The 72,089-nt window shown below is 42.0% G+C and overlaps 1 protein-coding gene across 4 annotated transcripts; it reads left to right on the forward strand.

Annotated features, from left to right (window-relative positions):
• The first annotated feature begins 259 nt into the window (after positions 1-259).
• Positions 260-39,206, forward strand: LOC125453168 (52 kDa repressor of the inhibitor of the protein kinase-like). 4 transcript variants are annotated; one of them, XM_048532375.2, is made up of 7 exons: positions 260-516; positions 18,491-18,611; positions 21,925-22,038; positions 22,147-22,183; positions 27,440-30,999; positions 31,953-32,015; positions 35,018-39,206. In XM_048532375.2, exons 1-7 carry the CDS (start codon positions 425-427, stop codon positions 35,069-35,071), a joined length of 4,041 nt encoding a protein of 1,346 aa, XP_048388332.2. In that variant the 5' UTR covers positions 260-424; the 3' UTR covers positions 35,072-39,206. The 4 variants fall into 4 exon arrangements, with proteins under 4 accessions (XP_048388332.2, XP_048388333.2, XP_048388334.2 ...); XM_048532376.2 differs by having other exon boundaries at positions 35,659-39,206; XM_048532374.2 differs by lacking the exon at positions 260-516 and adding an exon at positions 15,975-16,187.
• The last annotated feature ends 32,883 nt before the right edge of the window (positions 39,207-72,089 follow it).

Genomic DNA, 72,089 nt, shown 5'->3' on the forward strand with positions numbered 1-72,089 from the left:
GTGCCTTGAGCAACAAAAACAGAAGTTGCTGGCAAAGCTCAGCAGGTCTGGCAGCATCTGGGCAGAAAGTTAACCTTTTAGGGTCCAGTGCCCCTTCCTCAGCCTTGCGTACTCTAGCTGCGTTTGCTGACACCGAGAAGCATGCGCAATGTTGCTCCCGGTATGTTGGCGGGGAGGGGTGTGTACAAAACAGGGGCCGCGTGGCACTGTGGGATACAGGAGGACCGGAGGCGCTCTTCCAGCCAGCCTGCGTGCTGACGTCACGGCAGGGCGCGTCAAAACCCTCGGAGCTCTAGCGATTTTCAATCGTTCGGCGGCGGTGAACCTTGTCGTCTTCTCCTAGAGAGACAGAGCGCGAAAACCACCGTGTGCGTCTCGGCAGGGAGTCGGAGGGAAACAATAACATTCCTCGAGGTTCGAGACGATGCCGAACTTCTGTGCGGCACCTAATTGCAGTAGGAAAAGCACCAACTGCCCAGACATCCCTTTCTTCAGGTTCCCCAAAGACCCCGAGAGGTGAGGCAGCCTGTTACTGGAATATTCTACTGATTGCATAAGAGATAGGGAGCGTAGGCATCGTCTTCTTCCTTTGGATTATAGTCTTAATCTGTTTGTTTTGTGGTACTAATCGATGTGCCTCTTTGTTTGTTTTCTCCATTCTGCTTCTCCCCCCCCACCCCGCCGCCGCCACCACCACCACCACCACCAACACCAAACATGTCGGATGGTGACCAATACGCATGCTCGCTCTTCCCCTCTTAAAGGGACACCCTCACTTCCCAGCTCTTCTCTCTTTACCCACCGCAGACTCCAGCTTTTTCTCAGCTCCCATACTGCACACAAACACGCTGCCAGCCCAGTTCCCAGCGTGAGCCTTTCTGCTTTCTGGAAATCTGCCGCCTCCCAAACTTTACCCACTGCTGAGTCAACTCGTGAGATGGTTTTGTGGGGCTGTTTGGGTTTGGTGATACTGTCTCTATCTCTGGACCAGAAGGCCTTGTTTAAGTACCATCTGACCTGGAGGTGTGTCACATCATGTCTGGACAGGTTCATTAGGGGAGAATGACTAACAAGAAGTTGTCGTTCTTTCTTAAATCCTCTATGCACCTTTATTGTACAGCACAGTGCTGTCTGTGTGACACAGTGTACGATCTGAAGTGCGGTCACTTGTGATGTCGGCATTTGTGGCCATCACCAACTGAGTGTACTGCAAAGTCCCAGAAACTTTTTTGGATGAAAATACCAGAATTGTGGTCCCTGTGGTTGACAGGGCCTTCAACTGCATCCGACTTATCACCTGTGCCTCTTCCCTTGCCCCTTCCTATCACTCACAACAGCGTGATTGGGTTCCCCTTGTTCTCGCTTTTCATCCCACCAGTCTCTGCATTCATAGGATCATTTGCCATCATTTCAGACTACTCCGGAATGCCACCACCAAACACATCTGCCCCTCACTCCCCCTGTCTGCATTTGCAGGGCTCATTCCCTCTGGGACGTCATAGTCCATTCCTCAACCACCAATACCACCCTCCTTTTCCATGGCACCTTTCGATGTAACACCTGCCCCTTCACTGCTTCCCTGCTCACCATCCAAGGGCCCAAACAGACTTTCTAGATGAAGCAGCATTTCACCTATATCACCTCCAAGCTTGTGTATTTGTATTCGCTGCACCCAACGTGGCTGACTCTACATTGCAGAAACCAAACGCAGACTGGGTGACCGCTTTGTAGAACACCTTTGGTTTGTGTGCAAGCATTTTTTTTGTATTTTATTTATGAAATACAGCATTGCTGGCTGGCCAGTATCTGTTGCCCATCCTTAGATGCCCCTGAGAAGGTGAGCTGCTGCCTTGAACTGCTGCAGTCCATGTACCGTGGGTTAACCCAGAGTGCCATTAGAAAGGGAATACCAGGATTTTGATCCAGTTATGGTGAAGGAACAGCGCTGTATTTCCAAGTCAGGATGGTGAGTGGCTTCAATGAGAACTTGAAGGTTATGGTGTTCCCATGTATCTGCTGCCCTTGTCCTTCTAGATGGAAGTGGTTGTGGATTTGGAAGGTGCTGTCTGAGGAGGCTTGCTGAATTTCTGCAGTGCATCTGGTACATATTACATATTGCACTCCCTCGCATCAGTGATGGAGGGAGTGGATACTTGTGGATGTAGTACCAAGCAAGTGGAGAATACTTCATCACATTCCTGACTTGTTCCTTGTAGATGGTGGACAGGCTTTGAGCAGTCAGGAAGTGAGTTACTTGCCATAGTATTCCTAGCTTCTGACCTGCTGTTATACCACAATATTTATGTGATGAGTCCGGTTGAATTTCTGATCATTGGGTAACAACCACCCCCCAACTAAGGATGTTGATAATGGGGTATTCAGTGATGGTAACACCATTGAAAGTGAAGGGGTACTGGTTTGTTTGTCTCTTATTAGTGATGGTCATAGCCTGGCATTTGTGGCATAAATGTTACTGGCTGCTTGTTAGTCCGAGGCTGGATATTGTCCACATCTTGTTGCATGGAATGCTTCAGCATCTGTGGAGTCGTGAATGGTGCTGAACATTGCAGAATCATTGGCAAACATCTCCACTGCTGATGAGGCAAGGTCACTTGATGAAACAGCTGAAGATGGTTGGGCCTAGGACGTTACCCTGAGGAACTCCTGCAGAGATGCTCTGGAGTTGAAGTGACTGAACTCCAGCAACCACAACTGTCTTAGTATGTGTCGGGCATGACTTCAACAACCGGAGTTTGTCCCTGACACCCACTGATTACAGTTTTGCTAGGGTTCATTGATACTACACTCTGTCAAATGCAACCTCGATGTCTATGGCTGTCAATCTCGCTTCACCTCTGGAATTCAGCTTTTTCATCCATGTTTGCACCAACACTTTAATGAGGGCAGGAGCTAAATGGCCCTGGTGAAACTCAAACTGAGCACGACCCCGACCTTCCTGCAGCAAGTCGTTTTAGCACAGCGTCCTCCTTGAATGCTGCAATTCTGCAGTGAATAAGTGAAAACTAGCAGTATAACATCTCGCCTTAAAGGCACTTTACAACCTTCTGGGCTCAATGTGGAGTTCAGTGCCTTCAAACTGTGAACCCATGCCATCCCATTCTTTTAAACCCCCTAGCCCAAGTAGGGCTGTCTGTTCTTCGCACTCTGGCAGTTGGACATACCATTGTTCTGCCATTCTCACATTCCAATCACTTCATCTGAACTATCAACATCTTTTCTCACCCCCCCCCCCCGCCATGCTGTGTATTGCATAAATGCTGCTCCCTCCACACTTCATTTCAGCTCTGAGTCATGTAGACTGAAAATGTTAGCTTGCCTTCTCTTTATGATGCTGCCTGACCAATCTGATTCCAGCATATTTTGTTTTCAGAAATTGTAGTCCCTGTTGCTTTGTGTGGAATTGCCAATTTTACACATGTAGTGAAGTACCGCAAATAGCAAACAGAGGCCAGATCATCTGTTTCAGCAATGTTTATTCACTACTCAGTTTTTTACATACATTGCTTTTGCATCCTTTGGTTTAACAATTCCTCTAAAAAGTGGCAAATCTGACAATGCTGCGACATGATATGCCAGACTAAACGGGACTGATGTTGAACTTTGAGAAGTGGAGCTAGATATGAGAACATTTCGATCCAGAAATGAAAGTGTGACCAGTCAGCCAGTAAGGATCCAAAGGGATTTTAGCATTGCGGAGTCATTAGATTGGGAACTGATGTAAGTTAGCCAGCAAGAGGGTGATGAATCCATGAGACTTGGTGTCAGGTAGCTAAGTTTTGAATGATCACAATTATCTTCGGTGTTGCTCATGGGAATATCTGCTGCAGGGCTGCTCATAAAGAATGTTCGTTCAGCTTCTGCCTTCCTCCTGTCCAAGTTAGATCACATGGAATACAGGGAGAACTAGCTATTTGGATATAAAATTATCTAGAAGATAGGAAACTGAGGGTGGTGGAGGAGGGTTGCTTTTCGGATTGGATGCTTGTGACCAGTAGTGTGCTGTAGGGATCAGAGCTGGGTCCACAACTTTTTGTCATTTATATAAAAGGTTCGGTCGTGAATATAGGAAGTAGGTTAGTAAATTTGCAGATGACATTAAAATCAGCAGTGTAATGGATAGTGAAGAAGTTTACTTCCGTATAAGGGGACCTTGATTAGATGGGCTGTAGAGTGGTAGTTGGTGCTTGATCTAGATAAATGTAAGGTGCTACATATTGGAAAGGCACATCAGGGCAGTATTTGTACACTTAATGGTAAGATCCTGTAGAGTGTTGCTGAGCAAAGAGACCTTAGAGTGCAGGTTTGTAGTTCCTTGAAAGTGGAGTTGAAGGTAGACAGAGTAGTGAAGAAGGCATTTGGTATGCTTGTCTTTATAGGTCAGTGCATTGAATTCAAATCTAATGTTGCTCTTGTTTTGTGTACCTCCTGTGCAGCCGTAACCTTATGCTACGGTCTGTCTAAGCACCCAATGATCTGTCTCTGTCTCTGTGTCTCTGTCCTGTTTGCTATGATCTGCCTGTACTCCTCACTGTGTTGCGAACAGACAGGAGTCAGATAAGCGGGGAATTCATCAAAGCCAATTGAGCTTTTAACTTATTTCTTCATTTTCTAGTTTAAACAATGATGATGGTTTTATTCTTCATTTTTCTACAATTCTATGAAGTAATGCTTAACTTTTTAAACTCTCATTTCTCTTATACTTTGTACATAGATACTTTTGTACCTAAGGTGGTGCTGTGTGGTGACATTATATGCTTTTCACTGTACTCCTGTACCTGAGTACTCTTGACAATAAATCTAAAGTTTTAGAAAAACTTTTTGTTGTGCTTGGGTAAATGTGACAACAATAAATCAAATCAAATCAAATCAAATCTTTGCATATTGGAGTTGCGATGTCATGTTGTGGCTGTATAGGACATTGGTTGGGCCACATTTGGAATACTGTGTTCAATTCTGGTCTCCCTGCTATTGGAAAGATGTCATTAAATTTGACAGGGTTCAGCAAAGATTTCAAAGGGTTGGAGGGTTTAAACAATCAGGAGAGGCTGAATAGGCTGGTGCTTGTTTTCCCTGGACTGTCGGGGGCTGAGGGGTGACCTTGGAGGTTTATAAAATCATGAAGGGCATGGAGAGGGTAGGAGAGTCCAGAACTAGAGGGCATAGGTTTAAGTTGAGAGGGGAAAGATTTAAGAGACCTAAGGAGGAACGTTTTCATCCACAGGGTGATGCTTGTATGGAAACAGCTGCCAGAGGAAGTGATGCAAGCTGGTATAATTACCTTTTAAATGTTGTATCTGGATAGGTATATGAATAGGAAGGCTTTGGAGGGATATGGGCCAAATGCTGGCAAATGGGACTAGATTAATTTAGGATATCTGGTCCATATGGATGAGCCTTTGGGTCTGTTTCCATGCTGCACAGCTCTGGCTGGAAGCAAAAGCTAAATACTCATGACCCCATGAAGAAAGTAAAATCCAAATTGGTAACAATAAATCTCTCCCAACAATGGTCTCAGGTGATTGCAAGTAAGATGTGTGAAACATGGCCAAAAGTATGAAAACCTTTTTAAGAGCTGTACCTGAGGTGATGTCTGTCACCCTGCAGTGGATGGATAATTCAGAAGTGCAGGCTTCGGGGCTTGAGCTCAAATCCCACCTCAGCGGCTACTTGCATTGAAACTCAATAAATCTGGAATGTAAAGCTGTTGATACTGTTGTCAGTGGTCATATGAGTACATCTGGTTCATGCCTGTCCATCCTTTTACGGAAAGAAATTTGCAGATTTTTTTCTGTGTGACTACTTATATTGCTAAGGGTATGGAATCATGACTCCTAAATCACCTAGCAAGCCACTTGAGTCAGAAGCAATGAAGGCTGGGCAACAAACGCCATCCTGGCAAGTGACACCCATATCCTATGGTAAAGGGGGGGAAAAAATGCCTGTTTCTGCCCTCCTTTTATATCTCTCAGAATGTTAACATAATACCGTGCAGTAGCCATTTGCCCTATTACAAGAAAGGTACAGCCTCTGACTTGCCCTTGTCGCCACTGTATTTCTTTGGCTAGTCTATTTGGATTTTTGGTCAACAGTAATCTCCAGAATATATGACAGTACATGATTCAGTAATGGTAATGCCATTGAATATCAAGGGGAGATGTTTAGATTGTGTCTTATTTGAAATAGTCATTGCCTGGTATTTATGTGGCACAATTGTTACTTGCTACCTTTCAGCCCAAGCCTGTATATTGGCCGGGTCTTCCGTTCTGTTTCCAAATGCAGCTTCAGTAGCGGAGGAGTCATGAATTGTGCAATCAGTGTTCAGCACTATCATCTGCGAACGTCCCCACTTTTGGCCTTATGATGGTCACTGTTGAAGCAGCTGAAGATGGTTGGGCCTAAGACTCTACCCCAAGGAACAAAGGGGGTGTTGCGGCACATTGGTACTTTTCCTACCTCTGAACCAGGAAGCCTAGATTCAAATCCTACCCGTTCCAGAGGTGTCATAGATCAGATCTTAGAATCCTTACAGTGTGGAAAACAGACCCTTCAGCCGAACAAGTCCACACCGACCCTCGGAGCATCCCACCCGGACTCCATCACCCTGTACCCCAGAACACTACGAGCACTTTAACATAGCCAATCCACCTAGCCTGCACATCTTTGGACTTTGGGAGGAAACCCAGGCAGACACAGGGAGAATGTGTCTGTGTGGAGTTTGTAGTCACCCAGAGGTTGGAATTGAACCTGGGTCTCTGGCGCTGTGAGGCAGCAGTGCTAACCGAGCCACCGTGCCACCCGGTGTGCAGTAACGTATCTGAGCAGGTGGACTATAAAATAACTATCCGGAGGAATTCCTGAAAAGTTATCCTGTGGCAGCGAAGACTGACGTCTAACAAGTACAGCCATCTTCCTATGTGCCAGGTATTACACCATTGACTCCAGTTTTGCCAAGGTTCTTTAATGCCACATGCAATCTAATGCAACCTTTATGTCAAGGGCAGGCACTCTCAACTCACCTCACCTCACCTCATCTCTGGAATTCAGCTCTTTTATCTATGCTTGAATTAAGGCTGTAATGGGGTCAAGAGCTAAGTGGTCCCGGTGGGACCCAGACTGGATGTCAGTGAAGTGGTTACTGCTGGGCAGGAATTCCTTGGTCGCACTGTTGATGACACATGCCATGATTGCCTGGATTTGTTGTTTTTGTGTATGGGACATACGTGGACAATTTTCTACACTGAGGCAGATGCTAGTGTTGTAACTGCACTGATGAGCAGAAACTTTTTTTCTTCAAAATATTTGGTTGAAGGAAGCCGTCATCTTTGGTCCTGCTGCAAAAGCCATTGCCTAAATGTCATCTCTATCCCTCTCACTGGCAACTGTCTGATCCTGAACCAAACTGTTTGCAAGCTTGATTTCAGTTCTGACCACATGCCTTCACCATCACTGAGGTCCTATTACCACCTCTGTAATATCACTCCGTTAGATCCATTCTTCAGCTCCAGTAATTCTGAAACCCTCATTCATAGATTATGTCTAGCCTCCTATCTTTCATCCTATATGTAATCATAGTCATTCAATTTTCATTTTGCTCACTCCTCCTTAATTCAACCACTCATTCATTAATTGACCTGACACTTGCTAACCTATTTTTAAAAAAACTTCCAGCTTGACAGCGCTTCAATTTTACAATCCTAATCAACTGAAAAATTCCAATATCTTACTTTCACCCATTGAGTTTATATCGAAAACCAATTTGTGTTCACCACATTGCACTGCATAAGCACAGCACTTGCTATCTGCACAGAACTCATTGCCACAAGAAGCATTCAGGCAAATAGCATAAAGGTGTTTAAGGGAAGCTCAATTAACTCAAACTTTAAAAAAAGGAAGGAAATTATCTTGCTGATAAAGTTTGAAGGTGGCTGAATTGAGGCTCCTTGTGGAGTATAAACTAGTTGGGCCAAATAGCCTGTTTCTACACCATACATTTCTGACACAGCATATAGAGCATATTAATGTGTAATCTAGCTTAATCAATTTATGTCGTCATTTATTTGCAATCACAGTATCCTCCTGTCTTTTTTCATCCAATTCCATCATCATAACTTTCCATTTCTTTCTCCCTCACGTAAAAATTATACCATTCACACTATCTGGTAGACAGCTCCATGTTCTCACCAAAATATGGTGAGAACAGCTCCTTCTGAATTCCTGTTTGGATTTATTGGTGACTGTCAGTGACTTGTAGTTTCATTTCTCCCCTACATTTGGAAATATTGTCTCTGAAACTCTCATTAAAATCCTTCATCCATTTTAAAGATTTTGTTAGATCATTCTTCAGCCTTCTCTTTCCACGAGAAACGAAAGAGACCCAATTCAGAGGCTATTGTTTAGGCAAATGCACACAGCATCAAAATGCCAGGCAAGGAGATTCTCTCCTCTTAATGCCTGCCATAGGCCTATCAACTGGTTTCAGTTATGTTATGATACACTTTTCTCAGTCACCAAGTCATGAAGTGGGGCTTAAACTCATTGGGGAGGTAATGGCCGAGTGGTATTATTGCTGGACCTTTTTAATCGAGATCCAGATAATGTTCTGGGGACCCGGGTTCAAATCCCGCCATGGCAGCATTTACACTTCAGTAAATATCTACAATTAAGAATCTAATTATGTCCGTGAATCTGTTGCTGACTGTTGGAAAAACCCATCTGGTTCACCACTGCCCTTTTAAGAAGGAAACTTCCATCCTTACTTGGTCTGGCCGACATATAAGTCCAGACCTGCAGCAATGTGGTTGACAGTTCTCTGGGCAATTCGGGATGGGCAATAAATGATACCTAGCCAGCTACATCCCTTAACCTTTTGAGTGAATAAAGAAGAAATTGTCATGAATTGATTTACTCTATTCTTTTCTGGTATTATCCTTTGTTGCTCTAGTTTCAATAACATTTATTTATAGACATCTTTTACCTAAATGAATCATCTCAAGGTATTTTTCAGGACATTTATAAACAAGATATGACACTAAGGCGTAGGAGACAGAATATAAGATGACCATAATCGTGCTGAAATAGATGGGTTGAGAGATTGAGACTGAGATAAAGCAGTAGGGCGGGATTGCTATAGTTTAAGATTGGTGGTTCTGCCTTCGATTCACTCAATGGAGGAGTGACTGTAATTTGGAATGCACAAAGTCAGGCGCAAAAGGAATGTAGCTTTCTCAGAGTCAGGGGGTTGGAAGAGACACAGTGAGGGGGCGTACAGTACTATGGAAAGATTTGAAGACAAAAGGTAAGAAGCTTAGAAATTTCTGGCCATTCATCACTGAATTTTAAATAAGCAATCTGATCATATTAGCAAGTGGAGGATTCAAAAAAGTAGTTAAGTACAGCTGGGTGTCATTAGCATACATGAGAAACTCAACATTATCCCTTTGGATAATGTTTCGGCAAAATTAAAAATAGGAAGGGCTAAAGGTAATTCATGAAGAAAACCAGTGTTAATGGTGGCACAGCAGGAAGTGAAGCCATTGCAAATTATTCTCTGGCTGTGGTTCAGTTAGATAAGAATGGAGCTAGACAGAAATAGATCTATCCAGCTGGATAGAAGAACAAGGAGAAGAATCTTTCACAGTCACTTAAATCATTTGTGACTGTACTTTCTTCCAAATGATCTGATCTAAGACTCATCCATACATACATCCTGCAGATGTTGTCAGAGATCGTCAACTGTTCCCTAATCTCCCACATCTGATAGGAGGAGCATACCACTCCACTGACTGCTATAATTGCCCCTTAAAAGTTAGCTAATATAGTCTTGCCCAAATAGACCCAAGCTTCTGCTCAATGTTGCAGACTGCTGCTGGCAGACTGCTGCTGACAGTCTATGCTGGAAGAGCTTATTATGGCCTAAAAGAAGCTGTTGTAAATACAACTTTTTTTAAAAAGGTCTCCCTTTCCTTTACCCACAGTTTTTAATTTTGAATGTGCAGAAGAGAAAAAAATTGATTTAAATTCTTAAAAGTCCATCACTTAGCTGAACTCCTAGCAACTGAAAGCAGCCTCCTTCTCCAGATTCTCTATTAGATAGTGGTATTCAAATCCCTCTGAATCCTGGATTCAGCCTTACAAAATAATGGATCCAGGAACTCTGTTTCCCATCATTATTTCACCGCTAATAACGAACCCTTGACAAACTTGTTTAAAAAAAAAAAGCCAATTTCCCAAAACAGAAGGAATGTAAAGAGATTGTAAGAACTGCCAATGCTGGAATCCGGGATAACATGATGTGGAGCTGGACGAACACAGCAGGCCAGACAGTATCAGAGAAGCAGGAAAGTTGACGGCTCAGGTCGGGACCTTTCTTGAGAAAATTCTTCAAAAAAGTTCAGATTTTCTGCAGCTTGTGAAGTCCACGTTGATACCATTTGGGCTGCAGGTTTCCCAAGTGGAGTTGCTGGTCCTGCAACCTTTGGGTGGCATTGTGGCACTGCAGGAGGCCCAGGATGGACATGTCTAAGGAATGGGAGAGGGAGTTAAAATGGTTCGCGACTGGGAGGTGCATTTGCTTATTGCGAACCGAGAGTAGGTGTTCTGCAAAGTGGTCCCCAAGCCTCTGCTTGGTTTCCCCAATGTAGACGAGGCCACAACGGGTACAGCAGATGCAGTATACCACGTTAGCAGATGTGTAGGTGAACATCTGCTTGATGTGGAAAGTCTTGGGGGTGAGGGAGGAGGTATGGGGGCAAGTGCAGCACTTCCTGCGGTTGCAGGGGAAGTGCTGGGTGTGGTGGGGTTGGAGGGGACTGTGGAGCAGATGAGGGAGTCACTGACAGCGAGACAAGGGTCAGGATGGAAGGGATGAGTTGCGGGAAATGCAGGAGACACCGTCGGCATTCTTGACCACTGCTTTTGGGGGGGGGGGGGGGGGGGCGGCACAGTTGCGGTCCTTGAAGAATGAGGACATCTGAGATGTATGCATTTCCTGCAACTCATCCCTCACACCCCGTCACTGCGATAACCGCCAAAAGAGAACCCCCCTCGTCCTCGCATACCACCCCACCAACCTCCGGATCCAACGCATCATCCTCCAACACTTTGCCATCTGCAATCTGACCCCACTACCAAAGACATTTTTCCATTCCCACCCTTGTCTGCTTTCCGGAGGCACCACTCACTCCGTAACTCCCTTGTCCGTTCCGCACTCCCCTTCAACCCCACCACACCTGGCACTTTCCCCTGCAACCGCAGGAAGTGCTACACTTGCCCCTATAAGTCCTCTGTCACCCCCATCCCAGGCCCCAAAAAGACTTCCCACCTGCACATCTGCTAATGTGGTATATTGCATCCACTGTTCGAGATGTGGCCCCCTCTACATTGGGGAAACCAAGCAGAGGCTTGGGGACCGCTTTGCAGAACACCAATGCTCGGTTCGCAATGAACAACTGCACCTCCCAGTCGCAAACCGTATCAACTCCCCCTCCCATTCCTTAGATGACATGTCCATCCTGGGCCTCCTGCAGTGCCACAATGCCACCCAAAGGTTGCAGGAACAGCAACTCGTATTCCACTTAGGAAACCTGCAGCCCAATGGTACTACTGTGGATTTCACAAGCTTCAAAATCTCTCCTCCCTCAACTGCATCCCAAAACCAGCCCAGCTCGTCCCTGCCTTGCTCGCCCTGTTCTTCTCACCTATCCTCAAGCTGCACCTCCATTTCCTACCTACCTGCTAACTTCATCCCGCCCCCTTGACCTGTCCGTCCTCCTCGGACTGACCTATCCCCTCCCTACCTCCCCACCTACACTGTCCTCCTCCTGGCTCCATCCCTGCCCTTTTAACTTGTCTGTCTCCTCTCCACCTATCTTCTCCTCTATCCATCTTCAACCTGCCTATTTATTTCAGGACCATCTTCCCCCTCCCCCTTTTCTGATGAAGGGTCTAGGCCTGAAATGTCAGCTTTTGTGCTCCTAGTTCTGAAGACATACAATTTTGCCTGATCTTTCTGACCCCTGATTTTTAAGAAGCAAACCCGAGTTCTTGATCCTCCCACAAGAGAAAACACTCACTAAATCCAACCTGTCAAGATCCCTTTTGAATCTTTTATGTTTCAATCAAGTCTGGAGTAAGGGTTTGAAGCTCGAGGATCTTCACATCTGAGTTGTAGATGTTGCACCACATTTGGGAAGGGGAAGAGTTTTCCTCCTCCTTCTCTTGTCGTACGTGGGAATTGCTGGCTGGGCCAGCATTTATTGCCTGGTCCTAATTCCCCTTGAGAAAGTCATGGTGAGCGTGCTGCCTTGAACCGCTGCAGTACATCTACTGTAAGTAGACCCACAATGCTGTTAGGAAGAAAATTCCAAGATTTTGACCTAGTTACACTGAAGGAATGGTGATATATCTCAGAGTCAGGAGGGAAACTTGCAGGTGATCTCCTGTATCTGCTACCATTGTCCTTCTGGGTGGTAGTGGTCATGAGTGTGGAAGGTGCTTTTTAAGGAACTTTACATTTCTGCAGTGCAACTCGTAGATGGTAAAGCAGTGTAGATAGCAAACATTGCTGCTGCTGAGCATCGATAGTGAAACAGTAGATGTGGTGCCAGTGAAGTGACCTGCTTCACCCTGGATGGTGTCAAGCTTTTCAAATATTTTTGGAGCTGCACTCAACGAATCAAGTGGGGTCTATGCCATCACACTCCTTACTTGTGCACTTGCAGGTGGTGGACAGGATTTGATGAATCAGGAAATGAGTTACTCACTGCAGTATTCCTAGCCACCATCTACATTGCCAAGTCCAGTTCAGTCTCTGGTCAATCGTCCCCATCCCCATCTAAAGGCACCAGCATACCAGCACTTCGAGAGTCAGAGTGCAGAGGTGAATGTAGTGGCTGTCACCAAGGAGAAGTTGCTGGGTAAGCTGAAAGGTGGATAAATCCCCTCGACCAGAAGTTCTGAAGGCAACTAGCTGAGAAGATTGTAGAGTCATCGAGAGAGAGTGCCATAGGACTAGAAATGGCTAATGTAACACCCCTGTCTAAGGGAGGGAGGCAGAAGACAGGAAACTATAGGTCCATTAGCCTGACCTCTATCATTGGTAAGCTTTTTGGAGTCTGTTATTAAGGAGGAGTTTGTAGAGTACTTGGAAGCCAATAGGGCTGAGTCAGCTCTGCTTTGTCAAGGGGAGGTCATGTCCGGTGGGACAAATCTGTTAGACTTCTTTGAAGAGATAGTGAGCAAGTTGGAGAAAAGAGAGCTTGCGGACGTGATCAGTTTGAATCTCCAAAAGGCCGTTGACAAAGTGCCACCCAGGAGGCTGCTAAATAAAAGTCCATGATGTTAGGGTACTGGAATAGGTAGAGGATTGGTTGATTGGCAGAAAGCTGAATAGGGACAAAGGAACTTTCTCAGAATGGCATCCCCTGATTAGTGGAGTTCCGCAGGGGTCCTTGTTGGGACCATAACTACTCATGTTATACATCAATCTGGATGAAGGAACTGTGGACAATGTTGCTAAGTTTTCAGATGACAAAAGGTAGGTGCAGGCACAGGTAGAGGGGAGGTTGCAGAAGGAATTCTGTAGACTAAGACAGTGGGCAAAGAAGTGGCAGATGGAATAAAATGTGGGAAAGTGTCAGGTTTTGCATTTTGGTGGGAAGAATAGGTCAGTTGACTATTGTCGTGAATGGGGAATTACTTCCGAAATTTGAAGCACAAAGAGATTTAGGAGCCCTAGTTCAGGATTCTCTTCAAGTTGACATGAAAGTGCAAATGCTGTCCTAACTTGCTAACAGTTTAGTTGCATTTGTTGCAGGATGGCTAGAATACAGAAGCAGAAATGTACTGCTTAGGCTGTATAAGGCTCTGGTCAGACTGCACTTGGAATATTGAGAGCAGTTTTGGGCCCTGTATATTAAAGAAACCATGTACTGGCCATTGAGGGTGTTCAGCGTAGGTTTACAAGAATGTTTTTCGTATGAGTAGCAGTTGAGGACTCTGTCTGTAGTTGACAAGAGTTTAGAAGGATGGGGGGGGGGGTATCTTTTGAAACTTACAGAATACTGACTGACCTGGACACAGTGAACATGGAGATGTTTCCACTAGTAGGAGAAACTAGGTCACAAGGGCACAGTCTCGGAGTGAGGGATCACCCTTTAGAACTGAGCAGAGGTAGATTTTTTTCAGCCAGAGGGTGGTTAATCTATGGAACTAACTGTTACAGAGGGCTGTGGAGGTCAGGTCTATTGAGTGTATTCTTGATTAGTAAAGCGATCATTATGAGATGAAGGCAGGAGAGGGGGTTGAGAAACCATCAGCCATGATTGAATGGCGGAGCAGACGATGGGCCAAATGGCCAAATTCTTCACCTATATCTTATGGTTGTATAAGGGAGGCAGGTTCAATTGTACCTTTCATGGAAACATTGGAAAAAGCAGCAGGAAAAGGCCATTTTGCTCCTCGTCCCTGCTCGTCATCCTGCGTAATTGTGGCTGATTCTCTATCTTAATGCCCTAATTACTTGTCTCTGCTCCCTTGACAACTGTGACTTCCAGAAATCTGTTTTGTTTGCAAATATATTGTAATTGTGTGGCCATGATTTTACTGTGTGTTTTAATCTATTCATGACTTTGGCATAAACATCCTAGTAGAAATTTTCTAGATCTTCTGTTTCCAAACCGATTGTATTAAAAAGCAGAATTGGCTTGATCTTAATAGTCTACTCCTTTTTTCAGTTGAATTTACTTATTAAATAGTTCTATTTATTTTAAATCCAATTAAATCTTTCTTTCACTATAAATTTAGGACTGCTTTTTAAATCCAACTCCATGATGTGAGGTTGACCAGCATTTTCCTGTTCCCTATTCCATGTGATAATGGGAACTGCAGATGCTGGAGAATCGAAGATAACAGTGTGAGGCTGGATGAACACAGCAGGCCAAGCAGCATCTCAGGAGCACAAAAGCTGACGTTTCGAGCTGAGGCCCTTCATCAGAAAAATAAAGTTACAGTTGGTTTTAGACTTGAGTGAGACATCTTTTATAACCTTTGCGAAGTAGGAATTACTGAAATCAACTGTCTCTCAAATATTTGGATTAAATTTCATCTTTAATGCTTATTAGCCTCAACAGTAATGTAATGAAACTGACAATTTTAAGTCACATTATATATGTGACAGCAAAGATGCCACTCAACCCTGTCATGCTGCACCAGCTCCTAAATGAAGAAATCTTTTCGTTCTCTTTGCCTGCCTTCTCCCCATTAACACTACACATTCTTCCTTTCGAGATAATGTAAGAAATGATGAAGGGTCTAGGCCCGAAACGTCAGCTTTTATGCTCCTGAGATGCTGCTTGGCCTGCTGTGTTCATCCAGCTTCACACTTTGTTATCCCCCATTCCATGCCATTTCTTTTGTGCATATGGAGGCATGAATGAACATGTTTCATGTTCAGACTTCTTCATAGCCTCCCAGAAGTAGATATTTTCTAATTAACCTGTTGAGGAATATTACTACACACCTTTTGGTAGATGTTAACCCGAGCCTCCTGATTCAGACTTTGGGACACTACAACGGCACCACAAAAGTCCCTACCGTAACAAAACTCTCGGACCCTATTTTTAAATTGGACTAATTTGGAATACTTTTGAAGATGGTCCGAATCTCCTGATGGCCTCGTAGCTGGCACTTGCCTGTGGCATTCTGCCTGTGCAATTTATAATTTTTTAAAAAATCAACCAATTTACAGATGTAATTATGCACCTCCGGACTAGGTGGGACTTAACACCTGGCGCTCACAACCGTAGGAAACTTTGCAGGATGCTACCCACCTAAGAGTTCTGATAGCTGGATACTAATAAATTGCAAGTGTTGCATCCGAATTCTTTTTGTGGCGCGTTGGCGCGGCGCATTGTGGTCTCGCGGAGGTCCTTACTTGACCTCCCAAGCCGCATCAGTAGCAGAGCAACCCTGTACCAGTGGAAGAGGCGTTGCTGCTTCGGAAGAAGTGGGTGGGGCGGCAGAGACAATCCCCGTTTTTTTTCAAACGAGGGAAAACAAATAAAACACTTTTTAAAAATGCCGAACTTCTGCGCGGCTCCGAACTGTAGTCGGGGCAGCACCAATTACCCGGACCTACCTTTTTTCAGGTTCCCTAGAGACCGCGAGAGGTGAGCACTCGACATTTATCAATCTGTTCAGTCTTAAATAAAAACGGCTTCTCGTCGGGAAACACTGTTGCAACCCCCATCCACCAGAAGTTGTGTAATGTGCACAGATGTTGATTAGGAGCTTTCGAGGTGGGTTATGCCCAGCGAGGGAAGGCAGGCAATGTTTTCCAAAATTTAACCTCGGGCTTGTGCTTCCACTTACCGTCGCTAGGCCTCGCCGTCCAGGGAGGGCGCATGCGCAGAGCCAGATTCACACTCCAGAGTCACTTACCAATATGCATCATTGCTCCGTGCTCTCTCCCGTCCACCCATTCCTAAAAGCGGGGTTGCTGGAAATTTGTAATAAAAGCAGATGATGCTGGTAAAATTCAGCAGCAACAGATTCAATATTTAAAGTTAACGACAGGTCTGGAAGTGTCTTACGCAAACGATAGTTGATCTGTTATTTTTAATTCTGACATTGATAAATTTTTGTTTAGCAAAAGTATTAAGGGATATGGACCAAAGCACGTATATGGAGTTAGGCCACAGATCAGCCACAACCTCTCAGAATGGACAAACAGGCTTGAGGGCAATAACCTAATCCTGTTCCTATTGGTGTTGAAGTATTAACTGTCTCCTGTCTCTGCAGGTGCTGCCAGAGCTGCTGAGTTTCTCCAGCAGTTTTTGTTTTTGCATTCGTTCACAGGGTGTAGATATGCTGGCCAATTACTGGTCAACTTACTTATGCTATATACATATGCCATCCTCTCACCTACTCTTATTTGCATATTCTTCATCTTGCCCTAACAACATACCCTCATTCCTTTCTTCCTCCAGTTCATCCAGCTGGCCCTCCAGTGTGGTAGTGTGCCACATGCTGTACCATGTCTGATGCACATCGTCAAATCCTGCTTCTAGTGAAGGCTGTTTTCCATACTCCTATTTCCCTTTCTAGGTCATAATCAATTCTGACATGCAGCTTTCTGAACCAGTGTTTCCTTTTCCTGAACCACGTTGCCTCTGCCATGGGTGATGAACTGTTGACAGTGCTTGTCCCTGCTTCGATATTTCTGGTCTGGAGTAACTCAGCAGAACCAAAATAGACTTTCATACCTTCAACTGTGCCAGCCTTGACATTCAACATTACAATTTTCTGGTCTGACACTCTGGTCCGCAGCTTTAATTATCCCTAACTCTCCATTTCCTTCAAAAGATTGTCATGCAAACACAGGAGCCGTAGCACCTGCCTCTTTGTCTCTTTGGAATTCGCCATCTGATGCCACTTTTACTACCTTTGTGTGAAACGACTATTTAGTTTTTTATCATTTGGATATACTGTATTTCCATTGCTTGATGATCTCTGCAGGCAAGTTCAAAAGATTGTACGATTGCCTTGTCCAACAGTTGCATTCAGTAACGTGTGGTCGCCAGCTTCCAGAAATATTAATTTTTCAATCTCATCTCACACTTACGCTTTCACTGCCTTCCCTATTATCTTCTGGTATAAATAGTAGCTTTCTGTGATTCATGCATGAAGATCCTGAAGTCCTTCTGTACGTCTTGCATTAGATAAGGGGCCATGACAGATAAGGCATTTATCAAAAATCTGAAGTATACCAGTACAATTATGATCCTGTTCGCAGTGCAGCACGTTTCATCTCATTTAGTTGTCATTGCCTCTCTTTAGGTGAGTTGTATTTTTTAGCTTGTTTCCACTCCATTGCTCCATTTATAACCCACTAATAAGCCTCTTGTACTACAGAATAGGGTGTCATAAGGAATAAGTATTAAGTTTTGCCAAGGAGATGTTCATAAATTTGTTGATATGCTCCTTTCAGGAAGAGGCCAATATAAGTTTTTTTTTAACCTTTTTATTACAATGCTGTTAAAACTCCAAGTCTATAAGCACAGAGAATTGATGCTAATTTTGGCTTGTATATATCCTGAATGTGCCTTTCATCTTAAATCAGGTTGCTGATTTCTGCAATGGGGAGTAAAAGAGAAATGGAAAAGCTTTACAGTAGAACCAGTGGGAAATTTTTCAGTCTTGGCTAAATCTAAATTAACTTCATGCAATGGTGAAGCCTTCCACTTCAAAGTACAGGGGAATTGTTTTGAAAAGGTTTTGGTTTGGTTTGTTTTGATTTAAGCTGGAAAAATAATTGACAAATAAACCTATAAAGTCATACTCATTATAACAGAGAGACACCATTTGAGTTCATGCCTTACCTTCCCACAAAGGAAACATTCTTTGTGGAATGCAGTCTGTTTTATCAAATGTTAGGTTATAAAAGTCATTAATGTTTCTTGTGTTGATGCAGGTGTCAGAAATGGGTAGAGAACTGTCGGAGAGCAGATTTGGAAAACAGGTCTGCTGAACAGCTTCACAAACAGTACAGACTCTGTGCAAGACATTTTGAACAATCCTTGATATGTACGAACGTAAGTTTTAATTCTCTCCATTTATTCCGCAACAAGCTGTTCGAGACATTAAATAGCTGTATGGATTTGTTCTTTACAGTTACACCAGCCAAGTCTCAGCTCACTACTTACAACCAAGATCTGTAAAGCTATACCTTGTGAGCTTACAGCACAAAAAAGCTACTCTGTAAAGTCACAAATTTGAACAAACAGACGGTACTGCAGTCTTCGTTGGCAGTCGTGTGCTTAATTGACGTGTCTCGTCCTCTGGGGTATACAGCTTTTATCGGAATGGGGTAGGCCATTCAGCTGCTCAAGCCTACTGTTAATTCCATTGGATTAAATCTGCCACGAAATGTACCGCAACTCCGTTCATTCATCTTAGTTCTGTGTTTTTGATGCATTTACCTAATAAAACAAGCACCCCTTCCTAATTTATTTCTGACATGCGAATTATGAATGCTGTATTTTGTAACTTGGGTGCTCATTTCATTGAAGATGTTGCTATGACCTTTGCTCACTTGCTGAAATGAGTAAGCAAAACAAAGAATGGAGAGGAAGAGGAAAGTAGAATGGGAGGGGGATGCACATGAAAGAAAATTGAGGCAGAGACACCCTGTGGGTGCAAGAGAGCAAGGGTTGTGTGAAGATGACTGAAAGAAATAAGTGCTTTTTAATTTTTCATGGACTTTCCTCCAATATGTAAACAGACACTTTTGTAACCTGTTTTTAGGCTAATTCTATTGCCTTGTTTCACAGACCAGCTTTTTCAAAGCAAAAACATTATATCACAGTACCCTGTATGTAAAGAATTGGTTGAGGTTTCTGAAAACTGAAATAGTCACCCAGTAGCTTTTTGAGCTGAGTGCAAAACTAAATCATGTCGTACCGGGTTATCTTCTGCTCTTGGCTCATGCTAGGAATGCTGCTGTTGGCCTTATCGATCTACAGCAAGGAGGGAGAATGTTCTGGTCAACATTCTTGCCAGTGATTAAAATATTGTGAACCTGCTGGAAGATGTTTTTGTGCTATTTCTCATGAGACATTAGCAATCAGGACAGAAATTGCCAGAAAAGTTGAACAACAAGTCTGGCCGCATCTGTGAAGAGAAATCAGAGGTTACATTTCAGGTCTGATGACCCTTCCTCAGAACTGATGATAGCTAGGAAAGTGTTGGTTCATGTACAGAAGATAAGGTGTTGGGGGTGGTCAGGAGTAAATGATATGTGGGATAGAATCAGAGAGGCAAGAACAGTAGGACAAAGGAGTGAATAACCATCTGACTAGGAGGATGAATAGCTATTAATGGAGCAAAACCAAAGTTGCTGGAAAAGCTCACAGGTCTGGCAGCATCTGTGAAGGGATAAAACAGAGTTAAGGCTTCGGGTTTGGTGACCCTTCCACCGGGTCACCAGACCTGAAACATTAACTCTGTTTTTTCCTTTCACAGGTGCTGCCAGACCTGCTGAGCTTTTCCAGCAACTTTGTTTCTATTCCTGATTTTCAGCATCCGCAGTTGTTTCAGTTTTTAGTTGTTAATGGAGACTGTTCGTAGCTAACAAAAGGTAGCATGTAATAGCAGACTGTGATAACGAGGCCTGGTGTGTGTGCGCATGAAAACTGACATTTTTCCTAGCTAACATCAGTCCTAAAGAAGGGTCACCGGACCTGAAATGATTTCTCTGATTTCTCTTCACAAATGCTGCCAGACCTGTTAAGCTTTTCCAACAATTTCTCTTTTGTTTCCGATTTACAGCATCTGCAGTTCTTGCAGATTTTATTCAAAATTAGGAACCTAGGGATTGCTGAATAAGAAAAGACAGAGAGGTCAGTCTTTTTCACCTTCTACCATCCTGATAGTTGCATGATGTTAACAGCAGTAATGGTTAATCAGTTTCCACCCAACAAAATTCTCAAGCCTTGGAGAGCTTTCAGAAATGTTGGAACAAGTCATCTTTCCTCCCAGGCCTGACACATTCGTGCTCAAATTACCCATGTACAGTCTCCTGAATTATTGTTCTGAACAGTGTCAATCCATGTTTACTGCTTCTCCACCTCCCAAACTAGCAGGTGAATGTTCTGACAAAGGATCACTGGACTTCAAACATTACCATTGTTTTTCTCTCTACCAGTGGTGCCAGACTGACTTAAGTTTCTCCTTGCTGTTTCTGTTTCAGATATCCAATATCCTACAGTTTTTATTTAAGTGTAATAGCTTGATTGCTTACTCACTGAAGTACTCTTGTCTCTAACTTTTGTTTTTATTTTGCGTGCCATGCCTTCTGTTCGCACTGCCTCTGACAAAAGAAAGAATCATTGGGCTACATTATCTATTTGCTGTTAAATCTTACAAACAGCAGCCTTACAATCTCTTGTAAGCAAATTAATAAGTGAGTTTTCACAAACTGATTACTATACTCTTTAAATCAGTGCAGTTACTCACCACTGTGGTATCTCTGGAGGTGTACTATTATTACAAAACTTGTAAAAGCAGCACACTGAATTTTAGGTGAGATTTAAGTTTCAGTCTTAGTTCATTATTTCACTCGAATGGTAGTCTTTACAACACCCAGAATCCTAATTGCATTTATATAAAAGGCAAAATACAGTAAAGCCTGGAAATCTAGGAAATATTCAACAGGTCTTGTGAAAGGTTATCAACCTGCAATGTTAAGTCTCTCTGTGTCTCTCTGTGTCTCTCTGTGTCTCTCTGTGTCTCTCTGTGTCTCTCTGTGTCTCTCTGTGTCTCTCTGTGTCTCTCTGTGTCTCTCTGTGTCTCTCTGTGTCTCTCTGTGTCTCTCTGTGTCTCTCTGTGTCTCTCTGTCTCTCTCTCTGTCTCTCTCTGTCTCTGTCTCTGTCTCTGTCTCTGTCTCTGTCTCTGTCTCTGTCTCTGTCTCTCTCTGTCTCTGTCTCGTGCGCGCTCTGTCGCTCTCTTGCTCTCTCGCTCTCGCTCTCGCGCGCGCTCTCTCTCTCTCCCTCTCTCTCTCCCTCTCTCTCTCCCTCTCTCTCTCTCTCTCTCTCTCTCTCTCTCTCTCTCTCTCTCTCTCTCTCTCTCTCTCTCTCTCTCTCTCTCTCTCTCTCTCTCCATAGGGCTGCTAACTTCCTGAGTTAGACAAGGTTCATTTTAATTTGCTGTACACGTTAATGAACTGTGCGGGTGACTGTCAGATATTATGTAGGACTTAGTATCCGGCTGTAACTTCACAAACTGGATGAAATAAGCTAGAGACTATCACAGTGACAGAAGTTGCAGATGGGGAAATGTTAGTTAGAAAGCATTTGATATCAACAGTGAAGCATCTAACATTATTTGAAATTATAATCTTGTTTCCAGAGCCCTTACAGAACAGTCCTTAAGGATAACGCAGTGCCGACTTTGTTTGACTTAACAAGTCATCTCAATAAACCTGAAGGCAAACACAGAAAGCACAAGAGGATAAAAGACTTGGTAAGTTCACTTCGCTACAATAATTGTCCCTTTTTTTTCTCATTTTGTGAATTTCAGGATACATTAAGATAGTATAAAACCTTTTCCTTTTCTTCTGTCTTGTTATAGACTGAAGAAGATTTACTGAGGGTGAAAGCACCAAGAAGTAAGTAGCTCCATAACGCTGATTATATGTAACCCTGGAAATGTGTATGGATGATACCTTTTCTAACATATTCCCGGAGCTTTAATTTTTGTGAGGTTGACTAACCAGACATATGTGTCTGAATTTGAGGGTGTCATTTCAACATTAAAAATGATTTCTCAAATGTTTATAGCAATACTCTTTCAGAAATAATTCAATTGCTTATGTGATGGACAGTGACTAAAATGGGCATCTTAGAAAATGCCTTGGGTGTGCATTCTACATAGAAACACCGATAATGCATGTAAAATGATTAGGAAGTTAATGACTGAAAGCTAAGTGTAAAAATACATTTTTTTTAAAAAAAACCTGTAACTTATACGATCTCAAAATGTCAAAGCAATTAATGAGAAGGAAGGGAGGTTGTGACATGGACAAAAATAAAAGAACCAAGTGCTCATAGAGTGGTAACTGCTGTTTCTGAAAGGGAGAAAATATTACCTGGAAAAAAAAAATAATGAGACCTACTAGCTTAGGGCAAAAAGAAAATTGGTAGATTTAGAGAAAGAGGGTCAAGAGATAAGGAGGTAGATTTCTTGCAAAGATGGGCTCGTGGAGAAGAAGGGCTAAATGCTTGAGTAAATAATTGTTTTACATGGAGTTGAACAACGTGGATTTGCTAAAGGACAAGATTTCAGTCGTGGGCCAAGAGCCGCTAAGGGCTAAATATGGCCTCAGTTTTGGTGGGCAGAACATGTAAAGGCCAAGTTTATTCTGGAAAGTAACTAGGACGGTCTGCTGACACAACTGAGAGCTTAGACTTCCTTGGTCTTTTGAATAATCTATCGAGTTTTAACCAAGTACTATTGCTGTGGATGGTAAACAAACAACATCTTTTAATTATGGTAGTTTATTTCCTTAATTGTTCTGAATGATGCACTTTTTGTAGGGGACACTATATTTGCTTCTGATCCTGGTCTCTTTTGAATTGCACCCAAAAAGCTTTTGAACTACTTTAAATAAAACCAGCTCATCTTAGACTATATGGTTTAATATTTTATCATCCTTCTGTTGTAAAGCTCCAAAACATAAACAAACTTCCATGAACACTTCAGGAAGCCTTGCAGGCCTCTGCTCTCTGAAGCATGTTGGTTTAAAATTGTGATCCCAGAAAGTGACCGAGTTAGGCTTAAATCACTTTAATGTTGTAACACACATATTCCACCAGTTTAACTAATTGCTGAAAATGTAACATGTGCATTACCAAGCAGTAAAAAATTTACTGGAGTTCAGTAACTTGAAATTTCATTGTTTTTCCAGAAATCTGAAGCTGATACAATAACTTCTAGCATTCTCGTCTAATTCTCTGTCACAATGTTTACATTCTCTCATGTGCTTGCTGTACTGTGATTCAGTGATACTGAGCAATCGTTTTTAGCCAGTTTATCCCCAGATTATTTCAGTCTTCACTGGCACAAAAATAAAATGGGAAAGGTAGCCTAACCATGGCTAACAGGGGAAATTAGGAATAGTATCGGATCCAAAAAAGTGACATGCAAATTGGACAACAAAACAGCAGACCTATGTATAGAGACCAGTTCAGATTCAGCAAAGGAGGATAAAGGGATTAATTAAGAGGGTGAAAATAGAGTAGAAACATAGCACGGGGAGGCCATTCAGCCCTTCATGTCTGCTCTGCCATTCCTCATGATCATGGCTGATTGTCCAACTCAGTAGCCTGATCCTGCTTTCTCCCCATAGCCTTTGATCCCATGCTCTTCAAGTGCTATAACTAGTCACTTCCTGAATACATTCAGTGTATTGGCATCAGCTGCTTTCTGTGGTGATGAATTTCACAGGCTCACCGCTCCTTGGGTGAAGAAATGTCTCCCCACCTTCATCCTAAATCGTCTACCCCGAGTCCTCATGTTGTGACCCCTGGTTCTAGATATATCCACCATCGGGAACATCCTCCCTGCATCTACCCTGTTCAATCCTGTTCTAATTTTAAAAGTCTGTATGAGATCCCCCCCCCCCCCCCCCCAAACATTCGTCTGAACTCGAGCAAAAACAATCCCAACCAAGTCAATCTCTCCTCGTGTGTCAGACCCGCTGACCCCAGAATCAGCCTGCTAAACCTCGACTGCACTCCCTTAAGAGCAAGAGCATCCTTCCTCAGGAAAGGAAACCAAAACTGCACACAATATTCTAGATACAGCCTTAGCAAGGCCCTGTATAACTGTAACAATGCGCACCTGCTTCTGTACTAGAGTAAGATTTCAGAAAATGTACAGAATCTTCTACAAGCCGTTTGTATGTAAGTGAAGTGCAAAAAAGTTATTTAAGACAAATATAGGTCTCATCGCAAGCAGTGAAGTTATAACAGGGAGCAGAGAGATGTCAGACCAACTAAATACATGGTTGGTTTTGCTCTCAAGGGAGAATACAAATAACATCCCAAAAATGTTGTGGATTCCAAGGTTTAGATAGAGGGAAAACTGAAGGGAAACAGTATTGATAGGGAAGTGGTGTTGGAAAAATTGATATGATTGAAGCCTGTTTAAAAAAAATTAGGCTCAATAATCTACACCCTGGAGTACTTATCATAGGACATTACAGCACAGTACAGGCCCTTCGGTCCTCGATGTTGTGCCGACCTGTCATACCAATCTGAAGCCCATCTAACCTACACTATTCCATGTACGTCCATATGCTTGTCCAATGACGACTTAAATGTACTTAAAGTTGGCGAATCTACTACTATTGCGGGCAAAGCGTTCCATTCCCTCACTACTTTCTGAGTAAAGGAACTACTTCTGACTTCTGTCCTATATCTTTCACCCCTCATTTTAAAGCTATGCCCCCTCGTGCTCACTGTCACCATCCTAGGAAAAAGGCTCTCCCTATCCACCCTATCTAACCCTCTGATTATCTTATGTCTCAATTAAGTCACCTCTCAACCTTGTTCTCTCTAATGAAAACAGCCTCAAGTCCCTCAGCCTTTCCTCGTAAGACCTTCCCTCCATACCAGGCAACATCCTAGTAAATCTCCTCTGCACCCTTTCCAAAGCTTCCACATCCTTCTTATAATGTGGTGACCAGAACTGTACACAATACTCCAAGTGCGGCCGCACCAGAGTTTTGTACAGCTTCACCATAAACTCTTGGTTCCAGAACTTGATCCCTCTGTTAATAAAAGCTAAAACACTGTATGCGTTCTTAGCAACCCTGTCAACCTGGGTGGCAACTTTCAGGGATCTGTGTAGATGGACACCAAGATCTCTCTGCTCATCTACACTACCAAGAATCTTGCCATTAGCCCAGTACTTTGCCTTCCGGTTACTCCTACCAAAGTGCATCACCTCACACTCGTCCGCATTAAACTCTATTTGCCACTTGTCAGCCCAGCTCTGCAGCTTATTTATGTCTTTCTGTAACCTACAACATCCTTCGTCACTATCCACAACTCTACCGACCTTAGTGTCGTCTGCAAATTTACGAACCCATCCTTCTATGCCCTCATCCAGGTCGTTTATAAGTAACTGGCTGTAGAAAGAGTGGATGTATTGGTGATCACCTTTCAAGATTATAGACTGGAGCAGTTCCTGTGGTTTGTAGAGTAGTTGATGTAACCTTACTGTTTAAAAAGGAGGTGGAGAGAATGAGAAACCAGGCAGCTTGCCTCATTAGTGTGAAAAATACTGGAATTTATTCAGAACATTTAATGGTATAGCACTTGGGAAATAGTGACGGGATTGGATAAATGGATTTATGAAAGGGAAATCATGCTCAACACATCTGGAAAATTTTGAGGATGTAATTAGTTGATTTTGATAAGGAGCCGTTAGTGGATGTGATTTACTTGGACTTTCAGAAAGTGTTCGATAAGGTCCCACATAAGAAATTAACACAAAACTGGCGTCTGAGGTTGGGCGAAGTGCACTGACATAGAGAATTGTTTGGCAGATAGGAAACAATGAGTCTCTTTCCAAATGGCAGGCAGTGACTAATGAGGTACTGTTTGTGTTAGTGTGTGGACCCCAGCTGTTCAGTGTGGTTTAACAATTTAGATAAGGAAACTAAATGTAACATTCTCCCAAGTTTGCAGAGCATTCAAAGTTGAGAGGGAGGATCAACTGTGAGAAAAGAGATATTTCAGTGTGATTTTAGACAAGTTGAGTGAGTGGGCAAATGAAGTGTAATGTGAGTAAATACGAGGTTATCCTCTTTGGTAGTAGGAACACGTTATTATCTGAATGGCAATGATTGGAAGAGGTGTGATGAGACCTGGTATCCTTATATATCAGTTCCTGAAAGTAAGCACACAGGTCGCGTGTAGGGTAAGAAGGCAAATGGTATTTGGCCTTCATAGCAAGACTATTTTGAGTATAGAAGCAATGATATCTTGCTGGGAACGTACTGGCCTTGCTGACATCACACTCAGAATATTGTGCACTTTTGGTCTCCTTTATCTGAGAAAAATGTTATGATATGGCGGAAGTGCACTGAAAGTTTACCAAGCTGATTCCTGTAACAGCAGGACTAATGTATATGTTTCCAATGGCTGGGAAGACTAGGAGCAGTGGTTACAGTTTACACTATGGGATGAGCATTTTAAGACTGAGGTGAGGAGAAGTTTTATCACCCAACATGTGGTAAGCCTGTAAAATTCCTTGAGGTGGAGTTAGATATAGTTCTTGGAACCAAAGGGAGGGGGAAAGTACAAAGTACTGAATTGGATGCTTAGCCATGATCATTTTGAAAGACGATGCATGCCCATAGGGCCAACTGGCTTTCTCCTCTTATTTTCTATTTCTAGGAAATTCTGCATTACAATTCCATAAATTCACTTGTACACTTATTCTATTGGGATCTCCCTTGCTTTTCGGATTGTGATGTAGTTTAAATATTGGAATACTAATAATACTGTTCAATATTCAATCTACAACTTTTAGCACTTTCGTTCTGTTAATACTATTTGCAATCTTGAGTTTAGAAGTTAAAATAGACAAGTGAATAAAGGAGAGTATTTTAATTGAGTTAGTATTATTCTTAAGATTTTTGGGTCACATGACTGTGATTACTAACAGCTATAATTCTGTGTAAATTTTATTTTTAAAATAAGTTATTTCCTGACTGAGGGTGATAATGTAAATATGTTAAGCGTTAGCAGAATTTATAGGATGAGTTTTCAAAATAAGTACTTAATTTGGGTCTGTGATCATGTATAATAAAAATGTTGGCAATAGTCTCAAACTTTCTTTTTCATGTTTTAAGCTGACTGTGATGTTCTGAGAGGTCTGCAGTGTAAACAGGAGGCAATCAATGAACTTGACAAAACAGAACTGGAAGGTGCTACAGAGAGCCTTGAAGAGTCTACTCTCTTGGAAGAATCTTTAAATTTGACACCTGAAGAGAAAGGAAACAAAGAATTTCTCAAAGTTTTATTTGAAACTGTATTGCTGTTAGGGAGGCAAAATGTTCCTCTGGGAGGATCGGCCATTGAAAACCTGAGCAACCTGTGCAATACTCCTGACAACATTCAAGCACTACTAGAATTCAGAATGAATGCAGGTGATGAAATTCTTAGAAAGAGGTTTGAGACAACCGCTGTGAATGCGGTGTACTGTCCTAAGAACTTGCAAAAAGACCTCTTGGACATCTGTGAGATGTGCATACGGGAGGAGGTACTTCGAGAAGTTCGTGACAGCAACTTCTTCTCCATTGTGACGGATGAAGTGATCAATGTAGCAGGGCTCGACCATGTGTCCCTGTTAATTCGGTTTGTAGATGAGTCTGACTGCCTGAGACAAGAATTTGTTGGCTTCATACCCTGTGATCTTGACGGGGAGTTCTTGGCCAGTCGGATCCATGAGACGCTTACAGAAAAGTGGGGTCTGAATATGTATTACTGCCGTGGACAAGCATACAATGGCTCTGGCACAATGTCTTACAAAAAGCGAGTTGTTGTGGCTAGCATTTTACAGCAGTGTCCAAAGGCATTGAGCACTCCTTGTTCTTCATACCCCCTAAACATATGGATAGCAAAGTCCAGTCTGATTTTTGGTGTTAACATGGTATTAAGCTTGATGGAGAACATTGTATCATTTTTTAGCTTGTCACCTCAGCTCCAGAAGGTTTTTGATGTTGGTGTTGATGGTGTCTATCAAACAAATGAGGAGAAGGCAAAGGAGCTGAAAAAACTCTTTCAAATTAATTGGTATGAAAGACATGACACTTTTGAGATCTTAGCAGATCTTTATGAAGTGCTGGTGACATGCTTGGATGAGATCAGCTATGATACGTGTGGTAGGTGGAATGCTGAGATAGCAACCCAGGCCAGCATGCTCTCCTCAACCATGAGAGATTTCGAAATAGTCGTCTCTGTTATGGTGTTGAAGAATGTTCTCTCATACACAAGAGCCTTTGGCAAAAATCTCCAAGGTCAAGCATCGGACACTTATTTTGCCTCAAGCACTTTGACTGCGGTCCTGCACTCATTAAATGAAATGAGGGACAATATTGATGTATATCATGAGTTCTGGTTAGAAGAAGCCACCAATTTGTCAATCAAAATGGGGATTGAACTAAAGCTGCCATGGAGGTGTCGCAGGCAGCCTCAAAGTGAAGAGGTTTCTGAGGAGACTCCTGAAAACTATTACAAAGAAGCAATTACTGCACCCTTTTTGGACCACATTATTTTAGAAATAGAGGACATGTTCTCCGAGCAGCAGTTAAAGGCTCTCAAGTGCCTGTCATTGGTGCCTTCTGTTATGGCCCAGCTGAAATATAATACTGGGGAGGAAAACATGGCTGATTTATATAAAGACGATCTTCCAAATCCAGATACCCTTTCAGCAGAACTGCACTGTTGGAAGATAAAATGGAAGCATCGAAGCAGAGATGTTGAACTTCCTAGTACTATTTTTGACACGCTGCGCCATCCTGACATCAAGTTCTTTCCAAATGTGTACACTTTACTAAAAATTGTCTCAAACCTACCTATTATCAAGCTTGAAACTGACAAGTATGAAATTGGACGGAAGCGGCTCAAATCATATTTGAAAATCACTCCGGTTGAGGAGCGGACAACCAGTCTGGCACTAATCCACATCAGTTACGATACCAAACATGACTATGACATGATGGTCGATACTTACGCAAAACTATACCCAGAGAAAATGCAGCTGGCGCACGTGACTGATTCAGATGGTGTGGACATAAACAATCATGATGGAAGCAGTATCGAAATCAATAATTTAGAAACAAGTACTCAGACAGTGTATGAAGTTGATGGTGAGTGCATGGAGGTGGCAAGCCATACAGTGACAAGTGGGGTTGTACTACACCATCAGTCTGCAGGAAGCCTCATGGAGGTCTGCCAGAATTCAGATAAGACGATCATAGAAGTGACCCAGCATCCGGAGGGGACCACAGTAGAACTGCAACAGTTTCCCGTAAGCGGCACCATGATTGTGACTCAGCATACAGCAGAGTCCAGTGTGGAATTACAACACCATCCGGAAGGGGCTGAGATCAGCCAGCAGCCAATAGCAAGCAATGTGGAACTGCAACACCATATCGAGGGAAGAGTGGTGGAGGTGATCCACCATTCAGAGGTAAATGGTGTAGAATTGCAGCATCACTCACAGGTGAATGGCTTGGAATTGCAGCACCATCCAACAGGTCAGGTTATTGAGGTCAGCACTGTGGCGCTTCAGCCGCAAGTGGAGCCGAGCACTGTGGCGCTTCAGCCGCAAGTGGAGCCGAGCACTGTGGCGCTTCAGCCGCAAGTGGAGCCGAGCACTGTGGCGCTTCAGCCGCAAGTGGAGCCGAGCACTGTGGCGCTTCAGCCGCAAGTGGAGCCGAGCACTGTGGCGCTTCAGCCGCAAGTGGAGCCGAGCACTGTGGCGCTTCAGCCGCAAGTGGAGCCGAGCACTGTGGCGCTTCAGCCGCAAGTGGAGCCGAGCACTGTGGCGCTTCAGCCGCAAGTGGAGCCGAGCACTGTGGCGCTTCAGCCGCAGGTACAAGAGGATGCAGTATCCCTGCAGCACCATCTTGAGGGAAATACCGTTGAGCTACAGCACCACCCAGAGAGCAGCAGTGTGGAATTGCACAATCCACAGACTAGTGCTATTGAGCTGAGCTGTGGAACAGGAGAGACTACCGTGGAAGTGGGTCATTGTCCAGAGACTAGTGCCACTGAGCTAATGCAACAACAACCACAGCACAGTGCCTTGGAATTGCAGAGCCAGTGCCACCTGGAGCCTGGTGAGATGGTGATGCGGCCCCATCAGGTGTCTGTTGCTACAGAGACAGAAGACCATCCAGAGCTCGAAGTGGACATCAAGCCCGACGTGGAATCAGTTGCCACAGGGGTGCAACATCCTTCAGAAGTTACTAGCATGGAAATCCAGCACCACTCAGAGCCTGTTGCGACAGAGATGCAGCAGCATACGGAATCGATCTCTGCAGAGGTTCAACATCCACCGCAGACTAATGCCTCAGACTTGCCACATAATGAATCTAGTACTGTGATGGAGGGCAATCCAGTGATGGGCATGGAGGTCGTCGAGCACCATTCTGGTGTAAGTGCTGTGGAATTCGATCCACACCCTGAGTCACGTGCCATTGAGTTGGAACAGTGTCCTGAGGCAAATGTGGTGGAACTGGACAACTGTCCAGAAGCAACAGAGCTGCAAAACCCTCCTCCAGAAGCAGCCACAGTGGAAGTAGACAATATGAGCATGTGCAATCAGGATTTGAATGGTGATGGAATAAAGGTTTTGGAAATTAATAATTCAGAAGACAGAAACTCAGAGACGAATGTTTCTAGTGTAAGTAATGTAAATAGTTCTGAAGTAGCAGTACAATAAAATTATTCACCATTGCTACTTCAGTTATACTCCTAATAGTCAACAACTTTAATCTGTGACCAGTTCAGGTTGGGCATGTTTAAATGTGAAGGCTCCTGCTTGAGGGTGCTCTTCAAGATAAGATGTTCGTTTTAAGGGTGAAATAAACAACAATTTTTGAAGTATTTTCATTCATTGTTTTATTACCCTTCCCTTTGAGTACCATGACATCTTCTGTCCATCTCAATTACCTCTGATTTAAGAATTCTTTGATTTTTTTTTCTTTAGGCCCAGGAAGGTACTCTCACCAAAGACACGTTCACATATGAAACCTGCTTGTCCATGATGTTTGTTGAAAGCAGCAATGTGCTTTTCAGTTAAATGTAGTCTTTGTCAAAATTGCTAAAATTAAATATAGAAAAAAATGTGAAGGTAAATAATATTATATACGAACAACAATGTTTAAATTGACATTCTTATGTAGGTACCTTTTAATGGGAGATTGAATTTGCTTATCCTTAAACCGGTGATTTGGAATATGATTGTGTTGTATTCTTCTGGTACTTTTATATGATTTTGTAGTGATTTACCCAGTGTCCATATAAATGTATTAAGTGCTGAACAGGAGTGCAAATTCAGCCTTTGCATTTTAATGCTCTCATTTTTGCCTTTGCCCCCAACTGATATGGAGCTGAAGATATGGATTGAGCCTATTAATTTCTGGTGTGGCTCTTTTTTTTTTACAGCAATCATTGATGGCCCATCAAGCTTGTTTAACAATAGATTTTAACTGAAGTATATCCATATGTCATTTGTCCACTTGAGGCATCTTTAGAAGATAAGTTGTTTAATAGTTTTTCCTGGGGACAGCTTTGACCCAGTCAGCTCCCCTCTCACACCCTCTCTTCACCCCTGGCATTTTATCTCCTTTTCAGATACCATGCCTGTCCCCGCTGTCACCACTGCTGGGATCAGGTGCCATTGAATGCTGTTTGATAGTAAGTGAAAATTCAGTGTGAATTAATGAGTTGTTTCAGAAATTGTGCTCTAATTTTTTTTTATTTTTCTCAGCTCTACTCTGGAATGTGTTGATTCCTAGCTGATGTCTTTTTCAAGGTGTCTGATCAAATGTCTCTCCCCCACTCTGAACGTAGAGGAAAGGCATAGAGTCAAGCTAAACTTGATAATCTGGTATCATCCTCAGCATCAGCATGGAGTACTGTCTAGTGATAAGATGTGGAATTATTGGCTATCTGTCCTGAAAATACACAATACCAACTTAGTAAAGGAACTGGATGTTATAAGAATCTTTTGCAATGTGTTTTTTTTCGTCACCAAGGTACTTCTTTTAATATTGTTCACTTCACCATAGTTCATGTGTACAAGGCCAAATTTCTGAAGTGGGCTCCTGACCCCGAACGTCTACTTTCCTGTTCTTCTGATGCCTTGCCTGCTGTGTTCCTCCAGCTCTATGCTATACTCTCTAGTTCAGTAGCCTCAAATAGTTGCATCTGCCATTCTTAAGGGTTCAATTGTAAAAATATAGAAAATAGTAGGAGTAGGCCATTCAGCCACTTGACTGTTCAACAAGATTACGGCTGATCCTAATCTCAACGCCAGACTTCTCTCACCCCATACCTCTTGTTACCTTTAGCTTCAAGACACTCACCTTCACAGAGAATTCCACAGGATTCACCACCCGTTGAAGAAATTTCTCCTCATCTCAGCCTGGAATGGCCTACTATGTATCCTGAAATCATGACCCCTTGTTCTGGACTGTTCCCTGGCTCAGGGAAGTGTCATCCCTTCATCCAATCTGTCCAGACATGTCAGAATTACTTACATTTCGGTAGGATCCCTTCTCATTCCTGAGTTACAGTGCATTCGGGCCCAGTCAAACAATCTCTCTGAATGCCTGGCAAACCTGCCAACCCAGGAATCAGTCTGATGAGCCTTCGTTGCATTCATTCTCTGCAAAGTCCATCTTGTGTAATGAGATGAAAACTGCACGCAGTTCTCTAGATGTGTTCACACGAAGGCTCTGTACAGCTGTAATAAGACTTAATATGTCCTGTATTTGTAACCCTTTCACAATGAAAGCCAACATTCGGTTTTCCTTTTGTATCTATTTGTTGCTAATGACAAATATTCAAGGACCCTTAGTATATCATTTTCCAATCTATCACCATTTCAATATTGTTTTACCAATCTGTTTTCCACACTGATGTGGATAACTTTACATTTATCCTTGTTATGCCACATCTGCAAAGCATTTTCTCAGTCAACTTATCTAAATGGCTTTTTTGCCTCTGTTTTCCTCACTGATCATAAGTCCTACCACCTGTCTCATTAGTGAATTTGGAAATATTACACTTGAATCTCTTATCCTAATTGTTGATTTTATATTGCGAACAGCTGGGACTCGAGTATTGATCCCTGAGATCTTCCACTCCAAAAGTAATCTATTTTGTTTCTCACTCTGTTTTTCAACTGCCATTTCTCAATCCATACTAGTGTATTACCGTCAATTTCATGTGTGTTGATTTTGCCTAATAACCTCTTACATATGATTTTATCAAAAGTTTATGAAAATCCAAATGCACTACATTCATCGGTTGTCCTTCATCTATTTTACTTGTATACTCAAAAAAGAAACCTCCAGAAGGTTTGTCAAACTCTAATTCCCTTTCATAAATCCATGTTAATTTTCTGATCCTGTTAATGTTTTCTATATGCCCTATTATGATATCCTTAATTATCAAACTGTGCTGCTGTTATTTTCTTGTACTACAAGACCTGACCAGGTGTAATTCCTGATTTTTCTCCCTTTTCTTTAAATGATGGAGTTACTTTCTCCATCCTCCAATTTGTTGGGGGTTGTTCGAGAATTTACACCAGTTGTGGAAGAATGCAACGTGTATCCACAAATTCTTTGGCCACCCCCTTTAGTTCCATGGCATGTAGGTAATCAGGCCCTGGGAACTTACAACTTCCAGTTCCTCTTTTTTTAAAACTAATACTGTATTTTCTTCAATTCTTCCTTCCCCAAAAAACCCTAGCGCCTCAGGGAAGTTATTTGTGTTGCGTTATGTGATGACAGCTCAAGTGGTTCCTGCCATTTCTTTGATCTCCATTATCATTTGTCTTGTTTCAGTCTCTCAGGGGCTTACCTTTTTTTTTCTATTTTACATACTTTGAGGCTCTTTCAGTCTGCTTTTGTATGTTCTTTGCAAATTTGCTCTTAATCTGTTTTGCCCTCTTAAGTAACATCTTGGCCCTCCTTTGCTGAATTCTAAACAGTTCCCAATCCTCAGGGTATACGTTTTTGAGTAACTATATATGACCACTCTTTAGATCGAATGCTGTCCATAATTTCTTTTAGTGACCATAGGTGGAGAACTTTTCATGTTGTGTTCTTTCACTTGAAAAATGTAACTGCTGCAATTAAAGCATTTGTTCCTTTAATATTAACCATGTCTGTTATCCACTATTGTATATTTGTAAAGGAGTCACCTAATTCATTGCAGCTAATTCTCCTGTCATACCTTCATTGCTTCCTTTGTTTAGACTTTTGGATTTGACAACTTCATTTATATCTGAGTGAAGAATTCTAAAATGAAGAAAATGTAGTCATAAAAGACCTCTCATAAGAATATTAATGAACCCCTTGATGCACAAAATCTGACTCGGATAGTATATTCCTTTGGTTCCTCGGTGTACTGGTCAAAAAAAATCTAGTACGCCACAGGAATTCATCCAACAGAGGTATTGCTAGTGTTATTTGCACAACAGCGTCCTTGTTGCATTTCTAATTGCCTGTTTGGAGTCCGAAAGATGAAATCTTCTGAATGTTTTCTACTACCTGTTGTTTTTTCACTTCACCCTGACTTATTCCACATCTAGTTGACCACTTTGTGCCACATTGTGCATATTTTTTTTCAGTAATCCTCCAATTCTTAAGCAGTTGCTTGAAACTATTGATAAGCTCTATTGCTTACAGCTGCCAAAGACTCGGTGGGTAAGAGAAAATGATGGAGAAAAGTGTCTGATCTAACACGTGCTGAGTGACTTCATTCCACCCATGATGGCAGAAAGAAGATTAGAAGCCAGTGAAATGAGAACAGCTTGATCCTGCTAATGTCTGTGAAGCTGTATTCCTGCATTAATCATTACAAAAGAGGAGGGAAGGCAGAAAAATATGTAGTCGTTACTGTATTTTGAAACAAATTTAAATCAGTACCTTGGAGGTGGACCATATCACACCAGTTTCTTTATTCAGTTGGTGTTTTGACTTCCAGGATGAAAATTCCAGCAATACTACATCTGATATTACACCAAAATGTGAAGCATGAGAAAATTTAATTAAGTCGGAAGTGACACAATTATAGTCCAACGGGTTTATTTGAAAACACAACCTTTTGGACCGCTGCTGCTTTATCATGTTTAGTGACTTGGACTGTAACCTGGTTTTGTGTGACTTCTGATTTTGTCCGTCCCAATCCCAGTCTGGTGCATCCACATAATTAAGACAGCTACTTCTGCTTCCCAAAGCATCTAACTGTATTAGAATTTCATTTAGTTGATGTTGGCACCAGTTTTATACTACACATCTTATTAACAGAATTTACCATTAACTTGCAGGGAGATGCACCACGGCAGTCGAGGCAAGTCAGTATTTGACCGTACTAAATAAATTCTTGCATTTAAACAGTGCCCGTTCTCATCTCAGGATTTGTAGAAGTGTGGTTATCTGCAAGCAGCCAGGGTGCTAAAAAAATCAGGATTGCTTTTGAGTTTAGGTTGTATTCCCTTTTTAATGTGCTGACTCACTCAAGAAAGGTGGGAACCCACCTGCTAATGCTGGAGCTTTTGCAGTTTTTTTGAATCAGTACAGAAAAGGAGACTAGAAAATGGCAATGCCTGCCGAAAAGTTGATTAATTATTCACTGAGAGAAGTGATTGCCAAGACCATCCTTAAATGCATCTCCATGAATTTAATAATGAGACATGTATTTGAGACAATTTTGGGGCCAGCTTCAAGATGCCTGTGAATAAAGCAATAGCGTTATTTGTGCCCAGACATACTTGTGTTGCTGTTAGGATAGTTGGAGTTGAATTTACTTGTTTTCGAGGAAATTATCATCCTGCAGGTTTTTAAGAAATATTATTTTCTTCTATCAGGGCAAATTACTTATTTCATGATTTGTATTATTTTGATAATGCATTTAAATTAATTGTTTAGTTTTCTTCCCAATGTCTTGGATGGTTAAGATGTAGGCCAAAGTGTGTGGCTCAGTTGGACATTGTTTCATCCTACTTTGTGCCAAGTTGAGACTGTATTTGACTTTAATGCCTGTGGATAATGAAGGCAGAAAAATAAACTTGTGATTACAATCCATTGTGTGTATATTGTCAATCTAGCTTGCGGATTGAACTGTAGTCTTGTTGCTTGCCTGTACTCGGGTACTGATTATACTCAAGTCAAAAATAACTGCTTGAGTGAGGGCAAGTGTAGTTCCACAGGTGGCAACAACATCTTGTGTTGGTACCTTGGGAGAGGAAACAAAATATTTGTTATGGTAAGATTTTTATTGGTATACAGGGCTGCTCTGTGACATGTACATAGCTGCAATTGTCCAGAACTCAGCAAAATAGAGAACTTTGACAAGTATATTCCAGTTACACAATCAAGCAATTCTTCAAGGTGTTAGATGGAAAAGAGGAATATTAACACTTGCTTAAAATCTGCAATTGCTGAAAGTCAATTTGCAAAGATTAGTACTACAGGCTGTGGATTCTATGGAATTTGGTACAAGATGGCAAATTGGCCAATTTGCCAACAGTGTAGGGCACATAGGTGTACTAATTCCGTGTGCAAATATCTTTCTATAGATCCTCTGTAGCTATTTCACACACCTGAGTGGAGCTGGAGGAACACAGCAGGTCAGGCAACATCAGAGGAGCAGGAAAGTCAACATTTCAGGTTTAGAGATGAAGGGTCTAGCTCCGAAACGTCAGCTTTTGTGCTCCTAAGATGCTGCTTGGCCTGCTGTGTTCATCCAGCTCCACACTTTGTTATTTTGGGCTTATACCCTTTGTCAGGACTGAGTATGCGTCAGCAGCTCATTCATTTGTTGTGGTTAATCTAAATTTGCCCCTTTTTGACATCCCCACCAGAAGTGACCACCCTGGATGACAGTCACTAACTGGGTTGATTCATTTCTGCATCCAAGTTTCAGTTCTCATCCAGGTAAAAATCAAACAGCACAGCATTGATAGGATCTTAAACATGGGACCATATACTACAACTACAATGGATGGTGCAGTTCTATACTAGGCCATTGGAGGTAGCTATTTCCATCTTTAGTGTAGAAAATGTAATGATGAAAAAGTGCATGACCCTCTATTCAGTTTTCAAGGGGTTGAGTGGATTCCAACAACCCTCATCAGATTTGCTAGGTTTAATTGATCTGTTTTTATTTGTGTAAAAATCCTATTGTTGCTTTAGTGCAGTTGTGTAACATCTGAAGCAATAGGAACAGTATTTTAGTGTGTAAAAGCATGTCTGTACAGATTAATAAACCATTAACCCGTTACAATTAGTTGGTAACTGTTCTGTAATTGTTTTTAATTGTCACAGCTACTTGCTTTTCAATAGCTGAACATTGTGTTGAAAATTCATTTGTGAAATACTTCTTCTGTATTAATATTGCTTCTTTCAAATTACAGTTAAAAGGCTTGCTACTGTGCTGTCCTTTAATTTATATATTTTTAATAAAAACATATACACTTGTGAGTTTCTTAAGCCAGTTGTTAATGTGGAAAGTTATTTTTGTAATGCCCTGTATCATGTACTTGTTAAGGTTTCTAGTTCTTAAAATGAATACTCCAGTATTTTGTCTCCCATGTTGCCCACTCCCACAGCCATGGCTTAGACTTTCAGGCACCATCTCTGGATAAGACCTCTTGTTTGATTTTTTTCAATCTCAGCAGCATTTGCTGGACACAGATAAGGCAAAGGAGCATCACAGTCATGGCAACACTCCCCAGCTAAAGTGAAGGAAAAGGTTTGGTTTAGGCATCTGCTGCCATTAGCTACCCAACTTGCTGGGCATTGGGCAAGATTAGGATCAAAAACTGGCTCATTGTTGTGCTTCATGTTCAGGACGTTCTCTCAACAGGCTGTTGAAGTTTGGACTCAAGATTATTTGATGAATTTCTAGAATGAATGGTGCAATAATGTATATTTTTTGCCAGTTTCTGGACCAGAACTGTTGTGTGCAAATTTCGGTTGTGGCAGACGTCCTTTTGAATAAACTTTTGTTGATCTTTTATTACTGTGTTTCAATGATGAGGTGTAACAAGGTGATGCTCATTCCAAAAAGTAGTAAGGCTGTGTGACTTTTAGTCTTGATTAGAAAATGTTGAAAAGGAAATCCCTGGAGATGGGTCTACGGGCACGTTAAAACTATTAATGATCTACCATGCAACTGATATAAATCCAGGACGTAGACACTGATGCAGTTGTACCACTTTCTCTATCAACTACTGATTATATTCCCATTTATTTTAATGATTTAATTATATTTAGGTTGCTATCACTGAAATGAGCATTGACTCTCCCCACGCATACAGTACTACTTCAGAGAGCCATGATGGTGTCTCATTCCCCCTTCTGTCTTCCCCACCAATGCACCCCAACTAGAAATAAAATGAAAAACCTCAATATTCAACTTTAAAGAGAGTGTCTTATGTTCTCTGTTCTTATTTTGTTTCAAGACTTTCACTTCAATAAGCACTGCTTAGAAAGAGCTCCTTGTATGAATGTAGTTGGTGCTGTTTTCCTTTTCAAATAGCCAGTATGTTTTGTCATTTAGGCCATCTCTTGTTTATTCTGAGCCTAAGAGTCTTGTACTTCAGTGCACTGCCAGGTCCTGAGCTATAAAACATTTCAGAGAAAGATCTCTTCTACTTGTTTATTCTTGTAGCCTTTTACATTAATTATGAAAGAATCCTGTCAGAATTGTTACCTTTTGTAGAAAGTGAATGCAGTGGAATAAGTCGCATTTCTGTGTTCTTGTTTTATGTTCACTGTTGCAAGAACTTCTGATTTGGCTTATTTCTGCAGTCTAGACGTTGCATACATTTTGTGTATTTGTATTTTACAATAAATTGAAAATGTAGATGAATGACTCCTGTTTTCTTTCAGAAATCCTTGTCCTTTTGTCCCCCCATTGCCATCTTTTCTTCCCTCTTTGACCCAACGACTTTTTGACTTTGTAGAAATTCACTATTTCTAGCACCTTCTTATGAATGATGTTTAATTTGAGCCAGGACACTGGCAATAGGCTTTGTACCCTTGAGGCAGAATTTCCGAATTGCACTACTCTGGTTTACTAAAAGTACAGTACTACCTCTGATTTGTCACCTTGCTTGTCAGACATTTGAGTATTGCATTAGATGAGCAGAAATTTCTTCTCATTAAATTTTGGAAATTAAATTTTGTCTTTCTCTACCCAAACATCCATATCCTAGCTAGAAATTCCAATCATGTTTCACTCCCACTCATTGATACTCAGCTTGAGTCAGATTGTTTGCATCCTTAGCTGAGCTTCCAAATCATATTCCTTCTGTTTTTGAGACAGTCTTACTGACATTTCTTTACTCCATCTGCTGCTGGAACCTAATTCTGCCTTTCAAATAGGTTGATGCTAGAAGTTGCAGATCTATATTTTCAGACCTGTTTATTACCCACTACATTTGGCCTCCTTCAAGAATCTAAGAACCAGGAGCAGGAGTAGGCCATCTGGCCCTTTGAGCCTGCTCAGTAAGATCCTGGCTGATCTTTGTGCAGCCTCACTTCCACTTACCTACTTTCTCACCATAACCCTTAATTCCTTTACTATTCAAAAAAATTATCTATCCTAGCCTTAAAAACATTCAATGAGGAAGCCTCAACTACTTCACTGGGCAGGGAATTCCACAGATTCAACCCCCTATAGGTGAAGAAGTTTCTTCTCCATTCAGTCCTAAATCTGGTCTCCCTAAGTTTGAGGCTATGCCCTCTTGTTGTAGTTTCACCCGCCAGTGGAAACAACTTCACTGCTTCTATCTTGTCTATTCTGTTCCTAATTTTATGTTACTATGAGATTGTTCACCCCCCCACCAATTGTTTTAAATTCCAATGAATAAATCCCTGTCTATTCAGCCACTCCTCATAAGCTAATCTTCTCAACTCTGGAATCAACATCGTGATTCTCTGCACCTCCTGTAGTGCCAGTACATCCTTTCTCAAGTAAGGAGATCAAAACTGCACGCAGTACTGCAGGAGTGGCCTCACCAGCACCCAATATAGCTGCAACATAACCTCCCTGCATCTAAACTGGATCTCTCTAACAATGAAGGACAAAATTCCATTTGCCTTCTTAATTACCTGTTGTACCTGCAAACCAAAATCAAGACTCTGGTGCCTTTTTATCTTGACCTTCCTGCCAGCCTTCTATTGATAAGCGTTGAGGTGTTGCTGAATGAAAAGGTTCTCATTTTTTTTCTGTTTTTAAACCAACCACTAGTTCACTTTTATCTGTTCACCTGCAGCCTTGCAACTCTGAGATCTTCCAGTATCCTTTCATCTAGAGTTCCCTCCCTTTCTTGCTTTTACAATTGCTTCTTTTCAGCTGATTCTTAGAGATTTTGTTTTATTGAAGTCATGTCTAAGATTACCTGTATTTCTCCGTTAGCTATTACAGATAGCAAAGTTTTGACTTAGTCGAAATGATTGTTTGACTTATTTGAGTAACAAAAACTATGTTGTCAAAAAAGTATCAAAAAGACTATTACAAGGGGATATAATTTTAATGTGATTGGAGGAAGGTGTGGGGGAGATGTCAGAGGCCAGCTCTTTACACAGAGTGGTGGGGTGCTTGGAATGCGCTGCTGGCTGTTTAGTGGAGTCAGATACATTAGGGACATTTAAGCAATTCTTGGATAAGCACATGGATGATAGTAAAATGTAGGGTATGCAGGGTAGTTTGATCTTTAGAGTAGGATATTGGGTTAAAACAATATTGTGGGCCGAGGTGCTGTTCTGTGTTCTGACTATTAAAGGAAAATAATAGTCCTTCTCCTATTTTAAGATTGTGCCTGAACAGTTTTTGTTATTTCATGAGATGTAGTGTTACTGGTACGTTCCCTTGCGCTGAGAACAGTTGAGAGTTAACTGCATTGCCGTGGGTCTGGACCAGTAAAATTAAGGATAGCAGATTTCCTTTCCTAGAGGGCGTAACAAATTGGATGAGTTTTAAAAGCAATCAAACAATGATAGTTACTGTGGTCCATTACTGAAGCTAACATTTGATTGTAGAATCATTAATTGCTTGCATTTGAATTCCACCAGCTGCCATGGTTGGGTTTGAGCCTGTACCTTCAGACCATTACTGGAGTCTCTTTATTACCTGTTTACAGACATGGCCGCTCTGCTACTGCTGCTTCTCCTGACAGCTCCATGGAGAGGAATTTTAAAATTTCAGCATAGTTGCAGGGTCATTCAGCACATTATGCTAGGGACAGCTTTTTGAAAACTGTTCTGGGAATGAAATGACCTAGTGGTATAATCACTCGACTGTTAATCCAGAGACTTGGATAGGAGACCTAGGTTTGAATCTTGCCACAGTAAATGATGAAATTTACATTCAGTAAAAATCTGCAGTTTCATAGTACTCTTGTCAATTGTTGGAAAAATCTGTCTAGTTCATTTATGCCCTTTAGGGAAGGAAACTGCAGCCCTTACCTGGTCTTGACTAAATGTGTCTCTAAACCTGCAGCAATGTCATAATGGTTTGCGACTGGGAGGTGCAGTTGTTTGTTGCGAACTGAGCAGAGGTGTTCTGCAAAGCGGTCACCAAGCCTCCGCTTGGTTTCCCCAATGTAGAGGAAGCCACACCGGGTACAGTGGATGCAGTATACCACATTGGCAGATGTGCAAACCATTTCCACTCCCCCTCCCATTCTTTAGATGACATGTCCATCATGGGCCTCCTGCAGTGCCACAATGATGCCACCCGAAGGTTGCAGGAACAGCAACTCATATTCCGCCTGGGAACCCTGCAGCCTGATGGTATCAATGTGGACTTCACCAGTTTCAAAATCTCCCCTTCCCCAACCTGCATCCCTAAACCAGCCCAGTTCGTCCCCTCCCCCCACTGCACCACACAACCAGCCCAGCTCTTCCCCCCCCCCCCCACCCACTGCATCCCAAAACCAGTACAACCTGTCTCTGCCTCCCTAACCGGTTCTTCCTCTCACCCATCCCTTCCTCCCACCCCAAGCCGCACCCCCATCTACCTACTAACCTCATCCCACCTCCTTGACCTGTCCGTCTTCCCTAGACTGACCTATCCCCTCCCTACCTCCCCACCTACACTCTCTCCACCTATCTTCTTTACTCTCCATCTTCGGTCCGCCTCCCCCTCTCTCCCTATTTATTCCAGTTCCCTCTCCCCATCTCCCTCTCTGATGAAGGGTCTAGGCCCGAAACGTCAGCTTTTGTGCTCCTGAGATGCTGTTTGGCCTGCTGTGTTCATCCAGCCTCACGTTTTATTATCTTGGAATTCTCCAGCATCTGCAGTTCCCATTATCTCTGCAGCAATGTCGTTGCCTCTTAACTGCCTTGTGGAATGGGTTGTAAATGCTGGCCTAGCCTGTTAAGCCTTCCTCCTGTGAATGAATTTTGCAAACTCTACTTCGTTCCATTGCTTTGCCCATTCTATCTTTGTGTTACCCCATTGTGGCTACATCATCTCTTTTTAGTGATTTAATGGAAAGTCTTAACATTAATCCTGGCAAAAGCCTCAAGATGGCAACTAAATAACAGCATCATTTGGATTAGTAGATGTGAGCCACTATTATTTTGGAAAATATAACAGTCGTGTGTCAACCCAGGTGTCGTCATAGAAGAAAAAGGACGCCATTTTTGGTAGCACAGAACTTGAATGTTGCTGAGAAGAGATATATTACTAGAAACCTTCGTTTTGCATTCATCAGGACAAAAGCAAAAAATGAAAAATTTCAAATTATTGCAATTTATACTGCAGGAGAAAAGGGTGCAGAGTAACTGTAGACCATAGGAAATAGGAATAGGATAAGACTGCTCAGCTCCTCACCTGCTGTTCTATTCAGGAGGATCATGGCTGATTGAATGTTCCTCACATGCACTTTCCTGCCTTTTTCCACAATCACCCTTGATTCCACAACTGATCAAGTATCTATCTCAATCTTAAATAGACACAGGATTCTTCCCTCACAGCGCTCTGTGGCAAGGAGTTCCAAAGACACTCAACACACGAATGAAGAAATGCCTCCTCTTCTCAGTCTTAAATTGATTGCTCTTTAATCTAAGACTATGCCTTCTGGTCTTGGAGTTTCCTTGCTTTCAGGGAAATGTTTTGCATTTACCCTGTCAAGCCCCTTATGAATCCTGTATGTTTCAGTGAGATCACCTCCTTTAAAAATCTGAGTTCCAACCTGAGCCTTTTCTCATAAGACAATCCTTCCTCAACAGGGAATCATCCTAGTGAATCTTTTCTGAACAGCCTCCAACAAAGTAATATCTTTCCTTAAATAAGGGGTGCAAAATTATTCACCATACCCTAGCTGTACTGTCATCAGTGCTCGGTACAGTTCCAGTAAGCTTTTCTGATTACCATCTGTACCTGTACACTAGCTTCATGGGTTTTTTTTTGGCAACTTTCTGCAGTTTTCCCCCCCATTTTAAATAATACTGTCTTGTTTTCCCTTCCTGAATGAACAACTTCACATTTTGCCACATTGTACCTCACTTGCTAACGTGTTGCCCACTTAATCATCCAACCTCATCAAACCTAACTTCTCAATATCTGTGTAATTTGTTTATCCTTCTTGCGAATTGCCTTTCTACTATTTTTGTGTCATTTCCATATTTGTTATCTACATTTGCTTCCTTCCAAGTCAGTAAGATATATTACAAAGACTTACAATCTGAGCATTGCTCACTGTGAAACCCCATTAACTAACCATTGCCAACATGAAAAAGAACCCCTCATCCCAATTGTGGTTTCCTGACCATTAGCCACTCCTCTATCCATGCAAATATACAACCCCCATCTCATGGGTTCTTGTGCCTTAACCTTTCACGAAGTACCTTGTCAAATTTCTTTTACAAGTTCAAATACAACACATGTGGTTCACCTGTATCCACTCTGGGAGCTTTCTGCATGAAAATGCTTCAGCCAGAGTCAACACTCCAACCATTCAGCACCCTTTTCTCTTATTGTACACATTGTTGTGATTATTTGAAATTTGACCTGATGAGGATAAGATGAAAAGCTTTGACAATGTGTCTGTCTTTTCAGTGACATTGAAACCATTCTCAGTATCCTGGGTTTAGCTATTAACTGCAGGCAGGCATTTCTATTTTATTTAATGGAAAGCTAGATATGAATGAAGGTTGAAGAGAAGGATATGCTGAAGGATTAGGTTGATGGTTTTCAAAGCTTTTTGATTAAATAACTCTTGATTAGTGATTGTGGATAGTCTGTCCAAATTATCACAAATGACATGGAAGTACTGTTGTTAAAGGGTGGCTCAGTGCTTTCAGGAGAGCTGGTCCTTGCTTACAGATTACTTAAAGTATGCTGACCTTAGTGCCTTTAGTAGTATTTTATTTGTTTACAGGCTCCCCCACAGCTAGCTAACTATCTCACCGTAGTGCAAATGTGGCTGTGCTACTCTGCTGTTGTCTGAGTGAACATGTAAGTACTGGTGCGATATCTTGTGACCCCTTGGAAAGTCTCTTGTCTAGCCAATTTGAGAACGACTGGATTTAATGAAAAAGTGAGAGCATGGAGACTGGACTGTTTTCCATGATGTAAGCCCTATTTCTTTTGTGATCAGTACTGTAGGAATCACAGGCTGAAGAGCAGGTAAGTGTTAGTTACATAATGCCAATTTTGCATACCCATGCAAAAGTTTTCAGGAATGCTTTGTGATTTCCAGTCTCTTGGCCGCTGTGCCTTCTGGAGTCAGCAACTTTGAGTAAAGATTAAAGATTTCTTATCCAGCAGCTTTCTAATGCTTGCTCAAAACCAAGGACCCACATACCTGCATACATGGATTATCAGTCTACAGCTATGCTTTACCACTGTCTAAACTTCTTTGTAAACTACATAGCTATTTACAATCTGCTCAGCAGGACCATTTCTCTGTCACAAAGCCTTGTGTGTAGCAGATCAAAGGGGGACCTGACATCAAAGCTGATGGGTAAATGGAAAGCATTTGTGAAAGAACCTAAGCTTACTCCATCAGGTTTATAAAGAGGATTTTCAGTTTGAAATAAAAATTACTCAAATAAAATCTGAATTGCCTTCAAATGGAATAAAGGCTAATATGTTTGGTGTTCTGCCTATGCTATGGAGACTGATTCCTTTTGTCATGAATGCTCTTAAGTGTAATTCTTTTCATTTTGTGTTTATTGTTGGAAGTATTGAATTGCAGATGGTTAAGAATGAACTTTTATATCACAACCTCAAGTCATCCCAAAGTGCTGAGACCAAGGGATAACATTTGAAGTTTAATTGCTGTCTTAATGTAGAAAAACAACGTGTGCACCAGAAGATCCCACAAACAGCAATGTGAGAAGTGACCAATTAAACTGTTTCACTGATGTTTGCTTGTTGAGAGGTTGGACACGATATTGGAGACTTCCACTATTGTTCCTCAAGTAGTGCTGTGGGACCATGCCTGTCTACGTGTGATGGCCTGAGCAACATCTAATCTGAAAGAAAAGACCTCTGTCATTGTAAGCACCTGTTTAGAAACACTTCTTGTTTCATATCAAATGCCCTTCCTCATGGCATTTCTTAAAGCCCACTGTAAAGTATTAAAAGTCTAACAGTATTATAGCCATTTTGGAACTAATACTTAGCGGTTTTTCAATCTTCACCTAAATTTGTCATTTTTTTAAAAAAAAATTGATAATTGTTTTCCATGGTTAACAACAATTCAGCCAATATTGTAAGGACTGTTTTGAAAAACAATTTGACATTGTTTTCCAACAAGTATCCAGAAATCTATGTTTAAACGAAAAGAGAACTGCGAATGTTGGAGATCTGAAACAAGCAAAAACGCCCAGAAATTTTCCAGGGTGGCTCAACAGGTTTGGTGGCATCTATGCAGCGAAAACAGAGTTAACGTTTAAAGGCCAATGACCTTTCTTTGGAATATTTAAGTGTTGGCCATGGTCTATTTGATAGTGTCAAATTTAGTCTTGACACTCCCAGTGCAGTATTGAAGTTATGCCAAGCCATTCTGGGAAATGCTTTTTCAGATTAGATTAAATTTAGGCCCTTCCCCTCTCAGAAGAATTCAGGTGAACCCATGACACAGTTTCAGAAAGCAGTAAAACTCTTTGTTAACCAGAGAATCTGGTCATCCTTCCAGTGCATTTGTGGACTGTTATCTTCTCTGCATTAAAATCATAGATATACTTTAATGAAGTATCTGTCAGCAACTCGAGACATCTCAAAGCACTTCAAATATATTTAATTGATTGTATTGTCAATATGTGTTGTCATCTAGGCATTAGAGCAGTTGCTTTGTATGCCACAAAATCCAGCAGACAGCAATCTGAGAAAGGCAGATTTTGTTTTTGATTGTGGGATAAATATTGAGCAGGACACTGGGAAGAACTTTTCATTTCTTTACAATAGTGTTGAGAGATCTTTTATGGCCATGTGAGAGGGAAAACAGGACTTCAGTGTAACACCTCATCCAAAAGGATGATATGACACATTAAAAGTACTTTGTTGGCTATAAACCAATTTTGTTAACCACACAGCTATTTACACTGAACTTTAGACCTACTGGTAAAGTTATAGTCTAAAGATATTAATCCATGTGTGGCTTTGTTGTGAGCAAACATGGGAGAGCAGCTGGATGCTGAAAGCGGAATTAAGTTATGAAAAATTCCTCAAGGTTAATCTTGTAAAGATATTGTCTACTGTGGTATGAGTCCCAGAGAGCAGATAGCCTCAGATCAAAGCCATTAATCTGGCTGGTGCAGCAGCTAAATGTTACCATTTGCCTCAGTGAATCTAGTGCCCTGGGAACCACGAGGTGTTATCAATTGTACTGAGGTGGTGAAAGACACGCTATAAATGCAGATCTTTTAGTGGCGCATGTATCCTTTCATCTGTGCTACTGGAGCTGGTGAAAATGGCAAACTTGCATTGACTAGTTATAGTCACAGTGACCACACAGAGGTAAGGAGGGATAAAGGGAGAACAACAAAGAAATAGCTTGCATATACACATGGAGGTTTCCTTTGTTTGAATTGTTTGAAAAATGCGTTTTTCTCCCCAGATTATGTCATTCAACCACTGATTCTTGATCTTGCAGTTTCATATGGTTGCTGAACCATACCAGAGATCAATGAACTCATTTCAGAGCTGGAATTGGACCTCCTGTTATGGCTGAATGATTGTGAGACATTGTGCAGTGCCATTACCTCCTGAACTTTGATATCCTTTCATTATTTTGGTTGCCAAGTTAGTTATTTTACATAAGACCAGTTAAACAATAGTAACTTGCATTTGTAAGATTGCCTTTTAACATGGTGACAATATCCCAACTTCAGAAGGGCATGCATGCACAGAATTTGACACTGAGCCACATATGGACAGCTGGCTGAAACCTTCATCAAAGAGGTAGGTTTAAAGATCTATTGTAAACAAGATACAGAGGAATGGAAAGGTTAAGAGAGAGCCGTTCTGACATCCAGGCAACTGAAGTAAGTGTTGCCAGTGGAACAGCTAAGGAGATGGATGAAACCAGAATCAGAGGAGTCAGTGATCTTGGAGGGTTGCGGGCTGAAGGACATTACAGAGATAGAGGCTTAGAAATTAGGTAGAATTTTAAAATTGAAACATTGTCAGACTGCAAACCAATTGAGTCAATGATCACCAGGATGATAGATGAATGGGACTTTGTGACAGTCAGGATGTGAGCAATAGTGTGTTTTTCGGGAATCAATTTTTGGAGGATGGAGAATAGCAGGCTGACCAGGTAACCAAAAGACACTTTGCATCTAGAAGTAACTAAGATATGGATATGGGTTTCAATGGCAGATAATCCTTACAGAATTGAGGCTTCGATGTTAGGGTGCTGGAAGACGATTTTGATAAAGATTGGCTATGTGTAATATTTTATCTGGGATTCAAATAGGACATAAGGCTGAGAAAGGCCAGGTTCAGCCTCAAGACAGTGACAATGAAATGCCATTTCAAAGGCAGCTCCATATTACCAGTGGATCAAAATCCAAGAATGTTCTAATATTGCTGGAGCACCTTCACTGCATGGATTGTAGTTTTTCAAATTCCAGCACCACCACAAGAACAGCTGATGATGATGAATAAATGATAGCCTTGCCAGTGCCAACCACAGGCAATTAATTAATGGCTTATGGAGATTCCGACTTATTATTCCACACAGCAAATTACTAAAGATCAGTCACTCCTAATGGAGAGAGGATCATAGGACCAACCTTGTACATTGTAGAGCCTGGTTACAGACTGTTACTAGCAAAGGATTGAGATGATGTCTGTTAACCGGTCAACTGCCTTAGTAACTCAGTCAGCTTAATGGCTCTGATTAATGTACTTCTTGTATTTCAATTGGCATTACGTTTCTCGAACACTTCATTGACTTTAAAACTTGCTGTGACATCTCAAGATCATGAAAGATGACAAAAGGTCGCTTGTTAAGTGGCATCAATGCAATAAAGAACCCCAAGCTGCTTCATGGGGCATTTAAAAACAAAGTATTGTGACAAACTACATCAGGGCATACTGGGCTGGGTGAGAAAAAGCTTGGTCACAGAGGAAAAAATGACACAGCGAAATCCCTCAATAGAATCAGAATCATCATCTGAGCTATTACCACTACCTTTATTCCTTTATTCCTTTCTCTAACCTTGGCCAACTTAAGGTTCCTAGCTCTTTGGAGTTCAAGTTCTATTTTTCTTTAAAATCCATCTGTTCCTTCATTATCCTGTATTCTTCCTCCCTTTGCAGTTCAACCTTTCTTAACTTTATGGCCTTTTTAATTACCTGCTGCTATTTTTTCTTTCTGTTCTATTCATCTTTTTTCTTTCCTCAATTTCCATTATCCTCTTTTTCTTTAACTTCAAGTCTTCACATTATAACTGCTTCTTAGCTAGTTCCAGCTGTGACATCCCAATTTTCTTCCTTCCCATTCCAAATGTTGAATAAACACTAGAAGCATCGTATCCTTGCAAGATCCTGCTCTTATTTGCACCTGCAATTTATCTACCAACTCTCTCAGTTTAGCTTCGGTCAAAGATTTCCTGCAATCCACTGTTTTCTCTTCCTGTTCCAGAAAACACTCAGCAACACTCAAAGTTATTTTTAAGATCTGCAATAAACTGCACATCACAGCTGTTTTCTGTCTAAAACCACCTGGCATCAGCAGCCCATGGGTGAGATTGGCCCAGTGATAAAGAGAGGATGCCTTAAGGCTGCTGTCTCCAAAGTTGGTGGGGTTTGGCAGAGACGAGGTTGCATAGGTGTCATTGAGCAGCCAGCTCAGGAGTCATGGTGGAAGAGGTAGAGCGAAGATGAACTTTTGTTCAGCTTTATTACTTTAGCCTTTTTCTCTTCACCTGTTGTCACAGTGAATATTTAAAGTTTTTTCACTGTATTTTATTGCATTGTTTATTGTGGAGTACGTGACAATCATCTTCATTATCATCATTCATTCCATATGCTCATTCCTTTTGAAATGAAATGCACATCCCCCTTAAATCCAATGAATTCAAATCCCACAACATTCTCGAATTAGTATGATCTCAGCTGATGATATTACTGGAGATAGAAATTGAGATAAAGAAGAAAAAGGGTGCTTATGACAAGTGTCAGGTGGAAAATAAAATCGAGAACCAGAAAGAATATTGAAGGTTCAGAGGCGAGGTGAAAAAGCAAAGAGAAATTATGAGAGAAGATTGGCAGCCAGCATACAGAGGTGTCCCAAAGTCTTCAATGGCCTTATAAATAGTAGGAGGGTGGTAAACGGATGACAAACACATAGAACTGTGGATGCCGGAAATCTGAAAAAGTAACCTGAAGAAATGCAACAGGTCTAGCAGCATCTGTAAAGAGAAAAACAGTTAATATTTAAGGTCCAGTGACTGTCAGTCAGACTGTTGATTAGTAAGAGTCAGCATGGATTTCAAAAGGGAAAATTGTGTGTCTGTAAATTACTGGAGTTTTTTTGAGGATGTATCGGAAAGATATGGACGTCCAGAAGTGGTTGCTACAGCGCCACCCAACAGAGTTCAGGAAAGTAAAGTGTGAAGCTGGATGAACGCAGCAGGCCAAGCAGCATCTCAGGAGCACAAAAGCTGACATTTTGGGCCTAGACCCTTCATCAGAGTCTCTAATGAAGGGTCTAGGCCCGAAACATCAGCTTTTGTGCTCCTGAGATGCTGCTTGGCCTGCTGTGTTCATCCAGCTTCACACTTTTTATTATCTTGGATTCTCCAGCATTTGCAGTTCCCATTATCTCTAGAGTTCAGGAAAGTTATAGGTTATGTTATCGAAGGGACAGCAGTTACAGGAATACACGTTTGGCTGGATGATAGGAAACTGAATGATGGACTGGCTATATAACAGGCTCAGGGAAGGGTTGTGGTGGAGTTCCCCAAAGGATAATGCTGGGATGCTTGCTTTTTCTGATATATATTAATAATCTAGATCTTGGTATGCAGGGAGCAATTTCAAAATTTGCAGCTGACACAAAACTTAGAAGGGTTATAAACTATGGATACTTAGAGTCTTTATCCTTGGGTGAAAATGTCAAAATACTAGGGGCTCTCGGTTTAAAATGAGGAGGGAAGAGTTAAAAGATGTGCAGGGCATTTTTTTTAATGTGGAGGTTAGTAGGTGCCTGGAATGCACTGCCAGGGGAGGTAGTAGGACCAGATACGATAGCAATGTTTAAGAGGCATTTAGATAGACACATGAACAGGCATGGAATAGCAGGATGCAGACAGGTCGATGGCATTAGTTTAGAATGACATCATGGTCAGAGCAGAGCAGACAAGTTAGACCAAAGAGCAGTGTACCACAGGAACAACCCCTATGTTAACAGTATAGAACTCCAAAAAGATATAGACAAATTCCCCCTCTCTCCCTATTTATTTCAGAACCCCCTTCTCCCCCATTTCTGAAGAAGCGTCTAGGCCTGAAACGTCAGCTTTCCTGCTCCTAAGATGCTGCTTGGCCTGTTGTGTTCATCCAGCTCTACATTCTGTTATCTCAGATAAGTTAGTGGAGAGGGCTGATAGGTGCCAGAAGAGTTTCGATGTAGAGAAGTGTGAGGTGATGCACTTTGGTCAAAACAATGCTTAAATAAAAATATTATGGGGTCTATAATTCTAAAGGGGGAGCAGAGGGGCCTGGGTGCATATGTGCACAGCGCATTGAATGCAGAGGGACAGGTAGACAGCAGTTAATAAAGCATGCCGTGTTCTTAGATTTTTAAAGTCAGGGCATAGAGCACAAGAGCAAGGAGGTGATGTTGCACTTGTATAAGACACATGTTAGCTGTGTAGGAAGGATGTGAACCCATTGCAGTGAGTGCAGAAGTAACGTAAAAGAACGGTTCCAGAGCTGAGGGACTTCAGTTGTGAGGGTAGATTGAAGAAGTTTAGACTGTTGTCCCTGGAGAGAAGAAGGTTGAAAGGTGATCTGATTGTGGTTTTCAAAATCACGAGCGGCTGGATAAGGAGAAACTGTTCCCGTTTGTAAAAGGAACAAGAACAAGAGGGCGTAGATTTTAAAGTACAAGGGTGAAGTGAGGAGAAATGGTTTCACTCAGTGGGTAGTTGGGGAAAGGAATGTACTGCCTAGAGATTTGATGGAGGCAAGTTCAATTGAGGCAATCAAGATGGTATTGGATAGTTGTTTGGAAAAATTTAATATGCAATGGTGTGGGGAACGGCAGGGAATTGGTACTTGGTAATGATGATTATTTAAGAAACTGGTGCAAGCCTGATGGCCAAATGACATCCTTCTGCAATGTAATTCTTCTATGATTTTTCTGTGATTCTGGATGCATCACACTGCAGACTGAAATCTGGCTTGATAGATCATTTTTTGTTGCTTACTGAGGTGGTCTTTCACTGCAATGCTGCAGATCTGTTTGTAGAAATAAAAGATTTTAAAATAACATGCGAATTAAATATAGCACAATTGAAATATCATGACCCATCTGTCCCAACAACATCGCTTTACAGTATTCAGATGTCAGAGAGGATTCCCTTTTGTATAATTATCTATTAGTTTGACTTAGCTGTTACTGTCAGTTCCCTGTCTTGAGAGTTTGATAGCCTTCTGCTTTTTGATAGCCTTCTGCTTGAGCCTTCACACAACTAAGTTTTTAGATATTCTCAGCTTTGAATAACCCCTTCAGAGGTTTAAACTATTGCTTCTGGTGTGGAATGTTCAAACTAAATCCCTTACACTGAGATAACATATTTCTTAACATTTCTAACTAGCTTTATTTTGTGAAGAATCTAATTCATACATCTAGCTTCAGCTAAAATGTCTATGAGCTGCTTTCCAGCAGTGTGTTTTCCCCTCTAAGCAAAAAAAAAATAAAAATCCTGCTCCTCCTTACTGAAAGCAAGCTAATGCTCTTCAATGTTTACTTTGTCCATTCTTAAAATTCTCCCATAACAAAAAAGTTTCCATCACAAGCCCAGGAGCTCTCTCATATACAGTTCTTTTTTTTCAAATGTGGCTCCAGAAATACCAACAAGTTAATCTTTAAATCCCCTCATGCGTACAGAAGAAGCCTATATACCCCTAGATCAAAATCCAAGTTTTAAAATAAATTGTATTAAAACATATAACGATAAATCACACACTTTGAATCAGAATGGAAATCACAAACATCAGAGCTGGAGGAGCACAGGAATCTCAGAAGGTTGTTAGATTGGAGGAGGTTAGCTGATAGGAAGGAGCAGGGCTCTGGAGGGAGTGTGTGTGGGGTACTGCTTGTCTGAGGAAGCTTAAACTAAGGGTGAGAATTATAAAATAAAGATGTTCCTTGCCCAGGACCTAATACAGTTCAACAAACATAAGGGCCATGGGGAAAGGGGCTTGCTGCATGTTAAAAATTCAGACAATCAAGTTTTGGATCTCACTTTAATGTGGGGAGACCAGTCAGGAATGCACTGGAATAGTTAAGTCTGGGAGCAAGAAGGAATAGACGAGGACTTCAGAAACATGAGCTCATTTAGGAGCACTGGTCATCTTCTTGACCACTTCTTGTCACAACTATTTACAGGGAAGGAAGTAACCAACCAACCACTATGATGATGTAATACTCAACTTATAACACAGTAATTTCTCCCAAAAACCAGTGAGATAATGACTGGGTAATTTCATCCATTAGTGGGGAACATGAGGTAATAGGAACTGCAGATACTGGAGAATCCAAGATAACAAGGTGTGGAGCTGGATGAACACAGCAGGCCAAGCAGCATCTTAGGAGCACAAAAGCTGACGTTTTGGGCCTAGACCCTTTGAAACATCAGCTTTCCTGCTCCTAAGTTGCTGCTTGGCCTGCTGTGTTCATCCAGCTCCACACCTTGTTATCTCGGATTCTCCAGCATCTGTAGTTCCCATTACCACTAGATTTCAGCCATCGTCAGACAGACTGATCTTACCCAACTGCATAACTGGAAAGGCCCATACCCAATTCTATTCAATTCAGTGGTTTGCTGCTCTAATCCAGATGGCCATTGAGAGTCAACCACATTGTTATGGGTTTGGAGTCACATGTAGACAAAGCAAGGACAACAGATTTCCTCCCTTAAGTGGCAAACAGGAGTCTGGTAGACTTTGCTTTATCACAGCCTGATAGTTACACGGTCATCATTGCTAACTGCAACTTCCTAATCCCAGATTTCTTTTTAGGAACTGAATTTAAATTCCCCAGCTGCAATGGTGAAAGCATCTTTCAACTGATAATCCAGAACTCAGAATCTCTAACCCAGTAACATAATCAGATGCTACTGTTCCCCAATGCTAATAACTTTGATTATCTGCTTTAGATCTTGCTGAACCTGCTGATGGCTCCCAGCAGTTTCTGTTTTTATTTCACATTTCCAGGCCCTGCAGTATTTTGTTCTTTTTAAACCCCTATTGATGGTAGCGAGTTTTGAGAAGATTTGTAGCTCAAGTTGATGTTCTGGATGTGAGTTTGCTCGCTGAGCTGGAAGGTTGTTTTCAGACGTTTCGTCACCATTCTAGGTAACATCAGCAGTGAGCCTCTGGTGAAGTGCTGGTGTTATGTCCCGCTTTCTATTTATCTGTTTAGGTTTCCTTGGGTTGGTGATGTCATTTCCTGTGTTGGTGATGTCATTTCCTGTTCTTTTTCTCAGAGGATGGTAGATGGGCTCCAAATCAATGTGTTTGTTGATGGAGTTCCGGTTAGAATGCCATGCTTCTAGGAATTCTCGTGTGTGAGAATGCATGAGAATTCCTAGAAGCATGGCATTCCAACCGGAACTCCATCAACAAACACACTGATTTGGAGCCAATCTATCACCCTGAGAAAAAGAACAGGAAATGACATCACCAACCCAAGGAAACCTACACAGATAAATAGAAAGCGGGACATAACACCAGTGCTTCACCAGAGGCTCACTGCTGATGCTACCTAGAATGGTGACGAAATGTCTGAAAACAACCTTCCAGCTCAGCGAGCAAACTCACATCCAGAACCCCTATTGATGGTGTTTTTGAGCAACAAATCCTGCTTACTACTCTGACAAGGCGTTGGGAACAAAGGAGAGAATGGAGTGGAGGAAAATTAGTTAGGCAATGGAGTTACATTTTTGAGGTTTTTAAATCACTCCCCTATTGCATCCAGTTTGAAAAGAGAAGACTGGGATGTGGCCTAATTAATAAATAATAAAAATTATAAAGGAGTTTGATACATTGGACTCACAGAAGGTACTTCCATTTTTGAGTGAGACCAGAATTAAAGGTTCCACTGCTAATTTCAGTATGGAATTCAGGTGAAACACCATCACCCAGTGGTGAGAATGTAGAACTTGCTGCTTGATGGAAGTGGTTGAGGCAAATAATGCTTGTGTATTTCACAGCAAGCTGTTTAAACTTCTGAGGGGAAAAGGAATCGGAGAATATGCATTTGGGATTATGTGAGGAAAAAAAAGTGAGGATGCACATGAGGTTACAACCACAAAATGGATCGAATGACCTGCTATGTTAATTCATGTACAATTCACTTGTTTTGTAGAAAGTAACATAACAATCAACATTGAAGGACTGAGTGGACCATCTGAATTACTAGCAGATAATAGTACTAACAACTGACACCAGAGGGTGCAATTCTTTTAATTTTTGCTCAAAAGATCATTCAAAAGTGAAAATTCAGATACTGATTGGGTGACTGCAGTGCAACGGGAGGAAATCCCTTTTACCAACTCCTCAAATCAGAAGCAATTATATTTTATTAATTTTCTTTATTCTGTTCATGTATTTTATTACATTAAAACTACAGTGCAGGTGTTGCAATCCAGACTTTGTTTTGCATGAAATGCCAACAAATCATTTATCAATCTTAAGTAAAAGAGAAAAAAAGGATATTGCTTTACACAGAGCCATGGAGCATAGCAGAGGTCCCAGTACGGATCTCTGTGGAGCACCACTAGTCACAGGCCTCCAGCCTGAAAAGAACCCTTTGACCTCTACCTTTTGTCTTCTCTGGGCAAGGCAGTTCTGAATCCATACGTGGATCTCAAGTGTCTTAATCTTCTGGATGAGCCAACCATGAGGGACCTTGTGAAAACCTTACTAGAATCCCTGTAAATAACATCCACTGCTCTACTCTCGTTGATCACCTTCTCCACCCCCTCGAAAAATTCAATCAAGTTAGTAAGACATGACTGTCCTGCACAAAGTCATGCTGATCATCCCTAATTAGGCCATGATAACAAAGTGTGAAGCTGGATGAACACAGCAGATCAAGCAGCAAGCTCTCTGATGAAGGGCCTAGGCCCGAAACGTCAGCTTTTGTGCTCCTGAGATGCTGCTGGGCCTGCTGTGTTCATCCAGCTTCACACTTTGTTATCTTGGATTCTCCAGCATCTGCAGTTCCCATTATCCTCTAATTAGGCCATGCTTTGCCAAATGTATGTACATCCCATGTCTACAAATTCTCTCCAATAGCTTCCCAACCACCAATGTGACTGGCCTGTAGTTTCCAGGATTAACCCTATTTCCCTTCTTGAACAGAGGAATAACATTAGCTACTTGCCAATCCTCCAGGATCTCTCCAGTGGCTAGTGAGGAAACAAAGATCTTGCTCAAGGCCTCAGCAATCTCCTCTCTTGCCTCTCGCAATAACGTGGAGTAGATACCATTGGACCCTGGGGACTTATTCACCTTAATGCACTTCAAGAGATCCAACGCCACTTCTTTTTTGATCTCAAAATACACTAACATATTAGCATGCCCCACACAAATCTCACTGTTCTCCATATCCCTTTCCTGGGTGATTCCTGACACAAAGTATTCATTTAGGATCTCACCCACATTCTCTGCCTCCAAGTACAATGTCCCTTCTTTATCTTTGAGTGGTCCTACATTCTCCCCAGCTATTGTCTTGTTTTTAATGTATGTCTAGAATGCCTTGGTATTCACTTTCACCCTATAAGTCAAATTCATTTCGTGGCCCCTTCTTGCTCTCCTAATTCACTGCTTGAGTACCTTCCTGCTTTCTTCACATTCCTCGTGGGCCCTGTCTAATTTTAGTTTCCGAAATCTTACATATACCTTTTTGTATTTTGACTAAATTCATAATCCCCCCCTCATTATCTAAGGGTCCCTTACATTGCCATCCTTATTCTTCCTCCTTACTGTAACTTGCCAGTCTTGAACTCTTCGCCAGGAAGTCTTTAAAGTTCCCACAAGTTTAATGTGGACTTGCCTGATTGCAGTTCCTCCCAATTAATACTCCCTAGTTCCTGCCTAATACTGACGTAATTTGCCCTCTGCCAATTTAGTACCTTCTCTCAAGTTCCTGACTCATCCTAGTTCATGGCTATCTTAAAACTTAAGGTGTTGTATTCACTATTACCAAAATGCTGTCCCATTGAAAGATCATTGGCCAATACAAGGTCCAGTATGGCCCCTCCGCTAATTGGACTTCTCACATATTCTTTCAAGAAACCCTCTTGGATGCACTTAACAAATTCCACCCCATCTAAGTGTCTTGCTCTAAGGGAGTCCCAGTCAATACCAGGGAAGTTGAAGTCACGCTCTATGACAACTCTGTTTGTATTGCACCTTTCCATAATAAATGTTCCTCAATGCCTCACTGGCTGTTGGGAGGTCTACAGTATAATACAGTCAGAGTGTTTGCACCCATCTTATTTTTGAGCTCTATCCATATTGGATCAGTGGATGAGCCCTCCAGGTCATCGCCTCTGAGTGCAGATGTAACAGTCTATTTCACTAGTAATGTAACTCCTCCACCTCTTTTATCTTCCTCTCTCTCTTTTAAAACATCAAAACCCTGGAACATTGAGCAGCCAATCCTGTCCCTGACTCAACCAAGTCTCTGTAATGGCCTTTCATCTCCAGGAACATTCTTGTAGATTCCTTCTATTTCAAATAGACCTGTTGGACTACAACCTGGTGTTGTGGGACTTCGGAAAATCCTCTGGGGCTGAATGTTCATGCATTTTGACAGGTTCGGGGAGGAGGATTGGAGATGAGTGATGTACTCGCTATCCTTCCCACCCCCTCAGCTGACTCAGCTCAGTGAATGAAGACAGCAGCTGCCTGGCAAGAATTCAAAGTGACCAATCAGAGTTGTGGAAGGAGTCATCCACACTTAATGGGGAATCTAGGCAGAGACGTTAAGAGGGAGATAGGCTACGTGACCAGGAATTCAGCCACAAACACTATTTGAAAGGCCGTCCAAGCTGTCATTCTCTCCTTAGTTTTCTATGTCAGGAACAGAATCAAGTCATAAAAATATGCAGCTCCTGCCACTTTCCTCAGCTGACTCTGTTGCTATCTACAGCCATGGTCTGGTTCGTAGACCTTCTCCTTCATTTTATGCCAACACCTCATACCTGGCAAAAAGCATTCTCAAACATTTACCTTCCAAGGGCTGAGAAGTTTTTCATAGATTTGTGGGATATGAGCACCGTTGTCTGGGTCAGCATTTACTGGTTATCTTTAAGAAGGTAGTGGTGAGTGGCCACATTGAACCGTTATGATATGTTGGGGTTAGATAGGCCCACTGTGCTGTTAGGGAGGGAGTTCCAGGATTTCGATCAATCATCGATGAAGGAACAGTGATACATTTCCAAGTCAGGACAATGTACTGCTACCAGGGGAACTTGGAGGTGATGGTATCCCCATGCATCTGCTGCCTTCACCCTTCTAGGTGGCAATGGTCTTGGTTTTGGAAGGTGCTGTTAAAGCAGACTTGGTGAGTTACTGTACTGTATCTTGCAGTGAGCAATGTTAACTGTCTCATTCTAAATGGCAGGCAGGCTTCAGATTTCCATAAGACCGGAGACTGGTGTAATTTTGTTGGACTGACAAACCCAAATGGCATTGTGGTGCACTTGATGAGAGGGTGTGGGAATGGCCAAGTCTGTGGTTGTAAGATCCAGCCATGCGTTCTTGTGATAAAAGCAAAAACTGGTGGACACTGGAAATCTGAAACAAGCATAGAGAATACTGGAAAAACTCAGCAGCGTCTGAAGAGCGTTTAATCTCTTTCTCTCTCTCTCTCTCTCTACAGATGCTGCCAGGTGTGCTGACTTTCTCTGACATTTTTGTCTTTGTGTTTTTGCAAAGTTGATTGAAAAAGAAGTGTTAGCTGAGGTACCAGGGAGAGATCCCCAGCTCTTGAAATAATGCCATGGGATTTTTCAATGACACTCTGAGAGGCTAAGGCCAGTTGTACAGAGGGGCCATTCAGCATTCTGGATCGTGACTTGGGCCCCCTACTCTTTTTTTGACTCTTTTGTGCTACCAGTACTGAGCCAATGCTGACACCAGCTCAAACTCTTCCCTTGAACGACAATGTAGAAGTGATATCCTAATACGCAGTACGCCCTTCCTATTGGCATTGCGGGTCTACGTAAACTTAGGTTAACCGCAGTGTTTCAAGGTAATTGCTCACCACCACCTTCTCAAAGGCAACTAGGGACGGGCAATAAATGCTGGCCGAGCCGGCGACACCCACATCCCATGAATGATCAAAAAAATTCATGAACGTATTCATAAAAAGTCTTTCAGATGCTGTCAATTTCTTCTTCATTTCTTTTCTTTCTTCTTTTTTCTCTCTCCTCTGGTGGAAATGTTCACCGTTTGCAGAGGTGCCATTCCACAGCAGACAAGGGGCCTATGATACTTTGGCCAACTGAAAATGATGATTGATGATGAATGTCAATGGCCAGTCAACACATTAGGTACAACACAAAATTAAGAGTCAACTACATTTCAATGGGCTTGGAGTCAGATGCAGGCCAGGCCAGGTAAGAACAGAAGATTTCCATCCCTAAAGAACATTAGTGAACCAGATGAGTTTTTATGATGTTACAGCTAATGAGACTAGCTTTATATTTCCCGATTTATTAGTTGAACTTAATTTATACTACCTGTGGTTTTAATTCACTCGCAGGATGTAGGTGTTGCAGGCTAGGCCAGCATTTATTGGCCATCCCTAAATGCCCAGAGGGCAGTTAAGACTTTGTTGTGGGTCTGGAGTCACATTTAGGCCAAACTAGGTAGGTCTGACAGATTTCCTTCCCTGAAGGGCATTCATGCACCAGATGGGTTTTTTTCCAACAATCAACAAAGGTTTCAAGGTCATTGTTGGACCCCTAATTTTAGATTCTTGATTGAATTTAGATTCCATCATTTACCATGCAGGATTTGAACCTGGTCCCCAGAATATTCGCTGAATTTCTGGTTCAATAATCTCATGATGACACCACTAGGCCATTGCCTCCCTGGTGGTAGGTTTTGAACTAAAACTCCTGAGAATAACGACCTGTATATCTGAATTACTTGTCTGGTGGCATTACAATATGTGACTTTCGCCCTTGAGAATGTCCTGTAGGGCTCCCTAGTTGCTGTTTTCTCTTGCAGTTGACGAATTGACTATCTTGATGTCCATCCCACACAACTTAGGAATGTTACAAATGATGTGTGACTGTCTGGCATCCCGCCCACGTTCCCACTTTGACATTGCAACTCCCTATCTTGTTACAGCGATAAAAAACTTAAATCATTCAGTGACTGTTCCATGCTGAGCCGAACTGCTCTACAGCCTTGAGTTTGATGATACATATCATGTAAAAGACATTAATCAGGCGGCATGTTCAGAAGCCTCTGCCTAGCACCCCCTACTGCAAAGACATTCGCAGTACCCAGGTTCTGGATTCTGGGTCGAGTGTGGATGTTGACCTCTGACCTCCCAGCTGATGTCAACCTTCTCTGGGCAATGGGAGGGTAGTGCGTGTCGTTCTGTGAGAGTGTGAGCAGCAGAGTGGCAGAGCCATGGAGAAAGATAATATTGGGAAGAATTTGGACTAGCAATCGAGCTGTATTTCAGACCACACAACAGCAGGACGAGAAAGAAGCCACTGCCCCCTCACTCCCCCAACCCAGCACTTCAGTGTCACCAAGGTGAAAGGGATAGGGAGATTCCCGCTGAGACTGAAAGCGCAAACTAAACTCTCAGAACTTAAAAATGGTCGAAAGGTTAAGGAGGTAGAACGTGACGTTTCATGTCTTACAAGATGCATTAACCTCACTCATAAACAAGAGGGTGCCAAGCCACACCACATCTGCCACAATGAATCAACCTTATTCTTAACAACATGGGAATCTTTGGACAATGTCCCCAGGCTAATTCTCCTTCTCCTATCCTGTCAATCACACAATATAGTCTGAAGAGACTTGCTGATTAACCATTCTGACCTCTCTCTTTATCCATGAGTCTACAAAGTCAGACGTCACGCAGCACCAGGTTATATTCTAATAGGTTTATTTAAAATCACAAGCTTTTGGACCACTTCATCTCATGAAGGAGCAATGCTCCAAAGGTTGTGAATTTAAGTAAGCCTGTTGAACTATAAACTGGTGTTGTGTGACTTCTGACTTTATCCCACGCCAGTCCAATGCCAGCATCTCCACATCATGAGTCTACGAAAGACCTACGCTTGTGGTGAGTAAAGGTCCCAGTGGCGGAGAGAAGGAGAAGCATAATTCCAAATTTACCTCCTCTTTACCAGTACTCACCACTCACCACCCGTCCCATTCAAAATTATTCAAATACTGTACCCCAAAAGGGTATTTTCCAAAAGGAGTGTGCTGCCTTGGAGGGAAATTGCCGGCGATGGTGTTCCCACGTATATGCTGCCCTTGTCCTTCTAGGCGGTAAAGGTCATGGGTTTGCAAAGTGCTGATAAGGACAACTTTGGCTAGTTACTGCAATGCATCTTGTAGATATTACTGTGCATTAGTGGTGAAGGGAATTAATATGGAACGTAGTTAATAGGGCTGCAGCAAGGAAGAATACAGAAGTGGATATATTTAAAATCATGAAGCATTTTGATAGAGTTAGTAAGGAAAAATATTTTTGCAGGGGCAGAAGCATTGGTAATAAGCAGAATACATGGATTCAAGATGATTGGTAAAGATACTGTTCTTTTCATAGAATGCCTACACTGGGGAAGCAGGCCATTTGAGTCCACACCAACCCTCTGAAGAGCATCCCACTCAGCGTCTTACCACACCTGCAGTGCCCGTGGCTAATCCACCCAGCCTGCACATCCCTGGGCACTATGAACAATTTAGCATGGCCACTCCACCCTAGCCTGCACATCTTTGGACTGTGGGAGAAAACCAGAGCACCCGGAGAAAACCACGCAGACACGGGGAGAACGTGCAAACAGTCCCCCGAGGGCAGAACCAAACCCAGGTCCCTGGCGCTGTGAGGCAGTAGTGCTGACTGCTGAGCCACTGTGCCACCCCCTTTTGCTAGAGAGTAGTCAATCTGTCGAATCGATTGGCCATGCTGAATTGTCCATAGTGTTCAGGAATGTGTAGATTAGGTGGGTTATGTGGGGATGGATCTGGGAGGGATGCTTTGCGGGTCGGTGTGGACTTGTTGGGCCGAAGGTCCTGTTTATACATGGTAGGGGTTCTAAGAAATACTTTACTGTAGAGGTCTGTGAAGCTAGCCATTAAGTATATTCAAGGTTGAGATGGATTTTTAATCAACAAGGGAATCAAGGAAAGACAGGAAAGTGTTTTTGAGTGTTACCAGATCAGCCATGGTCTAATTGAATGGTGAAGCAGGCTTGATGGGCTGAATGGCCTACAATAGCTCCTATGCCTCATGGTCTCGTGGTGACATGAATTTTTTTTTTAACACGGCGAATTGCTATGCACTGCCTGGAGATATCATGGAAGATGACAACTAATTTTGAAGAGGGAACTGGATAGAGGAGACGTAATGTTGAGGACCATTGAGTAAGGTCCAGGAAGTGCAATTAGTTTTATTACTGTAACAAAGAGGTGACATAGGTATAATGGGCTGAATGGACTCCTTCTGTCTGAAAACCACAGAAAAGTTATTGCACAGAGAAAAGCCATTTAACACACTGTGAATGCACCAACCAGAAAGGGAAAAATGGCCTGCCACCCATTCTAATCTTACCTTCTAGCATCCAGTCTGCACACTGTCCTATATCATTCTATGATTCTCTGAAAACGCAACAGAGAAACTAGCCAATAACTCTAACCCACACGTCTCTCCACACCCCTCTTTATCTCACTGATCATATAGCCTTTTCCCTTGCATGTGTTTCTTACGTAGGATTGATGTTCCCAACATCTTGGAATCATAGAATCCCTACAGTGTGGAAACAGGCCCTCCCGCCTACCAAATCCACACTGACCGTTGGAGCATCCCACCCAGACCCATCTCCCTATAACCCACTTAATCTACAGACCCTGAACACTACAGACGATTTAGCTTCGCTAATCCACCTAACCTGCACATCTTTGGATTGTGGGAAGAAACTGGAGCATCCGGAGGAAATCCACACAAACACGGGGAGAAAGTGCAGACTCCATACAGACAGTCATCCGAGGGTGGAATTGAACCTGGGTCCCTGGTGCTGTGAGGCTGCAGTGCTAACCATTAGCTTCCTCTTATATACATCTATACTATTGGCCTCAACCACATGTAGTTGTGAGTTCTGCATTCTGGCAAACACTCTGGATTAAAAAAAGTGATTTGTCATGAATGCCTATTGGATTTATTTATGACTATCTTATATATTACTGATTGCCTTTATTTATGGCTCCTAATTGTGGTCCCTGCAACAGTTGGAAACATTTTCTCAACATCGAACCAAATCAGTTTTTTTCCATAATTGTAAAGCTGTCTGCCAAATCTTACTTTTCTCCCGATCTGTTCAATAACTTTTCAGCTCAGGTATTATTCCAGCAGTTTTTGTTTTTGCATCCTGCCCAATACATTTTCTCAAATTGTGGAGATCAGAGCACATTATGGTAACCTACAGGGGACCTCAACAAATGCCTATAAAACTCTCTCAATCCTATTTCTCTGGAAATTGCAGGTTTGCTGTAGGAATTGGAATAGATTATTTTTACAGCTTTATTTACTTGCATCGTTACTTTTAGCTATTTATTCATAATTAGACCAGAATGAGTAGAATGACTGATTTCCTAATCTGAAGGACCTGTCGAGGACAGATGAGATTTCACAGCAGTCAGAACTGATCATCACCGTGATGACTATATGTTTCAATTCCAGAATTATTTGCTGATTTCAAATTCTACCAAATGCCCTGGTGGCATTTGAACCCACGTCTACAGAATGTGGGCTGCTGGATTACTAGTTAAGTGACATTACCTCTATGCTACTGTCTCAACTTTGTAACAGCCTTATTCTTCCTATCAAATAAAGCACCTCATCTCAAGAGGTTCACTTGCCAAATACACACCCATTCTGCAAATGTATTCCTGTCTTTATACACTTTACATAGTCATAGAGTCATACAGCATGGAAACAGACCGTTCGCTCCAACCTGTCCACGCCAAACATAACCTGCCTGCATTTGGCCCATATCCCTCCAAACCTTTCTTATTCATGGACTTATCCAAATGTCTTTTAAACATTGTAATTGCATCCACCAAATCTTCTGGCAGTTCATTCCACACAAGAACCACCCTCTGCGTAAAAATCACTCTCCTTTCACCTTAAAAATGCGCCCCCTAGTCTTGAAATACCAGATCCTAGGGAAAAGGCAAGTACCATCAACTCTACCTGTACCTCATTATTTTATAAGCTTCATTCAAGTTGCCTCTCAACCTCCTATGCTCCAGTGAAAAATGTCTCAGCCTATCCAGCCTTTCTTTTTAGCCCAATCCTTTCACACCTAGCAAAATCATGGTAAATCTCTTCTGAGCCCTCTCCAGCTTAATAATATCTTTCCTACAACGGGGCAACCACAACTGGCCACAGAGAAGGCCTCACCAATGTCCTATACAACCTCAACATGATTTCCCATCTCCTATTCTCGAAGGACTGAGCAATGAAGTCAAGCATGTCAAACACCTTTTTGACCACCGTGTCTATATGCAAACTTCGAAGAATTATGTATCTGCACCCCAGATCCCTCTGTTCTACTTCCTTTTGCTAAAATGTAAGCCCCAATTTAATGTTGCTCATAAATTTTGAAATTGTAAGTTCCCATTCTCTCTACTTTCCATATTGTACCTATCAAAATTGGCTTATTGTTCCTTTTTTTGTTTATTAATCAATATTCTATTCATAATATACTATCCAAATACCATTAGCTCTAATCAGGTGTAACACCCCCTTGTGTGGCACCTTATCTTATCCTTTCTGAAAATATAAATATACTATGCCAGCTGGTACCCCCTTATCTACTCTGCTAGTTTTACTCTCAAAAAATTGTAATAATTTTGTCCAGCATTATATTTATTTCATAAACCATGCTGACTCTGCCTAACCATACTCTCTGTGTTTGCTGTTACTGAGATATTAATAATAGATTCCAGACTACTGATACCAAATAAATCAGCTTGTAGTTTCCTGGGTTCTCTGTTCGATACTTCAGTTCGAAGATATGTTGCTGAAAAGAGAGTTTATTTTTAATTGTACTCAACCAGCCAATGCTTGTAAAATCCAAAACACAAGGTTTGTTTATGGTTGCAATTCTGTAATTAGGCAATGCTTGCTGAACAAGCATGAGTGTGCTGAGGCCAGCACTAACAGCCAATTTAAGTTAAGCAATCAAGTTCATAGGCTGGCACATCTATACTTAGTAGAAGCAAAATTCATTCAAACACAAGGACATATTCTCTGCAAACAAAAGGATTATGTTCAAGCCTTATACCTAGGAACTTGTGAGCTTGTCATTCCCTGCCTAACAACATTGTGGCTGTATTTGCAGAAAATGGAATGCAAATGTTCAAGAAAGCAACTCTACTTCTCCAGCGCCAATAGAGTTGGGTAATAATTGCTGGCCAGCAAGTGAAACCAACTGAATGAAATGAATAAATATATTTTTTAAAATTTCGTCTTTCTTTCTCCATGGTTAATCATAGTCAAATGGCCAACCAATCAGCACCCTCTTGACCTGTAGTATAAATTGTTGTGATAGTTTGAAATTTGGCATTCTTGCATTTGTCCTGATGAGCGTAAGATAAAAAAAGCTTTGGCAATATTTATCTTCCTTCAGCAATATGCAAGTTCTGCGCTACCAAATGACTGCTTGATTCTTAATATGCTTTGGGCTAAAAAAAACTACAGTGCAACAATTTTTTTGCAAAATTAATTAGATTGGTCCATGACTATTTATGGTAGTCTCATCATGGAAAAAATGACTGCTGTGTTACAGTAGAATATTGGCAGGGTATTAAGAGTTAAGTCTGAAGAGAAATTGTATAAGCCAGGCTTACATTTCTCTGGGATGTAAAAGGCTACAGTAAAAGTGTGATTTAACTGAAAATTTTCAGATATTGAAAGGAATTGATAGTGTAGATAGAAAGAGACATAATCTGCTGGGTGGGGGAGCACAGGCTGAGGGGGCAAAACCTGGCTAATAAGGAGCAAAGACATACTTCAAATAATGGACAGAAACAGTGTGGAGCTTTCTGTCCCACACAAAAACAATCAGCAAATGTAAACTCAATCAGTTATTGTAAAGCTGAGATCAATGGCATTTTGCCAGCAGTGATTGCACACCAAGTCAGGCAGGTGGATGGAGTTTGGACCTCACTGTACGGCAGAACATGTTGAGGACTTCCACCCGTTTGTACGAAGCCAGGGAAAACTGTGGAGGAATTTTATCGAGTAGAGATGGGCTGGCGACCCCAGGGAATGCATGTTCGCAGGTGATCAATGGACCCAGATGAAACGAACCCCACATCCAAAGCAAGCAATGTGCTGTGGGAGGGTTAAATTGAAGCAGATTGGAAGGAAGTCCCACTGTCTGGAGGTGCCAGTCTATCAGTTTGACTTACTGACACCACCATTGTTCCACCAGAAGTCTGAGCTGTCCCAAGCAGAGGAGCCAATGGAAAACCCTGGTCACAGGTACCTAGGAGGGCTTGAGTAGAGAGATCGTTTGTCCACCTTGGGGAAGGGAGGCAATGTGGCTGGGCAGGGAGCTTTTAAGGGTCCATGTGTGGAGGGATGGGAAGTTTACTATCATTAGGAGTGGATGTGTTTCCATTCTCCGCCCCCCGCCATGGGCAAAGGGACCTTCAGAAGAAAGCATCTCCCTTTCTTCCCACACTTTGAAATCTTGAAAGAAAAAGATGCACTGCCCAGTCCACATTAGCCCATGCCAATCATATTGCTGTGTGGGCAGGATAATATTGAGTTTAGTCAAATTGACACGGAATTATTCATTGGTTAATTAATTCACTAATTATTCATTTGGTGGGTGGGCTGCTAATGTAGGGGACACCCACCCTCTGTGTTAAAGGGAGAGTCCAGGAGCTGGGGGGAATGGTGGGGGAATGGATGCTGTCACCATTTCACAAGCCCCCACCAAGGCACTGGTCCATTTCTGGAATGCAGCTCATACCCACGTTGCTCTGACACGGAGGTGAGATTACCAGCTGAATAAAAACTGCAACCACCCACTCCAGACCTGAGAGAACATTATGCACCAACATTTCCCGTAAGCCAACACTTTACTCTGCCGTGACACTGCCTGTCACCACCTATATGTCAGAGACTGTCTAAACAAGACAAACAAAAAATGGAGCCACTTCCCTATGTCTCAGCACTAGTACACGTGGAGTGACAGGTGGCCAGGTCCTATTACACCATTAAGAGCTATCACTGTAGTCAAGCTGCAGTCTGTGAGGCAACATCTGTGCTGCCTGTTGTTAGCTGTTGTTTAGTGAGTAGTACTCTCATCTCCAAAACAGCAAATAATGGCATCAAATCCCACTCCACGGACTTGAGCACAGTAGTGATGCTGGTGCCTGAGTGCTCGCTGATTGAAGGTGACACTGAAGCACAAACATATCTGTCCTCCTGGATGGTTGCCAGAGACCCCCTTGGGCTATTTTGAAGAAGAGCAAGATAGTGCTCTCTGCCGTCATGGCTAATACTTATCATAAAAACAAACTTTATCAGAGATAATAGGAACTGCAGATGCTGGAGAATCCAAGATAACAAAGTGTGGAGCTGGATGAGCACAGCAGGCCAAGCAGCATCTTAGGAGCACAAAAGCTGACGTTTCGGGCCTTGACCCTTCTTCAGAAATGGGGGATGGGGTGAGGGTTCTGAAATAAATAGGGAGAGAGGGGGAGGCGGAGCGAAGATGGATAGAGGAGAAGATAGGTGGAGAGGAGACAGACAAGTTAAAGAGACGGGGATGAAACCAGTAAAGGTGAGTGTAGGTGGGGAGGTAGGGAGGGGATAGGTCAGTCCAGGGAGGACGGACAGGTCAAGGGGGCGGGATGAGGTTAGTAGGTAGGAAATTGGGGTGCGGCATGAGGTGGGAGGAGAACTGCAGGTGGCCCAGGATGGACAGTTGCAGGAACAGCAACTCATATTCCACTCGGGAATACCACCCTCATTTTGCAGGAACAACAACTCACATCCCACTTGCGAATACCACCCGAAGGTTGTGGGAACAGCAACTCATATTCTGCTTGGCAACCCTGCAGCCCAATGGTATCAATGTGGATTTCATCAGCTTCAAAACCTCCCCTCCTCCTACCGCATCCCAAAACCAGCCCAGCTTGTCCCCGCCTCCCTAACCTGTTCTTCCTCTCACCTATCCTCCTTTTCCCAGGGCGGTGTATTTCAAGACTAGGGAGGATGTTTTAAGGTGAGAGCAGAAAGGTTTGAAAAGGACTTGAAGGGCAACTTCTTGATACAGAGATTGGTTTATGAGTGGAATGAGTGGAAGTGGTGGATGCAGACACAGTTACAATGTTTAAGAGACATTTAGATAAGTACATTGATAAGCAAGGTTTGGAGGGCTATGGGCCAAGCGAAGGCAGGTGGGACTAGTTTAGTTTAGGATTATGTTTGACATTGTCTGGTTGGACCAAACAATTTGTTTCCATGCTCTATGACTCTGTGACTGTATAATAGCAACATTACTTCAAAAGTATTTTATTGACTCCAGAATGCCATGGGACATCCTGAGGTCATGGTATGTGCTTTAGAAGTACGATTTGTTCTTCCTGTGTTAAATGCATCATCCACCAAATTGATTCATGATGATCAAGTCTTTATCTAGCTCCAGGTGTTGGGAAGAAGGATCAACTTACGTGGAATCTTACTTGCAAATGGGAGACATTAATCACAGATTACCAATGAGGTACAGAAAGCAGGAGATGACTCAAACCCACATTCAAGTTGATGCATCAGAAGGCTACGTGAAACTGAATGTTCATGATGAAGAAGTGAGCACACTTCCATGAAGAGCCTTTGAAGTCCTCAGGCTATACCAAAGTGTTAGGAAGCAATGACTGATTTGCCCTTTGAAGCACAGACCCTGCACTGTAGCCAAAGCCAGACAACACGTTTGTGAGGAAGACTTTGCATTTCCATGCTGCCTTCATGAGCTCAGAGAACTCCAAAGTGCTTCATGATCGATGAAATATTTAGGAAGTCAGCTACAGTTGCAAAGTAGGAAATCAAAATTTGTGCACAGCATTCTCCCCAAGACATCGGTGGCATTAAAAAACAACTTGTATGTCTAAGGTGTCTTTGAAAAAAATCTCAAGGCGTCATAAAACATCAAGGAAGTACTGTAAAGCAATATTTCAACATTAAGGCATGTCAAAAGATATTAGGGTAGATGATTAAAAACTTGGTTAAAGTGATAAGTATTAAAGGAAGAATGAGCTGAAGAGATTGTGTAGAGGTTCAGGGAGTCTCCACTAGCAACAGTTTGCCAACCTGCAAATGACCCATTAATCTGATTTTCTGTGATAATGGGAACTGCAGATGCTGGAGAATCCAAGATAATAAAATGTGAGGCTGGATGAACACAGCAGGCCCAGCAGCATCTCAGGTGCACAAAAGCTTTTGTGTTCCTGAGATGCTGCTGGGCCTGCTGTGTTCATCCAGCCTCACATTTTATTAATCTGATTTTCTGCTTCATGTTAATAAGCCAATTCTCTGTCCATGCAAATATTTCTAAATACCTTGCCACAACCTTTTTTGTAATAGATTTTAGCATTTTTATAATGATAAATATTAGTCTAACTGGCCTACAGCTTCCTGCTTTCTGTCTCCTTTATCCATAATTAGGAACAGTTGGAAGATTGTAACCAATATATCCACTATCTCTGCACTTTTAAGACCTTAGCAAGCAGGTGTTATGAATATAAGACCATAAAAACAAGCACAGGAGTGGGCCATTAGGTACCTCGTGGCAGTTCAGTCTTTCAGTAATATCATTGCTAATCCGACATTCATGTCTACTTTCCTCCATTTTTCCTGTAACCTTTGATTCCCCTACTGACCAAGAAACTATCCATCTCAGCCTTAATTATGTACAAAGACTTTGCCCCCACAGTTCTCTGTGGCAAAGAGTTCAAAAGATGCTCCACCCTCTGAGAGAAGAAATTCCCCCTCATCTCAGTCTTAAACTGGCATCCCTTTTATCCTGGGATTGTGCCCTCTGGTCCTACCAGACAAGACAGATCCCAAACTGAAATCTGGCTTGATAGATCATTTTTTTATTTAAAGAGGTTGTCCTTCACTGAAATGCAAGCATGCAATGCTGCAGATATAGTTTAAACAATAAAACAGAAGATTATTACACAAGAGAAATTAAGATAAAATAGAATAAATCAAGCTTTTTACATATAATTTGAAAAATTTCAAAATACGCAGTTAAGCACAATCCCATCTATGCCAACACCATCACTCCACAGTCCTTAAACACCAGAGAGAATTAAAGGGGATGATGTAAAGTGGACTTTTCCGATGATGAGACAATGTAGAATGAGAGGTCACAGTTTTAGAATAAAAGGTAGCAGATTTGAGACAGTGATAGAAGGGACTTACTTCTGTCAAATGGTTGCAAATCTGTGGAATTCACTATCCCTGAGTGCAGTGGATGATGGTACAATGAATACATTCAAGGAGGAGATACACAGAATTTTATTGAGTTAAAAGGTTATAGGGAATGGGCAGGAAAGTGGATTTGAGGCTGAGATGAGATCTACCATGATTAAGTGGCAGAGCATGTTGAAGGTGCTCGTGTTAAGTTCTTATGTTCTTATTTGCTTCTGTATCACATTTATAGGTTTAACTTAATGGTTTTCTTTCAATTCCCAATCTTGCAAGTCTGGTAGCCTTTTCATTGATTGGTTGCACAACTGTACTTAGAATTCCTCAGCTTCAAACAACCCCTTCATGATTCTAACCAAAAACCTCTGATCTGGAACTTCCACACTAAAACCTTTACACTGTCCTAACAGTTATAAACTATCTCCTTTCTTCAGGAGAATGTATTTCACACATCAAACTATCACCAGAGCTTCTATGAACTGAAAAGAAAAGCTTTCCAAACTATGGGATCCCCCCAACACAAACAAAAAAAAGACCCCTGGTCCTTCTAAACTGAAAGCAAGGTCTCCCAATGCAAATCCTGTGATCCCCCCCCCCATTCAAAAAGTTATGGATCTAGAAATATTGACCAATTATCTGATTTGCCAGGGTAGTGGCCACAGAGTGGTTCATGTGAAGATTGTCCCAAACATATTGTTCCCATTTAAACAAGTGCCCATGAACTAAAATCTATTTCTCCCATACCAATCTTTGATTTAGCCTACGGTATTCCAATTTGACTGTAGCTCAAACAATAATCCAGAAGTTGGGTCCCTTTGTTTCTGCTTTTTACTTTGACTCTTTGCTGCTCATACTCTCTCAGTAGAACCCTCTTTTAAAAATTCATTTATGGCATGTGGGCTTCCCTTGCCAGGCAGCATTTATTACCCATCCCTAATTGCCCAGAGGGCAGTTAAGAGTCAACCACATTGCTGTGGGTCTGGAGTCACACGATGGCCAGACAAAGTAAGGATGGCACATAAAGTAGAGCTGGATGATCACAGCAGGCCAAACAGCACCAGAGGAGCAGAAAAGCTGACGTTTCGGGCCTAGACTGTTTCTGATGAAGGGTCTAGGCCCGAAACATCAGCTTTTCTGCTCCTAAGATGCTGCCTGGCCTGCTGTGTTCATCCAGCTCCACACGTTGTTATCTCGGATTCTCCAGCATCTGCAGTTCCTATTATCTCTGGCACCTAAGTTATATTGTTTCATCCTGAGCAAGACCTATTTGTTTTATTAATCATCCCCTTTCCACTGGTTTCAAGTTTCCACTTTATTAAAAGCAATCCTTCACTGAT

Source organism: Stegostoma tigrinum, chromosome 6 (genome assembly GCF_030684315.1).
Source record: "Stegostoma tigrinum isolate sSteTig4 chromosome 6, sSteTig4.hap1, whole genome shotgun sequence".
In the NCBI taxonomy this organism is placed as follows: Eukaryota; Metazoa; Chordata; class Chondrichthyes; order Orectolobiformes; family Stegostomatidae; genus Stegostoma; species Stegostoma tigrinum.

Bases quoted from the DNA above. Each gene is read 5' to 3' on its own strand.
- LOC125453168 (XM_048532375.2), top strand. From the start codon at position 425: ATGCCGAACTTCTGTGCGGCACCTAATTGCAGTAGGAAAAGCACCAAC. The intron at 22,039-22,146 runs GTAAGTTCACTT...GTCTTGTTATAG, and splicing joins ACAAGAGGATAAAAGACTTG to ACTGAAGAAGATTTACTGAG. The intron at 31,000-31,952 runs GTAAGTAATGTA...TCTCCTTTTCAG, and splicing joins CAGAGACGAATGTTTCTAGT to ATACCATGCCTGTCCCCGCT.